The sequence below is a fragment of the Lycorma delicatula genome, chromosome 12, assembly GCF_047948215.1.
Source record: "Lycorma delicatula isolate Av1 chromosome 12, ASM4794821v1, whole genome shotgun sequence".
Lineage (NCBI taxonomy): Eukaryota > Metazoa > Arthropoda > Insecta > Hemiptera > Fulgoridae > Lycorma > Lycorma delicatula.
Genome location: NC_134466.1, coordinates 49,772,345 through 49,836,820, shown reverse-complemented (window position 1 = coordinate 49,836,820; position 64,476 = coordinate 49,772,345). Strand labels below are relative to the sequence as shown.

The 64,476-nt window shown below is 31.3% G+C and overlaps 2 long non-coding RNA genes across 4 annotated transcripts in view; both read right to left on the bottom strand.

Moving 5' to 3' along the window:
• LOC142333091 (uncharacterized) overlaps positions 1-806 on the bottom strand; it is a 19,213-nt gene extending 18,407 nt beyond the window's left edge. Inside the window, exon 1 of the long non-coding RNA XR_012758522.1 lies at positions 583-806. This is a non-coding gene — a long non-coding RNA (uncharacterized LOC142333091). The remainder of the gene's footprint in view (positions 1-582) is intronic.
• Positions 807-10,350: 9,544 nt separating this feature from the next.
• LOC142333130 (uncharacterized) lies at positions 10,351-32,367 on the bottom strand. 3 transcript variants are annotated; one of them, XR_012758537.1, is made up of 3 exons: positions 32,003-32,367; positions 12,250-12,360; positions 10,351-10,907 (listed from the first exon to the last, which is right to left on the bottom strand). It is a non-coding gene; the product is annotated as an uncharacterized LOC142333130 (long non-coding RNA). The 3 variants fall into 3 exon arrangements; XR_012758536.1 differs by lacking the exon at positions 32,003-32,367 and adding an exon at positions 19,037-19,232; XR_012758535.1 differs by having other exon boundaries at positions 10,352-10,907; positions 31,999-32,367.
• Between the last annotated feature and the right edge of the window lie 32,109 nt (positions 32,368-64,476).

Genomic DNA, 64,476 nt, shown 5'->3' with positions numbered 1-64,476 from the left:
ATACAGTTAAACATTTGCTTGTATTAGATAAAATGTATAGTGCAGACATTAAAGATCTAGCTTTAAAATGTTTTGCATATTATCTGGAGGGTTGAAGTAAGTGCATATTTGTGCGCGATTGTTAGCAATATCCTGCAGGTGAACTGTGGAGTGGATTTGTTTTTGCATATATTTTATGGTAAAGCTTATTAGATTCATTAATAACCAAAATGTTGATTGCAATCATATTCAATTTAAATTGTATTAAATGGTATCTTTATTGACACCAACCTGATACAAATGTAAAGATATTGTGTTGTCTTAAGTGAGAGAAATATGACTGAAGAAAACAATAGTGCATGTGTGTTGTTAAGTGTATTAAGGGTTTTTTATTTATTAAATTGTTGATCTGGTACTCCTGCCTATATGGTCAAGCTTTAGCTTTGTGGGTAGTAAACTACTAGACCTACTCGCTGGGTTTCTTTTGTTTTTCATGTATGTATTATGTATTGATGCAGTTGAAAATAAATAAATTTATTGTTATTACTATTGTCTATTTTATTCGCGAGGAACTAATGAAATCAGTTATGAAATTGTACTTACATTCTTTAAGTTTGACATAACCTACAAATATCACCTCAACTTATATTTAAACGAGCACAGTGTCATATATCACTTCACATATTAACTTTCTCTTTTTCATTTATTCCTCGATCACCTGCAGGTTTTTTAAATATATAATTGGATTTTAGGGGCCTTTTTTGTAGTTAGCCATAAAAACAAAATAAACAAATAATAAACTCATAATTTATAGACAACCACAGCCAGTGTTTACTGGATATTGCCGTAATAATTCTAGCAAGAGTATGAAATATTATTTTAGTATCAGTTTATTCAAAAAGAATTTTTACTAAAATGCTAGGCAAGTAAATGCTCGCGCAAGGTAATATTTTGGGAACAAATATAGTGTCTTAAGTTATTACATCTTTTTTATGTGGTACCTGAATATTTATAATTGAATTAGGAAAAAATGAAAATCAAAACAAATTACCAAACTTTGAGTACGACTTCCTCTTTGAAGTAAAAGATAAATTTGAACCGATAGATATTGGTAATCGAAGCTGCAAAAGACTTAAAAATTTTATCGTATAAAAACTATTTTTCCAATAGTGTCCTTCAACAAATCTACTTTTACTACTTTCTTCAAAATTAAAATATGGATAGCAATCCTAAGCCTGTTTTAAGCTGCTAAAGCTGTAGACTTCTTACTAAGCAGTATTTCTTCTTTTTTTTGTTTTTAAAGTAAACCTATTCACAGGATAAACGTACTCTCGTTTTTTTGAGATGCGTTTTACTCTCAGAAAAATAAAAATACCACATCGTCGAGGGAGATTCAAAGCCGTCTTGCTCCAACAAGTCTCTCCCTCCTGCTTCCTTAATTTACAAAAATTAATCTGCCTTAAAATAACTAAAAATTATGTAGTGGGAAGTTCATATGTTAATCTTAGTGGATGTTATCCTCTAAAGAGAATCATCAACTTCATTTAAAGAAGGCAAAGTGCTGTAAGGACATCAGACAGGATTTCTGAGATCTGTAGCAAAAGAAACAAACCTGAAAAACTCTTCTAATTAATATTTTACATCCAGCGATCATTTCTAATTTGATACTTACTGCTTAACACCATAAACCTGAAGAATACACGTGCACTAGCTGCTTTAAGAAAACTTTTATTAAAGTCAAATTTGTTTATTAAATAGATATAAAATGTATATGTAATTTCTTAAACAAAATTGGGCCGTGTGGTCACAGATCTCTATATAACTGGATAGGGGATCCTTATGGCGTAAAATATAATAAAATGTTCAATATTGACCCCACAAGTTTAGTTGTCTATGGTGAACGCTTCTTAAAAAATCAGTTGATTTCGAAGTCGAGAGTTCCAACGTTCAAATCCTAGTAAAGGTAGTAGTTACTTTTATACGGAGTTGAATACTAGATCCTGGGTACCAGTGTTCTTTGGTGGTTTTTATTCCCCAAGACCACCGATGATGGTTCACCAGTTACGCATTGCGATTCTCAATGGTTGCATGGCCTCTAACCTCCCGGGACCCCACAGGATCCGGTGAATACGTGCTCTGTGGGGGTCGCTCACCCAGTAGGCCGGGGGTCGATCTTTCCTTTGCGCCATATCCCCTCCAAGAAGCAAGGAGGGGATCTGGCCCGGTCACCGGTCTTTTCAATTTTCCCTTAACTCAACGGTCAATCATCGAGAGCGGCCCACCTCAACGAAACGCCCTCTCATAAGCAGGGCTGCCTTGTATTTCCCTACCTCCAGTAACTGTCCCCATACCACTCCCTAGCGTCTCTCCCCTTGATTTGTATTATTCTGGTTACCATACAGGCTACGTTATCCCATTTATGTTTTCCTTTTAGCATGTACAGCGTGTTTTCCGGATGCAATTGACTTATTCCAAATGAGTGTCTAATCTCGTCCCATCTATTACATCAGTATAACGATACAGTCATATATGCAGACACAATTCGTATTGCAGCTCTCCTCTGCAGAGCAGATATCTTATTTAAGTTCTTCTTATCAAAGGCCTTGCCCCACGTATAAAATAACTGTCATTGCAATTGACAAAATCAGTCTCCTTTTCGTGAACATGGACCTCAGTATGTGGTCATGAGCCTGCTTAGCTTACCAATCACAGCCTCGGGACGCTGCGTTACCTTGTTCAAGTGCTCCGTATGTAGCCTACGATCTGCAACCATACGCATAGATATTTAATGCATCTAGATATGAGGATTATCATGCCACCTACTCTACTCCTATTTCTCTGATTCTTCTCCTGCCTGTTAAGGCGACCGCCGGTGACTTATTAGGCGCTAATGTCAGTACTTTTTCTTCAAGCCATCTTTGTATATTATCGACCGCGACTGCTGCACAATCCTCCACTTCTTGTCCGTCAGCATAAGCTATCAGTTCGGCGTCCCCTTCAAACTCCACTCTCAATACTCTGTCAAAGGCCCAAGGATAGACCCTTGTGGGAACCCCCCCCCCCTCCGAATATCTCTACCGGAATTTCGCCCTCTTCGGTACATACATGTATTTTACTCTGGAGTAGATAAGAATTTATTATGCCCCTCAGATAATTACTAATATTCCTTTCTCGTTATTCTTCGTTGATTACAGAGACAGCCGAAAGCTTTCCTGACTATTTCCTTGACTATTTTACCTGGAACCAAATCTGGTCCTGGACTCTTGTTGGGGTGTAATGTCACCGCAGCATTCTTGAGCTCCCCGATCGTGAACCTCGCGTTGTGTTAAATTGTCATCTCTCTCCATTCTGACTCAACTACTGTAAAGAGTTCCACTACAACTCGCAACACCACCTCACTAGAAAGAGCGGGGCTGATCGTCCAAATCGGTCCGTGACCAGTTTGTAAGCACCCCCCAGGGGTTTACTTCAAGGTCTTCCAGCAGTTCGTGCCATGCTCTGACCTTGGCGTCCTTTATTGCCTTTGTTAATGCCTTCCTAACACGGCAGTATCTTCTCTTAGCTCCTCGTTAACCCTACCGTTCCTTTTAGTATCTTGCTGCAGCCTCCTCCTCGAGCCAAGAATTTCAGCTCTCCTTTCGGCTATGACAGAGGACCACCAATAGACTCTACGCTTACTCGGACCTTCTCTGAACCCAACATGTCTGCATATATTTTCTACGTATTCAGACAATCTTTCTGGCGTGATCAGAACATACTCGATACCTCGTCTACGACATCTCTTGTCACTGTCTGTAGGTTTTTTAAGTGAAACTCTAACTAGTCCAGGACGGACGTGCCCAACGGAAAGATGATGCGTGGTGGACCGTGACAAATTCTTCTTGTCTCACTGTTCAACCACACATCTCAGAAATAGTCGACCTGAGACTGTACTTCACTTAAAACTCGTACATATCATCCTCTGAAGTAATACCTGACGGTAATTCCCCGATGATAAACAGGAAAAAAGTGTTCAATATTGAAGCATACTCCAGTGCCGCGGAATGAGCGGCTGGGAAATAAATAAAGCCATTGTAGGCATGCGCGACTATAATATGATGGTAGGGATGCTTACTTAAGTCAGATAACCAAAAGAGCGGTCATTTTTGCAACACAAGCAGAAATTTACGGACAGTTATAGAAAATTTATATAGAGATCAGTGTTCAAAATACAAAATCAGAACACTTCTACTGCATCGGTTTAAAACGTGGTTTTATCCCTATATTACATCTGCGCAAGCGACGATTCATTTTAGTTAGTTCTACCACTCCAATTTTACCAATTCCAATAGACGAGATCCCCTATCCAATTTTATAGAGATCAGTGCGTGTGGTTTACAGTAGTGATCATATACGGGGTTTGGCTGAGGAAGAATATCACCGGACCAAGAGAAGCCTCAGGGAGGAAATCCGGAAGGCCTGGGATCGCTTGGTATAGGATCTGATTGACAAACCGTGGGGGAGGGCTTATCAAATCGTCATGAAAAGGTTTGGTAAGCGACTCCCCCTCCTTTCCAAGGATCAAACAACGTGAGCGGTATCAACCCTCTTCCCAGTCATCTATCTGGACTGGGTGGAGGTAGAGAGCGCGATTCCTAGGCCTCCGGAAGAGGAGCTGCGGACTGCGGCCCTGAGAATTACAGGACAGAAGAGCCCGGGGCCGGACGAAGTTCCTGGCATTATCGTTAACAACCTGGTGAGCCACCACACCTGGGTAGTATTAGAGCTCATGAACAAGACGTTGACGAATCGGACTTTCCCTCAAAATTAGAAGGAGGCTAGACTGGTTCTGCTCCCGAAACCGGTTACTGAACAGCAGTAGGAAAAGTACAGACCAGTCTGTCTTCTAAACGAGCTGGCGAAGCTTTACGAGAGGCTGACTGTGAACCGAATATGGGAAGAAATTGGCTAGGGGAGGACTTTCAAAGGAAAGCGACCGTTGACTCTGTTCGTTACGTTGTGGACTGGGCCAAGACTTTGCGCCAGGCACCTGGCGAAACGCATTTTATAGTGTCCCCTGGAAGGGATCAGGAGCAGGGGCCTGAGTGAATATCTGGTGGCGATAGCTAACAACTATCTCCACGATCGGAGTATCATCGTCTATACAGAAGAGGTGATGCGTTTCATCACTACGTGTGGGGGTACCACAAGGGTCGGTGCTAGGTCCACTCTTGTGTTATACGGTATACGATGACCTCCTGAAGATGGAGCTTCAAGACGGGGCACAGGTGGTGGTCACGTATGCCAATGACCTGGCACTACTACTTGCTAGAGCCGCACGGAAAAGCAGGTGGAAAACACCGCCAATATTGCAATAACATTAATCAGTGTCTGGTTACGGAGGAAAGGAATGAAAGTTGCTCGAAGGAAGACGGTAGCTGTTGTGGGACGCGTGGACTTCAAACTATAGCAATCGAGGTTAGGGTGGTGGAGCAGTGGAGTGCAAGGTATCTAGGTTTCTGGGTAGATAGATCAGGGCTCTTCACCACCAATCTCCGGGAGATTAATACTAAATGTGAAGCAGTTATTGCCACATTAAGTCGACTGATGACAATGCGGGCAGGCCCGAATGCCAGCAAAACAAGACTGATTATGTCAGCTGCGCGGTCAACACTTACGTATGCAGTTCCGGTCTGGGTGGACGCACAAGATCTGAAACGAAATGTGGACAGGCTGGCCTCGCTGCAACGAAGAGCAGCGATTAAGGTGACGGCTGCATATCGGGGGATGCGGTGCAAGTGATTGCGGGCATCCCTCCGATCTCGAGGTGCAGCAAGGTGGAAGATAGCGACACGATTGGCAAGGCCTTTGGGATGCCTCGCGAAAAGGCGCTTGGACTCGACGGTTGATCCTCCATCTGGCCCCCTGGATTCAGAGGAAGCATGGAGAGGTTTCCCATGTGTTTTTAAGATATGTCAAGTGGCCGTTGTGGTTATGACTTCTTTTGTACAGTTAATTAAACCCATCGTGGGAACTTTGTGCTGGGCCAAACCACGGATATTTTTGTTCTTTTCTTTTTAAACGAACTACAGTGCTGTAATTGTGTCTATGTTTTCATATGCGTTTCCTTATCAATCAATTTTTCTTTGTATCTAAATACATAGATACAAAGAAAAATTGTATCTATTACAGTAGTAGTTACCTACCTTAGTTTTCATACACGGTTCTCCTTTTTCTGCCTGGATCTAATAGATAGAAAGGCTGTTAGTGTTCTCCTTGTATATATTTTTCATTGTCGTGTCCTCCACTCGATATCTGTCTTTCTATGAACAATAGATTACCCAAGAGTCCTTTTTGGGTTCGCAATTAAGTGGCGATAGATTTTTTATTTTCTTGTACATGATGTAAATGATGATTTTTGTATATGTGTATTTTATTTTATTTTTGTTTAAATGTATATTAAGGTGTTGTACACGGGCTGTGTTTTATTTACCTCCAAATTAATTAACATTTTAGTATATAAACTGTTTATAAGGGACTTGGCCTTTCTGTCTGTTTTTCATTTAGTATGTCAATGGCGTAAGTCGTTCTGATTCTTTGATTTGTGAGCATTTGTTGCTCAGGGATCTTTATTAAAAAATATGTCTAGTTGTAGGTCCTGTTACTTTTTTGTTCAATTTTTATATGTTCTATTCTTATCTTATAGGATGTTAGGTCCATAATGACGAGTTAGCATTCCAGTAAGGTGACACCTAAAAATACTGGGATTATGTCACGGGGTTATTGCATAGAAAATAAGTATATTTAAAAAAAAAGACTGGCGAAAAAAACGTGATCGCCAAGGATCGAATCGTGGACACGTGTAGGGACACGAGAGATAGCCTCAATGCTGAGGCCGTTTTAGTCACCCACACGCAAGAGTGGTTGGATTGGGGGCTCCGATGAAGCATTGAGGACCCTCAAGGTATGCGAGGTGGGCGTGTGATTCAGAAGGGGTATGCATGGGGTGCATACCCGGACCCTGATAAGAATATAAGGACGGGAAAGGTAGCGTTCCTAGTATTTGAGATTACACTAATGGTTAAATCATTGATAGACATTGGCAATATAATTTGTAAGAATGTTTAAGCAAGAAGTTTGTTATATTGTCACCACCATGCTAAAGTAATGAATGTGAAAAATTGCATTTTTTAGATTTGTCAGTTTATGACTATCTGAACGTCCTGCATGTTGTCCTAAATTATCCAATCTCTTTTAGGAAGCCTAGTTTAAACCTTTCCACTTTTATGAATATGCATTCCTATTCAAAATTTAACATTGAAGCTTTAACTCTCCTGAAAAGTTAAGTTTTTCACATTTGTTACTTTAGCATGGTGGAGACAATATATTATTTGATAATGTAAATTTATTGTGTTCTCACAGCTTTTTGCAAAACACAAATCAAATTTTGTCATCAAATATTAATATTTTATCAGTGTTATGTTAATGTACCAAATCTAAACTAACATTTGTTGTGCGTTTGATATTACAATAATTGTTAAATCGTTGATAGACATTGCCAATAAAATTTGTAAAAATGTTTGACTTAAGCAGTGTATTATATATTATTTGAAACTGTAAAATTATTTTATGTGCCCTCGTCGCTTTTTAAGTCCACAAATTAAATTTTGTTATCAAATATTAAATGTAAATTATTTGTCAGTGTTATGTTAATGTACTAAATAATCTACCCTAACATTTATTGTGTATTTGAGATTACAATTATGGTTAAATCGTCGATAGACATTGGCAATATAATTTGTAAAAATTCTTAAGCAAGCATTATCAGTATATTACATATTATTTGATAATATAAAATTTATTTTGTGTGCTCTCGCCGCATTTTAGGTACAAAATTCAAATTTTGTCTTCAAATATTAAATGTTATCTTATAGCAAGTCTTTCCTAAAACCAATTTGATATAATAATGAACAATTTGATCAGGAATTTGTGTGTAGATTACATTGGTCATACTACATATTACATGAGGTGTACCCTAATTATTTTAACAAGATGTGTAACCCATTTTGATAACTGTTATATTATTGATGATGATGATGATGATGATTATGATCGCTGAACAATGAACTCTGACCTGACCCAATCGGTACTCATTGAAACGTGATCTGTGATCTAATCGGTGCTCACTGAATGGGGATCAAGCATTCAATGAACGGTGATTTATGATCTGATCGGTGCTCAATGAATAATGGTGATCGTGATCCGATCGTCGCTCAATGACAGCTGATAAGTGATGGTGGTGATTATTTGTCAGTGTTATGTTAATGTACTAAAAAAATCTACCCTAATATTTGTTGTGTATTTGAGATTACAATTATGGTTAATTCGTCGATAGACATTGGCAATATAATTGTAAAAATTTGTAAGCAAGCAGTATATTATATATTATTTGATAATGTAAATTTATTTTATGTGCTCTCGCTGCGTTTTAGGTACGAAATTCAAATTTTGTCTTCAAATATTAAATGTTATCTTATAGCAAGTCTTTCCTAAAACCCATTTGATATAATAACGGATAATTTGACGGAATTTGTGTGTGGACTACATTGGTCATACTACATATTACATGAGGTGTACCCTAATTATTTTAACAAGATGTGTAACCCATTTTGATAACTGTTATATTATTGATGATGATGATTATGATCGCTGAACAATGAACTCTGACCTGACCCAATCGGTACTCATTGAAACGTGATCTGTGATCTAATCGGTGCTCACTGAATGGGGATCAAGCATTCAATGAACGGTGATTTATGATCTGATCGGTGCTCAATGAATAATGGTGATCGTGATCCGATCGTCGCTCAATGACAGCTGATAAGTGATGGTGGTGATTATTTGTTGTCAGTGTTATGTTAATGTACTAAAATAATCTACCCTAATATTTGTTGTGTATTTGAGATTACAATAATGGTTAAATTGTCGATAGATATTGCCAATAAAATTTGTAAAAGCAAGCAGTATATATATATTAGTTGATAATGTAAAATTTATTTTGTGTGCTCTCGCCGCATTTTAGGTACGAAATTCAAATTTTGTCTTCAAATATTAAATGTTATCTTATAGCAAGTCTTTCCTAAAACCAATTTGATATAATAATGGACAATTTGATCAGGAATTTGTGTGTAGATTACATTGGTCATACTACATATTACATGAGGTGTACCCTAATTATTTTAACAAGATGTGTAACCCATTTTGATAACTGTTATATTATTGATGATGATGATGATGATTATGATCGCTGAACAATGAACTCTGACCTGACCCAATCGGTACTCATTGAAACGTGATCTGTGATCTAATCGGTGCTCACTGAATGGGGATCAAGCATTCAATGAACGGTGATTTATGATCTGATCGGTGCTCAATGAATAATGGTGATCGTGATCCGATCGTCGCTCAATGACAGCTGATAAGTAATGGTGGTGATTATTTGTCAGTGTTATGTTAATGTACTAAAATAATCTACCCTAATATTTGTTGTGTATTTGAGATTACAATTATGGTTAATTCGTCGATAGACATTGGCAATATAATTGTAAAAATTTGTAAGCAAGCAGTATATTATATATTATTTGATAATGTAAATTTATTTTATGTGCTCTCGCTGCGTTTTAGGTACGAAATTCAAATTTTGTCTTCAAATATTAAATGTTATCTTATAGCAAGTCTTTCCTAAAACCCATTTGATATAATAACGGATAATTTGACGGAATTTGTGTGTGGACTACATTGGTCATACTACATATTACATGAGGTGTACCCTAATTATTTTAACAAGATGTGTAACCCATTTTGATAACTGTTATATTATTGATGATGATGATGATGATGATTATGATCGCTGAACAATGAACTCTGACCTGACCCAATCGGTACTCATTGAAACGTGATCTGTGATCTAATCGGTGCTCACTGAATGGGGATCAAGCATTCAATGAACGGTGATTTATGATCTGATCGGTGCTCAATGAATAATGGTGATCGTGATCGGATCGTTGCTCAATGACAGCTGATAAGTGATGGTGGTGATTATTTGTCAATGTTAAGTTAATGTACTAAATAATCTACCCTAATATTTGTTGTGTATTTGAGATTACAATAATGGTTAAATTGTCGATAGATATTGCCAATAAAATTTGTAAAAGCAAGCAGTATATATATATTAGTTGATAATGTAAAATTATTTTACATGCTCTTGCCGCTTATTAGGTCTGCATATCAAATTTCGTCATCAAATATTAAATGTAATATAGCAAGTCTTTCCCAAAACCAATTTGATATAATAATGGATAATTTGACCAGGAATTTGTGTGTGGACTACATTGGTCATACTGCTATTTTAAATGAGGGATACCTAATTATTTTAACAAAATTTGTTTCCGATTTAGATAACTGTTGTATAATGTTTGACATTTTAGTAAGCGGTATGTTATATTTTATTTGATAATTTAAATTAATTCTATGAATAAATTTACTTCAAACAACTAACTGTTCAAATACACATACAATTGGGAGTGAAGAGATGCTACAAGTATGCGAGATATATGACTAACACTGTAGTAGTGGTAAGAATAATATTCTGCTTTCTTTAAACTTTAAGGGACTTTCAAACATAAACAAAACAATATGTCTTCGTGCCCAACTTTCTCATCTCGACTCTCAGTGAACCAAAAGTAATCAAACAATTTTATTGAGAAAATCTCTTAAATCTCTGTGAAATTTTAAAAAATCTTAGGGAATTTCACATATGGAATTAATAATAACTGTTCTTAACTTTACCTTTTTTCCAGATATTGATTTTTATGAAAATTTACTAATTAATTTAATTTTTTATGTACCTGGGCATTTAATTTTAATCTCTGTTGGTGCATCACTTCTGTCTGAAAAATATACAAATAAAAACTTACTATAATTAAAAAACAATAGAACAATGTTAAAACCTGACTGAAAATTATGATGTTAATTGTATTTTAATCCTAGCAATTTTCATATGACTAAAGTATATATTTTATAAAGAATAATTATCTGCCGATTGGTGTGTTCTCAATCCAATATTTATAGGCACCCAATATGGTACAAAGCTAAAATTGATGTTTACGTTGCCACTGATTGTAATGATTACAAAAATTAAAAAAAATATTAAGTTTTTTCAATAGGAAAAGAGCAGTAAACATTTTTCCAAAATTCTTACTTAAAATTTATGACTAGTGAAACTATAATACCTTCAAATGTAAAGGGTATACCCACACTCAACAGGTACAAATAAAGTGGGAGGAGAGGTTTCAATGAAGTGTTGCACCTAAAATATTCACAAACAAAAGTTTCCTCGGGTATCTTTAGCCGCAGTAGTAGAGTAAAGCAGCTCAGACAATTTTGATGCAATAAATTTAATATTAATTTATTGCATAGATATTATATTTATTAATAATATAAAATATAGTATATTTATTAATATGCCAATAAAAAATAATTCTACATCAGTAATAATGACTGGTCTTATCTATAAATTAAAAAAAAGCTGACTTTCCCAAGGGAGAAAAAATACCTTGAATTATTCTCAGCAGGGCCTTGTGATCACTAAAACCCAAAATTAAATTTAAATACGAATGGACCCCACAAAAATTCATAGTCTCACGCAACTGGTAATTTTACCCTTCCTAAAATTAATAAAATGATGGTGAAAATTATATTGAAACGGGAAATATTGGCAATGCTTTATCCTGATTATTTCTAAAATCAAATGAATGCATCTCCAACAATATTCATGTGTATACTCTATTAGTATAAATATTAAAACCATTATCAGTATGTCATCATTAAATCAAGTAAAAAATTAGCAATTATAAAAGCAAAATTAATTTAACAAAATCTCAAGGATAAGCAAAATTGAAAAAAAAATATATATATAACAAATAAATTGGATTAATATGTGTTTACAGTGTATCAGCGGTGATTCATTCCACTGATAACTTAACAATTTTTTTTGCCAACACACACGCGCGCGCGCGCGCGCGCGCGGGCACACACACACACACACACACACAATGCAGTCTATGAAACCATGCCTTAAGTAGGAAAAATCTTTTTCTGGTTTCCACCGTTGCTAACAGAACACAAAATTATATAATTGTTGACGGTAAAATCTACCTTCTATCATAAATATGGAATTGATTTTTCAAATCTGTTATTCTGAAATGTTATTAAATAAATAAGAGTTCTTACCTTTAACAATATTCCAGATGTTGATTCTTTTTTATGATCATTTACTAATTACTTAAATTCTTTATATACCTGGGCATGTTATTTTAATCTCTGTTGGTGCATCACTTCTATCTGGAAAATATAAAAATAAAAATTTACTATAATTAAAAAACAATAGAACAATGTTAAAGCATGAAGGAAAATTATGATGTTAATTATATTTTAAACTTAACAATTTTCAATAAAATTAGAATTTACAACTAAAGTATGTACTAATAAACAATAATGATCTGCTGATTGGTGTGTTCTCAATCCACTATTTATAGGCACCCAATATGGTACAAAGCTAAAATTGATGTTTACATTGCACCTGATCGTAACGGTTACAAAAATTAAAAAAAAAAAATATTGAGTTTTTTCAATAGGAAAAGAGTTGTATACGTTTTTCCAAAACTCTTACTTAAATTAGTCTGAATAATTCAAAATTAATTTTTATTTATTTATTATAATTGAAATACTAATTGCAATCTACTTAATCAGAATGTATTTGCTTTAAAAAATAAGTCTAAAAAAATTCTTTAAAATTACATAACCATTTACAAAAATGATTGTTTACATCAGATTGTAAAAATTTGAAAAACTTAATCTTTTCCTTACCTTTTTTTAAAAAAAAAGTAATTCACTTGTTATTCAAGTTGAATTAATCTAAAAATATCAGCTGGTTTGAGAGAGTTGAGCTTAGAAAATATTCACATATTTCCACCATAGGTGGTTTGAAAATAATGATAATATAAAACTCACAAACAATTGGTATTGATAAAAAAAAAAAAAACAATAATCATATAATTATAAAAGTACAAAAAAATTACAAATCTGGAATTAATAGTTTATTTTTGTAAACTTTCCTAAAGGCGATAAAACTTCCTAACTGTCAATAATAAGACACTAAACATAATATAATAAACATACTCAAAATTTTTATTTTTGGGAGGAATTTCCAAACCCTTTGAAACAAAATCTATAGTGAGACAAGGTGATGGTCTCTTCACTAATATTGTTCAACTGCACTCTGGAAAAATTTACTGAGAAATAGAATAGGATAATACAAATACTTAATAAAAATGGGGCACAACATCTATATGTATAAATGTAAACATTTTAGCATCTGCTGATGATTTGGTAACTTTGGCAATAGACATTAGAGAATTCAAGAATTAGAAAAATGTGCAAACAAAATCAAGTTGCAAATTTCATATAAGTGATTCCAATAATAAAAGTAGAATCCAAACAATGAAAATTTCAGAATAAGAATCAATCAAAAAGTTACAAAAATTTTAACATTTAGGGGAAATAATTACTCTGAATGTTTTTAAAAAGAAGAAGTAAAAGCCAGAACACAAAAAATGAAAGTGGCTTTCAAAAAAATAAAAAAATTCTTATTCAAAAACCCATAATTAAGACACTAAGAAAGCATAGTTTTAGAGAAGTGTTGTGTGGTATGTAAGGTATACAGAATTTTTAAGGAAAACAGTTAAAAAAATAATTTTAAGAAAACTCTACGGTCAAACCACAAGGATAATTCTTATAAATTAAGCAAATTAGAAGAAATTTACCGAAATTTTGAAATGTTATAATTTAGAAAAAGAACTCAAATTGTATAGTCACTTAAATTGAATGGATGATAATAAATTAACAATTTTTTTTTATAAAAGGAAATCCTAAATAATTATGTTTAAAGTTTTTAAACTAGTCTGTTTCAGACTAATAAAAATCTTTCTTCCAAATGTCTTATGCAGCTAATTAATTAATTTATTAACAGCACATAACAATTCACAAAAATATTATATATATATATATATATATATATATATATTTTACCTCATTCCTACAAGAAGCAGATTTAAAAAGGAGCTTCAAAAGTCTTTTGCAAGAAAAGTTTTATCAATTTGAATATAATTTAATAACCTAAGTATTATTATTTTTTTTTGTTATGCTGTTAAATGAATAAAAATATATACTGTACTATGCTTTTCACATTTTGTATAACAAATTTGAGTTTATTAATAAAAAATTTTGAAGGTGTAATTTAAATAATTTGTCTCAGGTAGTAAATGTTTACGTGTTTCTTTATGTACAAATGTTAAACACTTTAAGCAAACCATTAAAATAGACAGGTAGAATTGGGAAATCATTAGCTACTTAATATTCAGCAGGAATAACCAATATGAAACTGATAATTTTGAATAAAATCTTTAATTTTGTGATTAGAACTGATAACAAGAAAATAATGCAAAGTAACTTAGTTGATGAACACAAAAAAATAATATTAAAACAGTAAAAAAAAGTTTCCAAAAATTTAGGTCTTTACAGTTTGGTTCAAATTAACTATAAATGTTAATGTCATAATCACTTATATTTTTTATTTACCTAGTTACCTCTTCATTTATCACAATTTATCAAGTATACCTCTGCAAATACTTAATGTATACCGCCTTCAAAAATTCACTTTAATATTATACACAGTAATTCATCAAAATTAACTAAATGCCTTTACTTACTTTTTTCATCCACTTATTTAGAACAGATTAAATATGTATAAATCATTCATTACACACTTTTAGTACGTGGAGCAAGGGTGAAAAATGTTATTTCACTATTCACAGAAACCAATCAGTAGATCTATAAAATAATTTTTCGTAGTAAGCATTGGCGACCTACACCAACAGACAAACCGACGCCACTACATTACTTAAATAACAGCTACTAACGTAGCGTTTGAAAGGACGCTATCTTTACGTAAATATTAAACCGGGAAATCCTTTACTGCCGACATTTTGATTTTTAAAGTCTACGCGGGAAACAAGTTAATTGTAAATCTTTTGTATGTAACGTTAACTAAATGTATTAAAACCAATATTATTTTGGGACTTATAAAACACCTAATAAAAAAGAAAAAATAAATTATAATACTATCTATATTTATAATATATTATTAATTCACACGAATTCATATTTTTTTTTTTAATTCACTTCTTAATTTAAGTAAAGAAAGTAATGTGTTCGTGAAAAATTTCGGTTTTCAGATTAAAGCGGAAATCACCATTTTGACCATCTTTGAATTCATTTTGACTACTTTCGGCGTGGTCAGTATGTACGTTTGTATCTCGCATAATTCAAAAATGATTAGCCGTATGATGTTGAAATTTTGAATTTAGGACTCTTGTAACATCTAATTGTACACTTCCCCTTTTGATTGCAATCGACAGGGCAAAAATTGTGTACAGGGGTTTCTTCAATTTTGAAACATTTCGATTTTGGACTTTTTCGTAACTGCAGTAATAAGCCATCATTGAAATCTTTTCGGCGATATATCATAAGTGGTACTTATTTTCATTGGTTCCAGAGTTATAGCCACATAACGTTTTAATTAATGAAATATTTGGATCTTATAAGGAGAAGAAGGCACATCGGTTCTACTTAGACTTCATCTCCTTTTTTTTAAATTTAAATATATTTATTTAAAATATTCTTAAATTTTTAATTTTTGTTGGTTGTTCCAAATTAATGGTTAGGTGTTTTTAATTTGGTGTAATTTTAAAAAGTTAGAATTTAAGGAAAATTAAAAAAAAGGAATTTTTACTTTTTGTGGTTTTTTGAAATCAGCCATTAAATTAATTGTCCATCTGTTTATTAATTAATTAATAAACAACAAATTAATCTGCCAACATTTTATTTCAATCCATGTTACCAGATGACTATTTTTAGTCAATCAGAAAACATTTTCTGATTGTAAACTATTCCTGTCCCCTACTGTTTACAAAAGTTTAATATATTAATCTGTGTTTTAGAATAAAACTGTGATGTAGTTTTTACTGTTTTTTTTTTTTTATTTATAAACATTTTGGTTGTTGTGTTTATAAATATCCACTCTCTTAAATTCTGTTTATTCTGAAAAGATGATTGCAGTTGAATTGGAATCATGCCTTCCACCTGTTGATAGATATGAAACTCATTCCCATGGTGAAATTTCAATGTTTCCTCTGATCATAGGCATGAAACACATGAATAAAAGATTTCAGTGTCTTTAAAGCATTAATATCTATCTAAGAAAGTGTATATCAGTTTAAAAAAAAATCTGTAGGCTTATAAATTTCAACAGCCTGTGTACGGTCAGAAGGTTCAAGATGCTACTCTAAGAGCACAGACACCAACACAGTAAAAAAAGAAAACGAAAAAAAATTGAATGTTTTATTGAGATCACAAAATTTTTTTTTTGTTACTATTGAATCATTATTTATTGTAAAACTTTTTTTTACAATCAACGGTTAATAATTATTAAATCAAAACAAAAAAAAAAACAAAAAGTTAAAACAAAGGAGATGAAGTCTCATTCTAACCGATGTGCCTTCTTCTCCTTGTAAGATCCAAATATTTTTCATTAATTAAAATATTGCTTACTATAACTCTGGAACCAATGAAAATAAGTACTATTTATGGCATAGTATTGAAAAGCTATCAATGAGGGCTTATTACTGCAGTTAAAAAATAGTCAAAAATCACATTTTTTTTATTTTTATGTTTTTTGGACACTTTTGATCCAGTCGATTGAAATCAAAAGAGCAGGTGCACAACTAGATGTTACAACAGTCTGAATTTCCAAAATTTCAACATCCTATGGCTATTCGTTTTTGAGTTATGCAAGATACATACATTTGTACATACAGATGTCATGCCAAAACTAGTCAAAATTGATTCAGGGCTGGTCAAAATGGATACTTCCATTGATATCTGAAAACCGAAATTTTTCACGATCACAATACTTCCTTAGCTTTGTACAAGGATGTAAAAATGAAAATATCTGTAGCAGTAAACAAACTTTTCCTTAACCCATACTGAAAATCTGTTAATATGCTATGCTTAGCAATAAATTTTAAAAGTGCATTTTTCATAATTCTTTCTAACACTTTGGAAAATACATATATATCTAAATCGGGCTATAGTTTTCTAATTAAGTTAACACCATTTCTTAAGGATATGAATAAGAATGAAAATTTTAAAGCAGCTGGGAAATTTTCCATTGCTGAGATTTCTTAATTAAATTTGTATAAAGGATGACAGCATCTATTTACTGGTTATTTGCAGGAAATAAAAATACTGATTTATCAACAAAAACATTCAAGGTAAAAATGGCTATGTTTAAAATGGATCACAGTTATTGCTGTTTGAAATACTGAAAATTTATAGAATTGTTCCACTACAAAAATAGAGGGTGATATAATGGACACAGATGGATATAATGATATAATGGACCTTTTGTTTTTTTGGTGAAGTTATTTTATTTGTTTTATTTCTGAATGCATTTTTACTTTTAACAAATCCCCACATAATTTTTAACTTTGTTAAAAAACTAACTTAACTTTGTTAGGTATTATTTCAGAGGATGTCTTTTGAACTAAATATTATAACAGTATTTTATTTTACCTTTATGAATATAACTTTTATATATAAAGTCATTTACAATTTTTTTAAAGTAATTTTGAAAGTTATCAGATAATTATATTTAGATGCTTTTTTTGTAGTTTAACTATAGAAAATTTAATTCTTTTCTATGTTTAAACTATTTCTTTTTTACTAAAGAATTCTAGCTGCAAAGAAACTAAAAAGAGAGAAAACTTTGAAAAACATTAAGAAAATCATTACATTTTGTTTATTATTATTTTACATTTTGTTAAATTCCTAATTTGTTTCAGACAAAGATTTCTTTTAATTATATGTTCATTGACCACTTCTTTAAAAGAATAAAAGTACTTCATTCCATGAAATTTACTTTATTTCAAAATTTTCTTCTGCAATTTTACAGTTAATGTCTGAAAGATTGTAATTTGTGCAAAACAACAATAAATTACCTGTAGATGAATTTGTAAAAAAATATTACAAATACAGGCAGCAAAGGCACTTATAATTCTAGTTGACTGTGATGTAGAAATATTTAGTCCTGCTAACTCAAACTGAAATAGTTTTTTTGTTACAATATTAGAATTGTCTAGAAGGTTAAAATTTAAGTCTCCGTACACAATGTCAAATTTATTACGAATTTTAAAAATAGTTTCATAGAAAGATCCAAAAGAAATCTATAAATTACCAGTAATTAATTTGTTAATTACAAACAACTTTAGACTTGACCATTGAATGTTCTCACATTCAGAATTTCTTCTACAACAAAATAAATTTTAATTTTATTAAAATTGTTAATCTTAAACAAAAATTGAGACGCCCTCAGTTTTATGTGCAGTTCTATAAAAATTTTCAGCATGTTTGAAATTACTTATTTTAGAAATGGCTTCTGTCTTTGTTGCCAAAGTTCTGAAAACACGCAAAACCTGATGATTTATTGGAAAGAAGTATTTCAATTTCTTTGGTTTTACTGAACATAATATCAGAAAAATTAATGTTTGTAAAAATAATGTTTTTTTTTTAATATGAGTAATGTAGAGTATTTAAGCTGATCTTAAATACTGATCATCTTGACTGCAAGTGTTGAGTGCATTAATATTATTATAATCTATTACAGGTTTGTGGCTTTATTTCCAGTACAAATCAATATTCTTTTTGTAATTGTAACCTGACTTACTTCTCCCTCATATAAAAACTTCCTTAAACCTTGAAAGTAAAGTCAAGGAAAGATAATAGAAAATAGACTTATGCAATTAGATGCCTTTTTTATGCAGTTGTACCAGCTTGAGGCAATAAAACATCTTCATGGTGTTTTGCTATAAATAATAACTATTTGATGGTTATATTTACTCACTGCAAATTAATTTAATACATCCAACTTCAATTTTAATTTCATCAGAAAATTTGATCCTTCTTTTTCCACTCATCTTTAGCTTTATTATACATAACAGTACAGGTGTTTGGAGAAGTGTTGGACAAATTTAATGGACTGATTCAGGACATCAAAATAAACAAAGGTTCATGTGGGCAAATTCCTTATCTCACCTCATTTTCCCTCTGTCAAACATTGTTTTTTCAATAAATTAATATATTTAGAGTATTAATATATTTTTAGTGATATTTAAATTAAATATAATGTGTACCACAATATTTTCTACAGGATAAATATTTGAAAATTTTAGTTCTTAAAATTTCAAAATGGCAGACATTAAAATCTTTTAATGAAATACTTACTTACTTTTATGAAATAGTGTTTTTATTAGATAAAATATTGAGTCTTATTATGAACAAAATTCATTTGTTCAAACTGGTTGATAAAGAGCTAAGAACCTCAAATTGTTAAAGTGGATTCAAAAAGGGTACTGTATAGCTACACAGTACATCCTCTGGTGTAATATTTAATAAGCTTAATTTATTCTTAAACTATTATCTTCTAAATATTCACTACAACTAACTAGTATGACCAAAAATGGTTAGCTTTCCTTTTTTAGATCCAATAAAATTAGAAAAAAAAAAATATATATATATATATAAAATAAACTTGAGTAGACAGTAAAAAATCATAGTTAGATAAATCTGCAATTAAAGAATTGAAAAAAAAAAACGTTTTGGTGATGCTTAATCAGAAGTCCTTTGATTGATATATTTGTTGCATTTTGTGATAATTGAAATTAAATTTTATTTTTATTTTATGATTGAAAAAAATTTTTGTGATAATGCTGGTACCAGTAAGATTCTGAAAAGAGACCTAACCTGTTTTTTTCAGGACCCATTTAACTAAAAATAACAATTAGATGTTTTTATTGTTCAATTTATGTTGTAATATTTAATTCTTAATAAATGTTTATTTATTATACATTTGCTTTAGTTTTAAATAACGTAATTCATCTGGATTTGTATATGTACCTAACAGCTAAACAGCTGTTAGGTACAAGACATGGGGATGTGCTATTAGATAGAGAAAGATCTTTTTTTTTTGTTCTACCTTGTGAACAGTCAGTTAAAACAAACAAAAAAGAGCTAGCGAATGGTTGCATAAGTTTCCCGGCTTTGCTCTAAAAAAACTTTTATTCAAATACGACATACGATTTTTAAATATTGATTTAATAATGCAGTATTTAGAGTACAGTGCTGAAAAAAGATTTAAATGTTCAATAAAAAGAATTGTCTCCTTTACCCCTTGGTCAAATGACTTTTATCAACAAAATTATACTGTATTTAGAGTATAATTGCTAAAAGAGTACCACTGCTTTACCCGCTTGTCGGCAGAGGGATGCAGACTGGAAATTATGCAATCTTGTGTCAGTTTTCAGGAATAACTTTTGCAAATCACCGAAACATATCAGTCATATTTAATATTTTTTCAACCGATTTGAACAGATAAAATGTCATTTTGTTCACAATTGAAGGCGTAATATTTCATCTAATAAAAAGAAATTAGAAAAAATAATATTTCCAGTACTTTTAATGATTAAAAAAAAATGTTTATAATTTTTTCATTTCCAAAGGTGAAATTTTTAAAACTTGTATGTTATATATATATATTTTTTTTATACACTATTTCTGTTGAAAGAAGCTTCATCTGTGAACTGATACCTTGCCGAAAATAAAGGATCTTCAATTATTGTTCTTTTAAACCAGCTACAGAAAGCCAATCTGCGTGGAAAATCATCGGCAGTCAGCCCCTGTACATGCTGCAGGTGATAAGGGTAAAGACAGTTACACCATTTAAAATCCGCCACTTTCACGTGGCCCACACCTTATTGTATTGCCAGAGAACGTGTACTTTTATCAGAGGATTCTTCCACACGATTTAGAACACTTTCTTCTAATTCAATAGTCCTAGTACTCCTATTTTTTTCATTTGGCACACGTTTATTAGGAAACTTGTTTTCTTACAGTCATTTTGCTTCTGCCTTGTTGCAGTTTGCAAAACCATACATTAAATCCACTTCACACATTTCTGCAAAAGAATATTTAAACTCCATGATCAAAAAACAACAAAACTTAAAAAATAACCAATGACACTGAATGTTAAGCAAACACTCCCAAGTAAACAATGATTTTATATTACTAATGATTTTATTTTATTTTATATCATATGGTTTATTTTTTTAAAATTTGCATTGCATTTTACCATTGTTAACATGATCAGAAGTAATAATCGCTGTGTTAAATTATTCAAAAGTGAAAAATTAATATAGATTGTTTTATTATTATTTAACATTAAACTTTAGCGTGAGAAAATTATTACTTAATTTGAAATTAATTTACAATACTAGAGGTAGCAATAAATAAAAACAATTAATATTTAGTAGAATTGAACGTAAAGTGGAGGAAATGAATAGGTCGACCATTTCTGAGATGTGTGGTTAATTGAAACCCAACATAGAACTAACTGAAAATCCAACATAGGAGGATAGACACTTGACTTCAAATTCCTTATGGTTTTTTCAATTTATTCCATGTTCTTCACCTGCAGTATAAGAGCCTATACTCTACCTCTATTGTCTGCAAGATTTAAGAGCAACTGATGAAACCTATATGAAGTCTCCTGATACACTTTAAGTTTAGGTGTGTCACAAGTGGTAGGAAAATGGCCATGAATAAAAAATTACACCTTTATGACAGGGTCTTGGAGAGAATTTAAAATTGACCGGGCTTGCTTTATTCCATCTTCTACAACACAAACTAAAATAAGACAGTAATACATTCCACTGTTCTATAATCCTTTGAACTACATCATTTATAAAAAACCATCATATTTTACCTAATTTAAGTTATGAGCTTTAAGATTCAATAAATGTTGAATCACCTCAAATTCTTCTAATCTTTCTCGTTTCTTTTGAATGAAATTGGATATGTCACTACAGAGCTCTTCAACAGCATTTGGAAGGTATTTACAGTACAAGCTTGTGAAGTCTACAAACTAACGCTGTGCCAAATGCATCTAGATATATATAAATGTTAATCAACTCTTTAAGCCCAGGTTGAATTCCTGTTTGCTGTCCCATCATTATAGAGGCATTATTTTTTGTGGAGTGGTAAATCCTAACAAGTTTATAAGTGGTACTGCTAATTCTTCAAGCAGCAAAATAATTGTTTTGAACAAAGATGAACTACTGACTTGTCAGTGACGCTTAAGAATGAGTCTTCTACCATTTTTGACTCATCACATTGTTTATTGATTTATTTTATTTTTAAGAAATGTTTATTGATTTATCAACACTCAAAGAGAAAGAGTTTTTCGGATAAGATATTTCTAGCATTAACCGCTAAACAGCATTACTTATTAAATATAAAGTATCAGTGCAACCACATGCTTCTTATGTAACGAGGAACAGATGCTGTTAATAGACTGGTGGCTACATTAAAGATGGTGATTGTACATTCTACATTTGCTTTATACTAAGGGGTATTTGCATGTCTATGCATAAGGCTTTTGCTACTGTTAATTTCAATATTACAGTATTTATAGTACGGCATTTGTTTTTTTATCATCACTAGGCAGAATCCAAGATTTTAATAAGGATCATCAAACAAGGCATTACTAAACTTTTGTTCTTTAGCTGAGCTAGGTGAATTGGTTCCAAGAGTGAATCACTACTTACACATTTAGTCACTTACTAACCTATGATGTCAAAGCAACACTTTCAGCTAGATGATCACAAACTCTTTTTTTCTTTTGAAATTTCAAATGTAAACTGTATAGTTTTTCTGTTTTTTCCATCCTGATAATTATACTGTATATGAATTTTTTAGACTTACACTATACAACGCTTACCACTAAAAATAATTACTAATACTATAGAAGTATAGTAGTCAATCACACTACATATATAACCCAAACACAAAACAAAATAAACTGAGTTTGTGATCATGAGCATGAAAAATGCTACCGATTCTACCGGTAATGCTTACTGAACTATTTAAGTCACCGATTCCTCTGGCAGGGCATTCATACAATGATGATTAAAATTTACATTATAGTTAAGTCAAAAGGTAATACATTTGCTAATTAAAGGTCTTTGCACTGGCTATCAAGGTCTCAGTGACCACAGGTAGAGGTAGAGCAACTGACCGGCATTACAAATGCAATACAATACTAGAGGTAGCAATAAATAAAAACAATTAATATTTAATAGAATTGAACGTAAAGTGGAGGAAATGAAAACAGACACAAAATAACATTTTCTGCCACAACTCGGCTATATGTTAACTGATCTTAAAAAATAAAATTTCATTTTGCATAAGGCTTAATATTTCAGCAATAATATACATTTTATAAAATTATTATTTATGTTGATATAACGAATTGAAAAATAAAAAGTGAACGCCGTTTTGTAATTTGCGAAAGTATTTAAGTCCTGATTTTTTGCTTATTTTTTAAATTTTATTACCAAGACGCTTACCAAATATTAATGTGATTCTTCTATCCAAACTTGAGATATAAATTTTTATACAAAAATAACAAATTGGCAGACAGAGGGAGAACGAAGGAGAGGTTGACATTTTTTGCTTAGTTTTACAAGTAGAATCCGGGTAGGATCCTACCGTTTTAGAAACAATCGTCGAGCGAAATTCATGTATTTAACCTGTTAATCATGTATAAAACGGGGGTCACTTCGAGCAACTTTGAAGGTAATTTAATTAAAACATTAATCTTTAACTTCATTTTTCTCTTGTTTTCAAAGTTTAAATTACATTTTATGTTAAAAGATGTTTCCACCCTATTGACAAAATTCTTAAGGAACCGTGCTGTTAAATTTTTTTCCATAATTCAGTCTGTGTAATTTTTAATAAAGTTAAATATCAATATCACATACTCAATTTTTACTTAAGTAATTTACATGATCTTTTCAGAATTAAATTTTCTACATTTCTAATTGAAAAAAAAAATACAACTTAATTAACCATTTAACAGAAATTTCTTACATTAAATTCAAAAACGTGTTATTTTTTACCCCCAGTTTTTGTGTTTTACGTCAGATATCTTTAAAATTAATGGAGGTACTGTTCTAGGACCCATTTTTTTTTTAATATTTACAGGTCAAAAATCATAACAAGTAATTGAATTCGCCTCTTAATTTACCTTCCCAAAATTTCAGGAAGTCTTCATTTCTCCGGAGGAACCGAAATGCGGGCGAAATCTTTCGCTAGCCGAACTCGCTAACGAAGCGTTTTCGGGCCTATGTTTATATGAAATATTTTCCTATTTTTAGGTATAGAATCAGCTACCGAGAGACTGCCGCATAATTTTGAATCACCTGTATATATATAAATTTTCCCCAGTAACGTAACATTATTGCATTTCGAATAGTTAGTGTTTTAATGAGTCGTAAACCAGTATCACAAAGTAAATAATATTGCTTACATCAGTAACCACTTCACAGCCATAATAAAAAAATAAATAAATGTATTGTCTGACGATCAGTTCCGTGAATCTGTCGACAACGTTGATTTTGTTGTCCTTGGATGAGGATTACAAGAAAAAAACAGTAATATTAAATTCAACTAACATGTTTTCAAACGTTTGCCGAAGGTCACATATTGCTCGATGACAACCGGCATACACACTCGCATTACGCTCGATGTACATACGGCATAACACACTACCCGAATTAGTTTATCACGTACAAACTGCTGACACATCATAATTTGTAATATACTGTACGGTTAACATGCCCACACCACAACAATATGAGTGTAACACAAAGGAATTAATTTATTTATTTTTAGATATCAAGATTTACTCAAAACTACACACGAAGTAGTTTTTTCTTTTCAGAATTTTTTCTTTTAAAACAAATGTAGAGTAGTCCTTTACATTGATATTTTTGTCTAAAGTTTTTAGGCAACGAACAAATATTTTCTTTTTTCTAGTATTTCACAAATATTTAAAAAAAAAAATTATTATACACTTTTTTCTTTTATATGTAACATTTTTCACCCGTATCAGCCTCTCAATATCTATTGATGAAAATTTAATAATCGATTAAAAGTTACTTAAAATAGTTACAATTTAATTTTTTTAAATTAATTTTTTTTCTTTAATATGATTTTATTCAAAAATAAAGAAATAAAGGCATATTTTTCAGTACAAAACATTTTAATTAAGTTTTTCAAATAACAAAAAGTATGAAAAGAAAAAAAAGTTTTTCATAATTGTAATTACCTATCTTTTTTTTTATTTACAGTCGCATCAACAATTAAAATGCTGACATCCGTGGTGGAGTGGTAGCGACTCAGCATTTCATCCGGAGGTCCTGGGTTCGAATCCCAGTCAGGCATGGTATTTTTTCATACGCTACAAATTTCCATTATCGAAGGGCGAAATGACGAAAGCAGTCGATGCCCTTCATCAAAAAAAAAAAGAAAAGAAGTCATTGGCGAGACTGGGGGTGTAACTGTAAGTAACACGGTAAACGTGTAGTCTTCAATAGACTCATGCCTACCGCACCTACCCATCAGGATGGTCTAGTGGTGAACTCGTCATCGCAGATCAACTGATTTCGAAGTCAAGTTCTAAAGTTTAAATCCTAGCAAAGGCACTTTTATAGGGATTTGAATACTTGATCGTGGACATCGGTGTTCTTTGGTGTTTGGATTTCAATTAACCACACACCTCAGAAACGGTCGACCTGAAATAAAGTTACTAGTAAACAAGTTTCTAGTAAATTCAAGTTACTAGTAAACATATAATTATATGAACAGTTGATTTATATTAGGTATTAATATCTTTAGCCTATTGTTGCCCCGTGAGACGTAAACAAACTTTTGTGAAACGAGTTTTTGTTGTGCGTTACAAAAATGAGTGATACTAATTATAAGCAACGTTCTGCAAAGTTTTATGTTAAACTTCGGTAGAATGATACTAAGAATTACCAAAATTGAAAAGGGCATATGGAGATGACGCTCTGTCACGAGCCCAAGTTTTCAGATGGTTTAACGCATTTTCAGATGACCAGGAATTAGTTGCAGACGATCCACGCTCTTGAAGATCGTTAACGGCAAAAAAAGACAGTGTAGAGCGAATCAGAGACTTGATATGGTTCAACCGGCAATTAACTGTCAGCATGTCTGCAAAACAATTGAATTTGAAGCATACCATAGTCCGTCAAATTTTGACAAACGAATTGGACATGAAAAAAGTTTGTGCAAAATTGGTCTCAAAAAACCTCACTGTTGAACAGAAAAATAACAGGGTGGAAGTGTGCCGTGATTTTCTACAGCGAACTGAAACTGATCCTGATTTTCTAAAAAAATGCTATTACTGGTGATGAATCTTGGATATTTGAGTATGACCCATAAATAAAATGCCACAGCAAGGAGTGGCACACTTCAAACTCACTACATCCCAAAAAAGCAAAAATGAGCAGATCAAAAATCAAAACCTAATTTGCTAATTAAACCTAACTGCTAATTTGTTTCTTCGATAGTAATGGCATTGTCCATAAGGAGTTTTTGCCTACAGGACAGACTGTAAATCAATATGTTTACCAAGAAATTCTTGAAAGACTGCAAAAAAGAGTTGCTTGCATGAGACCAGCCATCAAAAACAACTGTATGCTGCGTCATGACAATGCACCTTGTTACACTCAATTAATGAGTTTTTGGCAAAGAAAAACATTCCTGTAGTTCCTCAACAACCTTATTCACTTGACTTGTTCCCTGCAACTTTTTCCTGTCCCAAACTTTAAAAAAAACTCAAAGGACAGCATTTTGGAACAGTAGAAAACATAAACGAAAAATGTAACCGACCACCTCAAGAATATTTTGGTTTCTGAGTTCCAACACCGCTATGAAGAGTGGGAAAACTGTTTGAAGTGTTGCATGGCTTTCCAAGAGAACTATTTCAAAGGTGATAGAGTCCATGTAGAATTGGATTGTAAATAAAAAGTTTTTCTGAACCAGTCTCATTACTTTATTTACAGACCTCATATATCTACTGATCTGACACCCAAAATACATCAGAAAAATACTGAAAGACATTTTTTGAAATGATCCAAAGATAGTGATCACAAATGTCCCAGACTAAATTACAGTTATATATTTTACAACGTTTTCTAACAGTGATGAGTTGAAATATGGCAAAATATACCAAGGATTTTTCTTGGTAAATAATTAAATTTTGTTTATTTACTATCAACTGATTAATTCCTTTCATCATGAATATTTATTTTATGAGTATTATATTATATTTGGATAGTTAATAAGAAATAATATGCAAACGACTGCAAATAGCCTGTTCTTCAACTCTACTATTGCTTGTGTGAAGTGTTCTAAAATAACTTTAAAACAAATAAGTTTTTAACCGTAACAGACTATGAAAAATTCTAATTAATCGGTATCTATAAATCTATACTATTCAATAAAGAGAAAGAGGGTTTTTGTTTGTTTGGAGTAAACAAAAAACTACTTGATCAATCGCAAACAAATCTTTAGCCATGTTTCTTGGCATAAATGAGAAGGTTTTAAAATATATTTCATCTCGAAAGATCTCAAAAATGAAATATATATATATATATTAGTGGAGATTTGCCGGTTGAAGCACAACTTTAATGAATTGAATTAATGAACTGTGCGTTTCTATCACTGCGGGAGCTGGGTTTGAACTGAATGATTGAAATTAATCGAATTTATGTTTTTATAAAAATAATACAATTAAATTTACGTTAAATAAAATAAAATAATATTAAATAAATTTAAATAATTTCTGTTTAACAATGGGCTTTCTGTGGGAACTGCGTGAGAGACTAGAGTGATGAGGTATGTGAGCACCTCGTGAGAGGCCACCATTAACTGGTAACAAACAGAGTGCCCCTGCGCACTATTTTGGGAGGTGCAATGGGGTGCTATTATAATATCTCTTTACACAATTTTATAATTTTCAAAATTCAAACTGGGTATTTGTAAGTAGGTTGAAGGCTAACTTCTGCATACAACAGGTACAATCTCGATCTAACATCATGAATTTTTCGTCACCAATTGTATGTGTTCCCATATTAGTTACCATAGTTACTATTATTCTATCTTTTGTAATTTAGTTTCTTTTTCAGGTTTCTTCTATACAGCCTGAACACTATAATTATTATTTATCAGTATTATTCTCACAACCATGAAGATAATGTACACTGCAGGGTCCAGGGAGTGGAGCTCTTTGGGTAGATGGGAATGGTGATTGAAGCAAGCTTTGCGGACATAGGGTAGGCCTCATAGCCCCAGGAAGGCCGAGGAGCCCCTGAGTTGGCACCGGGATTTGCCTGGGCTGACCTGAGCTTCAAGGGTCCCAGGCTCTGGCTAAATGGCTAGTTACTTTATACTTTACATACTCATATAATTAAATATAAACTGTTTTTTCTTTTAATATGGACTAATTTTAAATTCTCTGGTTTTCTTTTTCAGTTGGATCGACTTATTTTTCCCCAAATTATAACTTCAAAAAGCTTTTTACTGTTCAGATATTGTCTATTAAAGATTATGTTTATTAACAGAAATAAAGGAAGAAGTAAAAGCAATATCTCTTATCAGTATTCTTCATGCCTGATTTAGTTAAAATGATTGAATGTCAGCTGCAGACCACAGTTATTTCAGCTGGAACTTTGAAAAACCTATTGACTAAAAAATGTCTCTAGAATAAACAAAACAACCTAGGAAAATGACTCTGAATTTCCTAGGTAACATCCTAGGAAAATGGACTGTGCTAGCTTTCTCTTCCTTCACTGATTGTGAATTTAAAATAATTATTTATTATTTCTTTTTTTAGTAAAAGAAGTGCAAAATTTTAAGACTAAATAATTTTACGATCCACTTAATCAATTTTCCCTGTTACAGATGAAATTGTTTAAATGAATCTGAACAAATGAAAGTGAAAATGTTTGTCGATTCATCTGAACAAATAAATTTCAATTCTGTTCATAATAAGAGGCTTAATTTTAATTCAATAAAACATATATCTATGAGGCTATTAATGATAAGAAGTTAAAAGGCTGCCGTTTTGGATTTTCAAAGTTAATTATTGAGTATTATTGAAAGTATTATTGAGTACACATATACCAAATTTTATTAAATAATTCCAATTATTTTTAAGATATAAATTTTTATTGAAAAAAACCAAATGTTAGAAGGAGGGAAAATTAAGTGATTTGGATTGTTTTTCCACAAGAACTTTTTTTAAAATTTTGATGTCCTGAATCAGCCCCTTAAATTTTTAGACACCTCCCACAACACTCTTCATAAAAGAATAACTGTTTATACATGAAATAAAAGTAAGATAAATTTATGAAGATGCTAAATATATTAAATAAATACAGAATACCAATTTAGAAGATAGGAATGCAAAAAATTAAGCACAACTTTTTGTACACCTCAAACAATGATAAACATAATTCAGTTTATTAACTAAAGCGTAGCATTAATTACAACCATTTTGGTTTTATTACTTTTGTGAAAGAAAATCTTACAACTTTATTGAAAATAAATTGATGGAAAGATATTTAAAAAGGCCAGTAATTTGTTAAAAATGGAAACTGAAGCGTAATAAGACATTATCATTATTCACTTTTAATGATAATGATGATTATATTGTTTGTAATATATATGCACAAATGTTTCATAATTAAGACTTTAAAAATTTTTATTTTGTCATATCCTAAAATACTAATAGGAAGATGTTGATGAATTATTTTAAATATAGTTTAATAGAATATAATTAATTAACTATGGTTTAGTGCAAATATTATATTTTTCTTGCTCTTGACAACATAAGGGCTACATAATGTTTATTAATAAACATTATATTATAGTAAGACTGTTTGCTGCCATATTTTTGTTTTTTTTTTCGTGGTTGTTCTAGGACTAAGTAATATGAATAACATTGGTTGTATAGTGGTGATTTGCGATAATATGCTTCTGAAATAGTTAATTTTATTAGCTGATGTAAATAATGAAAATTAAAGAAAATGTAAGACATCCTTAACTAAAATAAGATGAAAAGTTCAATAACATTATTTAGAATGGTTAAAAAAATTTAGATAATGAAAAAGTTAGATTAAATGTGACTGATATTTAATTGGCTTAAAATAAATTAGTTTACTTTATTTTTGAAATAGGCTTACAGTTATACATTTAATGCTGTAAAATGATAAACACAATTAGGCTAATATATATGTGAGATTTTGCAGACTATAATAAACTGGTTAACTAATAAACAGCTTGTTTGGGATATTAAGCACTGAAAGATAAGATTTGATTCAAAAGATAAAAATAAATAATCTAAAATGAATCAAATACAATAAATATGATTTTAAAACATAGCTTTATCAATGTAACTGAAGAAGTTAACCATATTTCTTCATGAAATCAGAAAAAGCTATTAAGTAAAAATACTTTATATCTAAATGTATGTGAAATATTATAAAAGGCTCTTAATACAAGTATTTATTTACTTTTCTTTAATTTATTTTATTGAAGGAAATAAATAAAGGCCAAAGAGAAAATGAATTCAGTGTGAATATGAAAAATTCCATAAAAAAAACAATAAAACACTAATCATCGGTTTGGTTAAGGAAGCCAAGGTTACCAACTTATTATCTTTTTCTTCGTCTTACAAGAAATATAATGAAGATAAGAGACCACGGAGAAAACTGAATAATGAATTAAGAAGAGCAACACAAAAAATGAAGAAATGGCTTTATGAGACTACTCACATGAAGAAAATTAAAAAAAAAAACAGGATGGTATAAACTAATGTACAAAAAGGTAAAAACAATAACATGGGATAAGTGGAGAAAAGGTACAGACAATAAAGACAACACTCTTAATAAATATATATACACAAAAACAGAACAATGTCCATAATGAATACACATTCAAATCCGACATGCTGTTTGACCACATTCTAAAGAGATGTTTGCTTAATATAAAAAAATTGCCAATAATATCATCAACCGAATCCAGGATGAAACAATGGCAGTACCAGTCATTGAACATGACCACAGGAACAATTAAAAATATGTCAAAATTTTAAATCTCATAAATTCTGTTAAAAAGTTTATGTTTTTAAAGAAAAAAGTTATCACTGTTAACTTTGATACATTAACAAGATATATAAAACTAAATAATATTTTCTGCAACTTTAACATTATATTCCTTTTAATTTTTTAATGTATGTTTTAAAAAAGTGAAAAAAAATGTTAGTAAAATATCTGATACTGAACAACAAAGGTAATTTACCCTTCTAAAATAAATAGCTACTTAATCATCAAATGGAAACACAGATAAAAGATTTTCTTATTAACAAAAACATAACTTTTATAAAACAAAAAACAGAAGTTCAATAAAATACTCATATTTAAAACAAATAATAATTTGCAATTATATCATTTAAATAGAAAAAATAGTCTTCTAATTTAAAAATCATTTAAAAAAAACAAAAATTAGTCTTCAAAAGAATCAGCAACCCCCTCTTCAATTTTATTGGTACTTAAAAGTACGCATTTTTATTTTGTATTTTTATAAAGTAATCTATATATATATATATATATATATATATATATATATATATATATATATATATATAAATTTTATACAATTTAAACTTAAATTACAAGAATAAAAACATATTTGGCTAAGCTAAAAATGAAAATTTTTAAAGCTTTATAAGTGTGTAAATGTCAAAACTTTTAGTTTTTAAATTTTCACAATTCTGCTAATAAATTAACGTTCACGTAATTAACATTAACCTACGTACAAATAACATTATTTAATAGTGTATTATTTTTCTTAATATAAAATATTATTATTAGAAGTACTTACATACATAGTTTATATGTAGAAGTCTTCCTAAACTGTCGATTCATATAGAAGAACACTACTTAACACAGCGAGTACGCTAGAGAATTTGATTAATTTTAACTACGGCTCTGTATTTAAAATGTAATTTATTGAATATGACAACGTTAATCATTAATAACACTGATACTACATTAATAACTTTTCAAAAACTTGAACTTATTAGATAAGTTAAAATATAAGTTTTATTTTTGGTTATTACACCGATAATGGAAGCAATTAATAAACATATATAATTTTTCTTCAATGTAACAATACATATTTTGACACATTTAGTTGCTTTGACAGATTGCAGCAAGAACCAACTGGTATGGGACGAAAGCAGAATGTGATCACACATCAGCTTCCAAATAATAATATACAATCAGCAACTACGCAATATACGCTTTTAATGTAAATATTACTTTACTACTACGTCACTACTACCAACAAAGTTACCGTACTATTTACATTTTTTCTTTAACTCTATCATTGTTTAAAGATATCTTTTTATATTATTAATGTTGAATCATTTAGTTTCAATTTTTGAGTTAATAGTTTTTTACATTCTATACTTTTAAACTATTTTCGATATATTTATTTAAACAGAAATTTTTAAAATTTATTTAATAGTCTTTTACAAAAAAATAAGAATTTCTAATTGGTTTGCTTTAGTCCTTATTATTTTCAATTAAAATTGCACATCTTAAATAAATTTCAAAGATTTTCTGAAAACAGAAATTATGACTTCAAAAATGTAATCAGGTATACTTAACTATGTTACTTTCTAAGCTGTTAATTGCCACCTGAATGATTTTAACTAACGTTTAATGATTTTACATTCCAGGTATCCTTTATAATATATGTGGCTGCATTGTCTGAACGTGTTCCTGGATGCGGTTGCTTTGTCAACCGGCATCCGTAGTTTACTTAAGGAAAAAACTCTTACCGCATTGCCGTGGGAAGCTAACCCTGAGTATGGCTGACCACCAGCCAATTATTATGGCTCCAAGCGCTATAAAATGGTGGACTGGTCGCTAAGCTGTTCGAGGTTCAGTTGCCGTGTGTGGCACACACATTCGGTCTTATGCTTTAGGGTGACCGAATGGAGTGGTAGCGAGAGAAATGCCATGCAAACCAATATATATATACTTTTATTTTACATCAATATATTTTATATTTTCTATATACTTGTGTGTGTGTGTGTGTATATATATATATTTATAGAAAGCTGATGAATGTGCAACAATATGGCTAAATTAGAACGTGCCACGATTCTATCGGGTAAAAAGATTTAAAGAAAATAATTTTTGGAAAATACGTGAGATAAAAATATTAACATATGCACATAAATGCAATAAAAAATAAACTAAATATGAAGAACTACATATCCTTGCGCAGATATTACTTTCAAAGTATACGGTACTTGTGTTGATGGAAATATTTATTAATTTCGTTAAAATAGGACGAAATTAAAAAAAACTTTTTTTAACAGCAATTCTTTCATAGAAAGCTTAGGATCACTGAAGGGGAACATAGTTCGATATAATGAACTTCAAGCTACACACACACACACACACACACACACACACACACACACACACACACACACACGCGCGCACAGAGAGAGAGAGAGAGATTTTATTAACCCCCTCTTTGAAACTGTTGAGTGCGTTATTACAGCCGAAAACCGACTTTATTCCGTTTGTTATTTTCACACAATAAATAAACTATCTGACAGTAGTTATTAAATCTGTATCTATTCAAATATTTCATTTTAACTATTGCAATGTCAAATTTTAAAATACGTACGTTGCGATAGATTAATAAATCACAGTGTTGCTTCTGTGTTTACAAAAATAAACCGTTTGAAAATAAAAACATGACTCAATATTTTTACATCCTCTTCATTTCATAATTAAAGACAAAAAAACAAATAGATATTAATATGATGTCAATCGAATTAATTTATTATTAAAGACGAACAGATTATGAATATTTGTTTTAGTAATGCGTGAAGACGATAACCGTTAATTGCCGCGCTGTCTGGCCTGCGTCTCTTTGTTATGTAAGGTTGTGTAACCCTTCCACACTCCATCCAAGTATAAACGTTCAACGTTCAAGGTTAGACAGGCTACCACGTTAATACATCCCAGAATAGAGCAGAATTGAGTTTGTTATTTTATAAAATAATTAAATAAAGTCAACAATATCAGATAAAACGTTCAACTTTTCGCTTTCACCGTCTGATTATTTTTATTTATTTATTTTTTTATTTTTTATCTTTATATGCAAAGTAAAAATGAGGATATTAAAAAAAAAGTCGCTAATTCAAAGAATGGAACCCAATACATTCAGTTTTTTTAATCTGGTTAAACTGTATATTTGTGAGCTGATGTCTTAAGTTGAGATCGAACCCGAGACCTTCAGCGTTTCAATCGTTTCTTTCCAACATATTAATCAAACTTGTTTACAGCTGATACTTAAGTAAATAAAATTGAACTGTGAAGAACAAATCAATTCCGTATCTAATATTCACATGAATATAAGCAATCTGAGACAGAGCATTACGCAAGTAATTATTTGTAGTGACCAAGTGTCAATCCCGGGGCTTTAAGATCATGAATAGTGTTTTTTAAAGACGATACTCGGATAAGCATATTATACTGTGAACTGTCTCCAAGCTGAGAAAAATCCGGACAAAATCGTTTGAGTAACCTTTTTTTAATTGCCAATACTCAAACAAGCATTAAACATATAAGCTAGTGTCAAGCCGAGAATAGAACCCAAAACCTTCAGTACATCATTTGTTTTTTATATTACGGAGGTGACAAAATAGGTTATAAAAATGAAATTGAGACCCAACAAAATCTAATTTCATGTCACTTAATAGAATCTTTGGATTAAACTGTTTCATTCATTGATATCCAAGTATTATTTAAAAACAAAGAATTATATTTTAAAAGATCTAAATAAAATTAAATTAGGCTTTACGTGTATACTAAAGTTCATTTATAAGTAGATTCGTGTACGTGTATGCACGCGCGTACACACACATCCATTTGATTTGAATATTGAATGTTGCTGAACTGTAAAATATGGAAGTCGGTTAGATATGATAACTTTGAACTTTAGAAATAATATTAATCATTACCTCCTTACGTACCATTCATGATTTTTGTAATCTATGTCATAAAAGATGCCCTGTTTTTTTAATTCCTGATTAGATATTTAAAAAATAATAGTGACACTAAACAAAAATTATTGATGCGCTTGCAGGTCTGTATTGACATGTACGAAATGAGTTTAATTACATACATAACAGTTTGTTAGATATAATTAATTAAGTAAAAATGTCATTATAACGCTGGCTGTTTTAGTAATAGGTGCATTTATAAAAGATATTTTAATATTTTATGTAATTATAAGTTCTGATAAATAATAACAATATAGTAAAACTAATTTAATATTAGACAACCTATGCTGGATGGTGAGTTGTTAAAAAAAAAAAAAAAAAAAAAGTTAGATGGAATAATTTTTTCATTATTTTAATGTTTAGAAGTACTCGTTAAAAGATGTCTGTTGGCGGTCGCGCCGTGGTGGGGAGAAGACAGGCAGTGTAAGCAGAGATGGTGAGTAGTTAAAAAAAAAAAAAAAATTAGATGGAATAATTTTTTCATTACTTTAATGTTTTAAAGTACTAGTTAGAAGATGTCTGTTGTTGGCGCGCCGTTGATGGGGGGGGGGGGGGGGGAAGACAGGCAAACATAATGAGTGTAAACGAGAAATAACTAAGCAAGCCAGCAACTCTAGTACTGGACTACCGGGAAATTGTCGGTAGATGGATTGATTACGCATACGCATTCAGTTAGTGCCTCGACTTAATATTCACTCTTTTTTAACATAACCTAATCCAGTTGTTAACGTCATCCAGTTTATATCTTTTGTACGAGACGTCTGTTATTATTGACAAAGGTGAGTTTTATTTTTTTTATTAATATTATTACGGAATATTATAACATCTTTGAAACAATAATTCCCATTTGTTTTATTTGTTATATTCAAATTATTTATTACATTAAAAATGTTAGAACTCAGTTTACACTCATTTATTTTTACAAAATAAATTAATAATTATTTACTGTGTTTATCTGTTGACAATGTATCCAAATAGTTCTAAATAGATGAGAACCAGAATCGTAAAAATAAGCAAATAAAAATGAAATGAGTTATAATATGCTTGGTTATATAGGTTATTTGGCCATCAATTAACTAGGGAAGTAAAATTTATTGTATATAAATTTACTGATGTAAGCCAAGTGTATTTCATGTGTTAGAAAGAGGTTTTCAACATGAAATTTATCATATCTCATTTTAGATATATTAACTTTTAAGTCGGATCAGTAAATAAAATCGTCAGTAACTACATTGAAGGTTGATTCGTTATTGGGAGGGACCCTAATCGGAATCAAACACGGGGCCTTCTGTTTAACAGGCAAACATACTTATGCCATCGAATGGATAAAAAATTAACGATCATTAATTATAGCAATTTTATCACAAATTACATGAATAATTTTTAAAGAAAAGTGGTGTATTTAAATTACAAAATAATTTGTTGAGAAACAATGTTCACTTTTCGCAATCATAAATAAGCATAAAAATATTGTTACAGATAATTTTATTTTTTTTTATGTTTTCTATTCATTCGTTTAAAGGAAAGAATTTGTGTTATTTGTGCCGAAAAGAGTAGTGACATTCCTAAATAATAACTTTATTCACCTCTGTAAAATTAACAGAACTAGATTTTTTTGCTGCACAATACGAGTTTACAAGAGCCTCATTTTACTTCCCGATAACTTTTTAAAGAAATTACTAAACTATTTAATAGGCTCTTATTACCTATTCATTCAAAATAAAATTAAATGATCTTACTTTACAGAACCGATGTTAATCGGTTAATAATATTTATTATTAATTAATTTTATTAATTATAAAAAAAAAAACTTGAATATTCTGCATCTTCGATTAATATGTTCAAATGTTAATAGTTAAATGATTTTCATTAACGCTTTCTAAATTGTATATATTTTATAAACATAATAACTTCACATATTTTTAAAGGTAATTATGCCATTTTTTTATGCGTCGTTGAGTGATGTATTACTCAATTCCGCTGTATTCTACTTATTATATACCAACCACAATAAAAAAATCATTTAAATTATTTGTTCTGTTAAAAAAAACTTAATCTTATGAAATACAATAATTAAAAGAGAGTGAAGCATGTTGTGTGTTGTGTGTATATATATATATATATATATATATATATATATATATATATATATATATATATATATATATATATATATATTAAAGAAAGACCATTAAAACAAAGATTATAGGAAAGTAATTGGAAGCCATAACATTTTTACAGGGATTTTACCGTAAATGAATTAAACTTTCAAAACTAATAATCGTCTGCATCAATAATATTTTACGGGGCCTCGTACATATAATGTTTTTAGCATCTTATAAAATTATCTTTTAAAATTTTTATTTCTTTGAAATTAAGAAATAATAAAATGTATTATTTTTTTGTTATGTTTATCAGAGATACGATTAAGGCATAAATGAGCCGCAGGGTTGAACATTGTACAGCACCCGTACGAAGTTAGCTATGGTAACTAATCGGTACTACACTGCATCTTGAGCGAAAAATTATTTACTCTCCTTTATCTTGTACTTGCGCGCAAACACGGGAATGCATGCGCAGGGAATTTTGAATCTTTTTTATTGAAGATAAAGAAGGCCGTTTAAGTCTTTTGACACTTGTTATCTTATTCGATCTTCTGGAAGCAGGTCTTTTTAAATACGAGTAGTTTGAATATTAATTATTTCCTTTTTTAAATATTAATTGGGCCACCTAGACAGGGATTCTTGCAATTTCGACTGTCATTTAGTGTTTTTGTTTTATTTGATATATGTATTATATTTTAAAAAAATTACGGTTTGAAATTTTTGTTAATCGATGCGTTCCCATAAGCTGCGAGATAAATTTTTTGAAAAAGATAAAAACTAAATAAAAAAAAGCAACTTGCGATTGTATTTACTTCTAATAAGAAAGGAAAAGCCGACTGGATTACGAACATAGCGGTTTAACTCATTTCTTTTTTATATGTATTATGCAATTTCTATATTTATTTCATCTTTTAACGCCGAAATTTGTAATTATTGTTGTTTTTTTTTTCATATGACAATACGGTAGATAAATATTTTGCTACGTAAATAATTAGTGGAATTCGGATTCAGAATTTTCAGATATAAGTCGGGGACGTGATAGACCTAATCTGATAAACGTAAAATAAAATGTCCAATTTTAGTCTACCAGAACGGTAGTAGTAAAAAAATAATAACAAGAAACTTGTGTCTGTTGCCATTGAAACACATATTATGTCTTAACTGTGTTAGTTAATCATGTCAATTTCTAATACAATAAACGTTCTTTAAACTACCCTTCTCGTACGCATTTTGGGCCAATGAAATCAAAAGGTGGATTGTTAAGTTTTGAGTGTTATGTAATTAAAGAATAATGGAGGACGCTCGCACACGGAGACATATACATAGTTTTTATTTAACTGTTATATACGTTAACAGTGTGAGGGTGACGTTGCATCTGAAGACCATCTGCACTCCGTTCTTTTAGTTCACTAAATTAATCACATGTCTTTCTACTAAATCGGCAGTATTATATACTTAGCTTCAATTATTGCAGTATATATATATATATATATATATATATATTTTTTTTTTTAACCTCCGGATCCACCGTTAGGCATTCTTCATGTGTGAAGATGCCATGCCTGACCGGAATACGGAGGTCCCAGGTTCGAATCCCGGTCAGGCATGGCATCTTCACACGTGCTACAAATCATTCATCTCATCTTCTGAAGAATGCCTAACGGTGGATCGGGAGGTTACAAAATATATATTTATTGTAATAAAGATATATATAATAAAACAGGCAGAAAAATTATAAAGTAATTAATTTTATTATAGTAAACAATATGAAAATAACTGCTAGAGGACATTACTGTCGGATAAAACGTTCTGGGTTCGATTTCCGGTTTTTTATGGTATTTATGGTACGGTGTAAAATTCATTACATTAAAAAAATAAAAACATAATGGAAAAAGATGTGACCTTCGTCGTCAATACGAATAAATTAATAAAAAGTAATACTGGTTGTAAATATTGGTTTAATATTAACGTGTAATAATCTTAACAATTTTCGACAGAACTGCTTGCCGAAGCACTGTCAACAACTCTACCATTGCTGTGTAAGGTACCCCCTCCATCAAAACAATCAGTGCCCTTTCAAGGTTAAACAGCTTCACTACTACGTTCCGTTCACGCAGTAGCGTAAAGCACGTTTCAACAAATAATTAAATAATAGTTTATACTAAACTACCGGGTGATCATTTGAAAAGTTACCGCATTTATTATTCAACAGATATCAGTCCCATTTTACTTCTGTTTGCAGGCATGTATACCATTCTCAGGGGTCAACCTTTATAAAATTATTTTCAAAGGGGTGGAACGTATCCTCTCCGCTAAACCTTCCCCAACTCAAAAATCTTGTATGTCAATAACAACATTTAATTCTATTAATTGACAACCCGAAAAAATAATGAATTTTGGTGAAAAGAGAATTAAAATCCGCCCACCCCTTCGCTCTGTAGGTGCGAAAACCTTTAAAAAATACAGTATTTGCAAAAAGGTGTAGAGATTAAAAAAAATTTATTTCAACAATGTGTGATCCATTAGCAGAAATATGACTGCGGCAGACATTTGAAAGAAAGTGAAGGCTTTCTGTGAGAATACATACTTTCACCCAGGCATGGCCAACATATGGCCCGTGTAATGAATTTATGCAGCCTGTGAAAAATTCTTCAATATTAGCTTTTTTTTTTATAAGCAATTAAATAGTGAAAAATACAGAAATTTAAAAAAACTTGCCAAGAAATATTTAGTAATATTCAGCTCAAAATATATTTGTGAACAAACCTATTTTTTAATGAATCTAAATAAAAGTACAACAAATTCCATAATAAAATTTTGTTTACTTGAATCGTTTTTGTATTTAATATTTTTTAATTTTAATATTCCGTTTGGCCCATACTAAACAGTTTTTTTTTCTAATTCAGTCTGGAGGCAAAAACTGTTAGCTACACCTGCTTTAACCAAATACCTTGTCTTCAATCTGAAGACATAAGTAGATTCATCAAATGAAATTGCTGAACTATTAGCCAATCAATTTGAAGAATTCTGTAAAATGGTCAATTTTGACCTATGATGACCTATTCCAGACCAGCTGGAATACAGTATTGTGAGTAAGCAATTAAACATGAAGTTGCTTTGCCTAATACTTTAGCAAAAGATTTATAATTGAAAATTCAGTGTAAATCTATGATGAAAATTACAAAACTATATGACACTATATATTTGGCTCCTTACCTTTTCTTACTTAAACATCTACCTTATTTGCATATAATTCCAAGTTAATCATGTCAATATTACTGTTTTTGCTGTCAATGCAAAACAAATAGCCTTCAATAATGTTATTAAATGTTATCTTTCAGATAGGATTATTTTCAAGTAACTGGCCTTCTGTCAAATGCTAAAAAAAAAATGCAGTGCATTTTATTACAAGCTAATCATGGAAATGGTTCAAAATACTAATATTGCCTTTTGTTACAAAATCTAGGTATCTCATATTTTCAGATTTGAATATTTATAAAACCTGACTTGGAAAAACATTTCTGAACCTTAAGATTATACTGAATAAGTCTTATTTTTGTTGTTGAACTTACAATTCACAAGAGAATTGTTATGAGCTGTACTTCTGATGATTTATTATGCAAATTTATTTTGATTGATTGTAGGATGTTATATTTGTTAACTCAACCGCGAATGAATGGAAACATTTTTGTAACAGTTATTAATATCAATAATAGAACTTTTGGTATATGACATTTTAGATAATTAAAAATACTTTTTCTTAAATGTAATTTTAAAATGATAAAAAAATTATTTATTAATATCAAGAATGACAGATGTAATAATAATATTGGTGAACTTTCATGTGACTACAATAATAAAAATATAACTCTCATTAACAGAAGAGTATTAGTTGAAAAATAACATGTTATAATGAACTTCTTATTTAAGTTAGCTGAAAGCATACAGAAAATTCAAGGTAATCAACAAATTTTTGTGATGAAATTTTTTTACGTGACCTTTCAAACATGAAAAACTTTGAAAAATAAAATATAATAATATTATGAATAAAAACATTAGAGGTGTATCTTATGAAAATTATGTTTAATTTTGTGAATAGTACTTTGTAAAACTGAGGAAGATGTAACTGTAAAAATGTAAAATAATCTCAAATTTTAGAGAAGTGTTAAATTATATTTTAGTCATCATCACAGATGACTGTGTAATATCTATCATATAATTTGCTTCAATAATTTATGAATGCTTCATTTATTTTTGTAAAATTATAACACAAATAAAGCAATTATGATTAACTAAGACTGTGAATGGATATCCTTTCCAGATTTATTTCACCCGTCGTTCTATTTGTTTGAGAAAATTGTATTAATTTCAAGAGATTGTAGTAAAGCAATGTTAGGCCTTTCAACTACAAATCAAAAAGTATTTTAAGGACATACAACAATAACAAATTCATTGTGCTGAAACTGTCATAATAGAAAAAAATTTCTAAAAATTATACAACTGAGCAAGCAATTTCAGTTAATGTTACTGCTATTCATGTTTATTTGCTATTCTTGAAATTTGTTATTCTTGTATTTTTACTAATGACCTCATCTGTTTGTATATATGCATTCTACATATCTCCCAAGCATGTCTGATTTGAAGTGTTAGATATCAGCTTATGTAATTTAAGGTGTCCCAGGGATTCGGGTACTATTTTATCTGCAGAATAATTTGGGTAAGATGATGTCATAATTTTTAATTAAAACTAAGTTTGAACACAATGAAAGTACATCCACAGGTATTCTGCTTGTATTTCTCTTTTTCTTTAGTCATACAGTACTCAAAACCAAGTGAAAATTCAAAGGAAATAAAAATCCAAACTCAAAGAAAATGTTATAAACATATTGTAAACTTTACATTTATATTATTTCACTTCCCAGATTATTGTAAATATAAATTTATTTATCAGATTAGAAATAAGTTAAAGTCAATATAAATGTTAACTTCTGCATTACTACAAAAAAAAAAACTTCCTAATAAAAATAAGATTTAGTTATATAAACATCTGCAGCATATATTAACAGAAAGTGATTGTTGATTGATAATTTTCTTTAGATACTATTTTGGTTGTGATGGACCATAGTTTATTTACGTGGTACATAGACTCTAGCCAACTAGTTCAAACCGAGTTGTTAATTGAAACCCAACCTTCAAAATACAACATTTACAGTATTTGAAGATGAAATTCATGTTGAATTTGAACTTAACACACCAAAATCAATCCATTTCTTATCCTTTCCTTTTGTTTCTTGAAGCTGTTTAGTTTTTTAGGACCAAGGTAGAAGAATACTCATCCATAAAAATTTCATTCATGGTTTTGCTTTAAAGCAAGACCACAAAAAAATTACCTCAAAAAAACAAATTGACCTCATTTGCTGCAGGAAAGGTAATATTCTGATTGTACCTCTACAGCTAATATGAATAGCATTACCTGCTATAAAAACCAATTCCATTATCATTTTCTTGTAGATAGTAGGCGTTTGATGTGAAATGACCCTGTGAAACTAATAAATAAGTATTCTTTAAAACATTAGTTTCTTTTACACCATATGTTACAACTAGTAAAAATTGAGTTGTAACAGTGTACATTTGTAATAGTTGTAATAGTGACATTATATCGGGAGTTTTTTTGTTTATCAAGAAGAAAAAACCTCTTCCTCTTTATAATGTTATAGATAGAGCATCAGCATATTTAAACATTTTTTAACTGTATTATTACTAACACAATAATAAAGGTTTACTCCTTTATTTTCGTACTTCTTTGTTCTTTTATGTTGTTATGGAAGTTTTAATATAAGTATTTTAATTATATGCATCTATTTTATGAGTCATTTGAAAAAGTAGCAGCTACAAAAACATTCATATAATAGGATGAAAAGAAGTCAGTAAAAATTGAATAATATTAAATGTGTGTGATTTTTATTTATGACATTGTATTTTCTTACCTGGTGTATCTATGATTAAATCAAGTTGTCCACTGTAAACTACAAATTGCAGATTTGTTTCATTTAATAGTTTCTCCACTGTTAACACAAAGAAAAAAAGAAGATTCAGTTTATTTAAAGTAGTTAATTTTAGATGCATTAAGTATTTTGGATCTATTCTATTAATATTCTTTGTTTCTTATCTCTAGAAGTATATGTATGGCTGTAGTTTGCGTTGTTAGGATTTGTATTGAAATTTTAACATTGAATTCTCTGAATTCAATATCAATGTCACTAACAGGTAACAGTGCAGTTGTCAACTTAATTTATTCTCATTAGTTAAATTTAAATTAACTCTTTTTTCTTTCAGGCCATCTATGGACCACATATAACAATTCTTAATCAGATTTACTCTTTTTTCCGATCTGACATCCTCCCAATACTTCTTCATTGTAAGTCTTACTGATTCCTTTTACTCCCACTTCTTTTGTTACTATTCTTAAAAACCATCAAAATTTTTGTCTGTTTCTCTGTACCTTCTTCTATCCAGAATTGTTTACTTTTCAATGTTCATCTCTTCAATATTCTTATTAGTTTTCTCGATCCAGTGATTTTTCACTTTTTTTTGTTATAAAAATACTTTAAGATAATTTTAATTAGTCTTCCTCCTTCCACTTCCATTCGATATGTGTCTGAAATACTTGAGCTTTCTTTTTCTCATTGCATCTTCTATTTTGTTCATTCCGTCCATTTTTGCATACAGTTCTTTTGTGGGTCTCAATCTGTAAGGAAAAAAGTGAATTTCATTCACTTTGGGTCCCAGATTTATAAGTACTCTCTTCACCACATTCTTAATTCTTTGAATTTGTTCAATTATGTTCAGAGTACATGTAAAAAATTTCAAAGATAAAAATATTAATTGAATAAAAATATATCTACCTCATTTACAAAACTTCCACAATTGGTAAATTGAACATTTACATTTACTTTCTGATGCTTCTACAAAACCGGGATCATTTTAGAGAGTAACACCCTCGAAACTGAATACAAGGTAAAATAGCAACAAGAATAATAATTTTCAGTGAACCTTTCCCAAAGGTTTATCAAACTTATGAATGGTGAATACTATTTGGGTTTTATGCTAATGATATTTTTTTAAAGATTAAATTTTAACTATAGCAGCCAAAAAATTTAAAAACTGAGAAAAAATACATACCATAGTTTGTGACAGGTTTAAGCAAATCTTTCAGATTTTGATGTACATATGAACTTTGTGAACTCCATTCAACAGATGATGGTATTACTGATTTAAAAGTCTGTTTTACTTGATCCATTACACTCTTCAATCCTTGTGAAATTTTATAAAGAAATAATTTGTTTTCATTATTATTTTGATCCTTTATATCTGCAAATAAATTTTAAGCGAATCCATCAAATAGTATTCAATTTAATTTTTGTATTTCATTATTTTTTTAATTTTGTATGTTTGAGTCATTAGTTTTGCAGGGATCAAGAGATAGCTGTACTAAATTAATGTCATCATAGTCTGATGGATAAATTGAATAATATTGTAAGTAGCTTCAAATCTGATTTGTTATTTTCTGTTACGTAACAATAAATACATTAAGGTTTATTCATCTATTAACAGCTTAAAAATCATGAATAGAAAACATTTAAAAAATATAATAACTAAATAATCTGAAACTAAACTTTAACTGTTAAATATTCATATCAGTACATTTTGGGCAAATTAATATAAATATTAAAAAAACCTTAAATTAATAAATATAAAAAAATAACTATTAATAAATAGATAATAATTTGGACTGGCCTGACTAGATTAGGAATTTAAGTGGATCAGTAGACTGTCATTACATTCTATCCAACTGCTAGCCACAATTTTCTCAGAACCTGATTTATATCCATTGATTATACGTTATAAAAATCCAAAAGCTGTTAAATTTACATGCTGGTCCTATAAAATCATTTTGCCATCATCACAAAAAATCAAAATATTAGACAATGAAAAACAAAAAAGAACGATATACTTGGTACTTGGTAATTCATTTACTGATAATCTACAAATTGAATAAGGATAGCTATGGTGGCAACGTGACGTTCACTCAATGCCAATGTTATTCACTTGACAAGTCGTAAAGAGATTGCAGGAGAAAAATCCAAATACCACAGAATTGTACAATTATGTGACAAATGGCATGAACATTTAAAACAGACAACGATCAGTTATTCTCATGTAACAACCAATTTATGACCGCAACTTAAGGCTGTTATATGTCAAATAAGTTTTCATTTATGTAATTTAACGATTTTAAAAATAATATAAATAATTAAAATTAATTTCATTTAATCTATATAAAAAAATCCTGTTTTCTTTATGGTACCAACTTTCTGTCATGCCATCACAGAACTCTATAAACATAATAATAAAATACAAATTTGTTTGTGGATTAAAAGCTTAGGAAAAAGTAATTTGTAGTTATTTTTACCAATTTAATAGTTGTCATTAATGCTCATGTTGCAAATATATATGGAAATTAATCCAAAATTGGTTTCTTATTTTGCAGCATAATTCGTCACATTGAGCAATAATCTCTTTCTTTTTGTCACAACAAATACCTCTAGCAATAGTAGGTAATGTCCCCTTAAAAGCAATAATTGGAAAATCCCCTTTAAATATAATTCTTATAAAATATTGTATTTAAAATTTGTATCGCTAATTTTACTTTTTGAAGTGTTTCAATTTTGATCTTTTTCTAAACTTCAAGAGAAAAATATTAGTAAGCAGAAGTTTATTTTTAATGTCAGCGTTATTTTTTGTCTCTAGCTACCCATTTAAAAAAAATCATTATCTTTAATTATTGAACATTCCTGTTCTATGAACTTAATGATACAAAATCAGCTTATCTTACAAGATTCCTGATTGATAAGTTTTTTAAACTGCTCCATGTTGAACAGACTCAGCACTTATGAAAATAAGCCCAGGTTTGAAATATTTATTAGTAATAATTTCAGCACAAAAACACCCTACAATTGGGATATCATTGCTTTCTTCAGTCACACACCTATAGTAAGAGTCAGTTTGTGCTCTTTACCAATTAATTTTGTAGTTTTAAAAGACCTTCATTTTGGGTACATCAGTAGAATCAGCACATATTGCTTGTATGAATTTTTTTAATACTCTAAATTTTAAAAAATGACTCTGTTATTTACCATAACATGCAAGATTAGTTTGTACCTGTATATTTATACTTTTGTGCTTTTCTTTTATACCATACTACAAACAATAAAGATTATATATTTTTCAAGATTTTTTCTTTTGAACTTAACTTTTATCAAATTTGAACTTCAAATTCATAGTGAATTTATTTATTAGTCTTAAAAATTAAAATATCTAGAAATATAATGCAGTTTTAAAATTGTGAAATATTACTTTCTACTTGTGTAAATTTTACCTATTTTAACTATTTATTCAGTATAACCATTTTACTGGTTAAGTACAAATGAAAAGTATTATTGGCAGTAAGAATTAATAGCTTAAATTTTTTTGACTAATTTAAGCATTAGTCAGCTCCAGGGGGTGCCTTCATCTCAAACTACCTCGGCAGAACACAAGGTCCCGCCCAGGTTGCCGGGACTCGGTCTTGCATTACATGCCACGCCTCTAAGAAGACTCCAAAGGGGTCCCTTTACCGGGACTCCGGTCTTAATGCCCTGTGCCTCTAATGGGGAACCTTTAAGGGGATCCCCCACCGGAACTACGGTCTTTCATTCCCTCCCCCAGAGGCACTGCAAAGGAGTCCCGGTCCAATTATTTATGGTGGGACGCCGGAGCCTCCGGGACGAAGCTGTCCCCCACAGACACCCATTAGCACTGAACAGGCGCTGCATCTTCATATTGCAGGTGAAGCCTTGCATCCTCTACCCCGGGGTCATGTCCATGCAACCTATAGGAAGGATACCGAGCCTCTCGCCGGCAATCCTTCCGTAGATCCTTCCGAGCCTCTCCACAGGTGAAACAGTGGTCACTATGATCCGACCCGGTACACGAATTGGCCCTGGGGCCTGGCTTCCAGCAGCGAAAAAAAAGTTCGTCAAATGAACGTCTCATAACTCTACAAGCCACCCATCCAATAGGATACGTCCATCAGCCAATAGTTTATCTGCAAGAATGGGCGGCACAGCCACAGTGACCACCTGCGTTGCACCATAGGCCGGTCGCATGGACATAAGTTCGATTGACACTGACTCCCCCGTGATTTTCTGAAACTCACCACTCATCCTGAGTGGTGAGTTTCAGGATGTGAAACTCACCACATACATGTGGTGAGTTAACCACATACATAAACATGTGAGTTAAGGATGTGGACCCTCCTACTACCCCTCCCTGTCAGAGCAGTAGTGGTGCCCTCAACCTTCGTAGAAATATCCTTGCTTATCCGTTCAGCAGCACCACCATCGGCCCGCACCCGGATATGGAGGTCCTCACCCTGACAGTTACGCGCAGAGAGGACCCTGACTTCACCTGGCGACACAGCTCCTTTCACCAAGCGAAGGAGGTCATCGTAAGTTTTCCCTTCGCTTTGACAATTCGTCGTCGGCGGTCCTACCGGCCCTTTCCTGCCGACATTCTTCTGCATCGATACTAACAGTTACACAAAGTGTTCCTTCCCGATCCGTAGACTACAATATTCAACTGTGCGGCGTAACAGTTGCCCAACTCGCCAAGATTGTCCTGAAAAACACACCGCCGGACTGTGACCATACTTCATCACCTCAGGAATCGACCGGCAGACGATGGAGGCCACCTCGCGGTCCCCAGCCGCTGAGTTAATTATTAGGGCGTAATCATTACGACCAAGGTCAATTTTGGAACCCACGCCGTCCCCGAACAGATCTCGAGCAGATGACTGTACAACAAGGACTTGGCCCACCGTTAATTTACCTGAACGAGCTGGGTTCCCAATCCATGGTGCTTTACGAAATACCGCAGAGTGATTTGGGTGGTCGACTCCATCCGCCAAATCAATATCCATGCAAATCCAGTACCTTCTTCTACCCCAGCGGTGTCCTCCACCAGGACTGAAGATTGGAAAACATCCTCAGGCCAGCTCCTCCGGAGGACCAGTCTCCCAAGGTCCTCGTCTGCAACACCATCATCAATCATTCGACAGAGCTCCGCACCTAACCACGACGCAGTCCGCTCAAGACCAGCGGCTGGAGTCTGCGAAGCCATGTCCTTGACAATGAAATACGTCTGGGTGGCCTCTTCCAATGTACCCGGCCGAGTTGATTGTCCCTCCTGAAGCTCTACGATTATTTCATCAAGAACATCTTGAAACATCTTCATCATACGAACAGAGGCATCCATACGTTCGGAACACTCCTTGATTTCTACTTTTGTGTTTGTATGCTGCCGCACAATCGAGCTTAAATCCCTAACGTGGTTAAACAAAAAAGTTATGTTATTAATAAAACATCTCTTCCGAAGTGTAAAGCTCTTTGCAACACCTGCACTCCTTTTCTCCTCCGTCTCATCCTCCTCTATGCGGGAGACGTCCTGGAATGACCTACACTTTTCCAATCCAGAGGCCTCTCCTCAGGAATACATGGAACCCCTACCACCATCCTTGGACTTCTTTGTTTTCTCTGCAACCGGTGGAAAAAGGCGCAATCTCCGTTTCCCAGATGTTTTCGGAATCCCCTGCCCCACTTCCATATTATCGTCAGAACGTACTGGAAGAGGCGGGAAGTCCTCTCCAAGGCCGCTACCACTTGCGAAACCCGCAGCGACTAAAACCGGTGAAGCGACAGCCTCTTACCGCCGCCGAACCGACGTGCCTTTCTATCAGTCGCTTTTCACACCGATATTTCGCAATATCCATTTCCGCCGCACTATCGATCCCGCTGCTGTCCAAAGGGACCTCATTCACCAAAACCCGAGATGCACCAAAATCCCCTCCAATCGTTGCGAAAACACCCTCGGACCGATATGACTCGGTCATAGTCCAACAACAAAAAATAGACTAAAGAAAAGAAACTTAAAATGAAACAAAACAACATTAAACCAAGAATGTAAACAAACTGAAGAAAGTAATACTAACAGCTGTGTAACCAAGCAAACAATCTTTGGTTACCGTAGGTAAATACCAGAAAATAAAACTTAAAACAAACAGTAACATAAAACAACAAAAGTAACTCAAAAACGGAAAAAAATAGCTAAATTATAATACAAAACTGAAAGAAAAACTGCAAAAATACGGAGAGGGGAAAAACAAATCCGAACGACAAGTTAAAAGTTTAAATCTTTGGATACAATTAACTTCACAATGTTGAAGTTATTTAAATGACAAAAATAAAATAATTTGGATGTTTTTGAGTGCATATTAAATGCACTCACATGTTAAACAAGAATGAAGAAAATGTAATAGCTTTAAAAAGAAAGTATTTAATTAAAAGTGACAATGGAGCCACATTAAATCCCATTTTCTGAGGCCAAAAATCCTTGTTCTACAAAAATGGTTATGTTATATGAAAAAAGTTTTGTTATGTTTGCTAAATATCATGATTTAATTATAACAATTAATAAATACATTCTGCACCAAACAATGATGGAACACAATTATATATGGAAAATTTCTGCTGACTTTTTAGAAGAACTCCCAACATAAAACATCATAATCAGGTGAAAAAATGTAATTTAATGTTTTTTTATTAATCAGCATATGTAGCATGTTAAATAAACATAACACTGTTAATATTAGGGATGACACGATGGTCTAGAACTGCTGATTAACTTAGACTTTACAATTTTGTTAGTAAACCCAATAACTATATTCAATACTTCTGTTTTATTTTAACTTATTGAAGCTTCTAATTCAGTTTACCAAAGACTTATTGGACTTAGAAGGTTTTTTTACGTGCTATGAATTTCTTTTGAAATTAATTAGTAATAATAGAGATTAATAAAACTTCAGAGATGTCTAGATTAAATTTAAATGCTTATGCTAAGATTTAAATACGTACTTCAACATGTGTTTTAATGTATTTCAACAAGTCTCACACCACTAGATAAAATTTTTAATTTTATATTACATACAGTATATAATAAACTACTGTAATATTTTCTTTGTATGTATATGCAAACATCATATATGACCTTGCAGTTTTACTTAAAGGGTAATGATTGTTAGTGTTAATTCAACAAGAAAAAGCGACATGATCAACTTGACTTGCAGTTAAACATCAAGTGAAATGCTCTCTGAGCTCTTCAACACTATCAAAACATATAATCTCAAAAGATACTGGTTTATCCCTCTTACCAAGCATGATTCTTTCAATAGATATCTGAAGATGGGATATCACAATAATCCTAACATTTTGCAGGATTAGTACAATAGCATATCCAAGCCATCAGATGTCTATTCCTACTCGTACAAATCATCAAATGGATTTTTTTATAAATGTAGTTAAATTGTACATATTTTATAAAAATAGCCCAAAATATTGTCATTTCAGATTTTTTTAATAAAGTTTTATGACATCCTATCCATATAGTTGACAGTAAATATTATGTAGTATAATTGATTTTTAATGAAAAATTTTAATTTATGTTATCAAAATGTTTAAAAATTCACATCATAATATTTTCATTTTTTTTTTGCAAACGTTTTCAAAAACTTGCTCCAATATTTTCAATTCTGGTTCATTTGATGTTATACAGGTAACTAATTTTCTTGAGCTATGTACGAGGCCACACATTTAAGGTGATAAGATAAGGAAGTCTTTATTGCATTTGAACTGTGTCTGTTATTTTAAATATTATTATTTTGTGGGTAATTATTTAGTTGAGGTGCCTCACCCCGAAATCACAAAAAACATATCAAATTCATTCAAAATTAATATTTATTCATTTAATGATATATCTTGGGTGTCGGAAAATAGAAAATTAGTAAAAATCTAAATAGCGGTACAAAAATACACAAATACAAATTACATAGTGAAACGAAAAAATATAGAGTATATAGAAATACAATAAATCTGATGGCTTATTACTGCAGTTAAGAAAAAGTCCAAAATCAAACAAAACTTGGATTTTGGACTTAACTGGACACTTTTGGTCCGGTCGATTGCAATCAAAAGGGGAGGTGCACAACTAGATGTTACAACAGTCCTAAATCCAAACTTTCAACATTCTACAGCTAATCGTCTTTGAGTTATACGAGATACGTACGTACATACAGACGTCATGCCGAAATTAGTCAAAATGAATTCAGGGATGGTCAAAATGGATATTTTCGTTGAAATCTTAAAACGGAAATTTTTCGCAAACATTGAAAAATATCATTTTTCTATGTTTAACTGTAAAAACATTAATAGTTAATATAATACATACTAAATATAACTGTTTAAATGTTATAAAATCTAAATTTTACTGAGATTATAGATTTCTTTCTAAAAAAAAACGGCAGTACGGCAGGCTCGGAAACCGTCCGATACGTGGAAGCGACTCGCAAGGTCTGGGGCAGACAACGACATGGCGCAAACCGTCCGATACGTGGAAGCGACTCGCAAGGTCCGGGGCAGACAACGGACATGGCGCTCCGGTTCCCTCACTTATGTCGACCAACGAGGCTATTCTTATGCTCTGGAGCTCCCCTGTGGAATACGGGTTTTGCGATCCCGAGCTCATTGCGGCTTTTTCAGTTTATGAAAAAGATACAACATTTTTTGTATGGAGCTGTAGGCTTCACAGTTCCAACGGAGGGGGGGGGGGTGTTTGGCTATTGTGCGAGGTTGCGAGGGAGAGTGAGAATTGTCCCTCCCGCAGTGCCGACCCTGGCGTGCTGGTAGAAGGTAGTTTTTTTACTCCGCGTGTGTATGGAAAGTTCCTTGTTCGTTCCCTTTTCTAGTTTAGCCGGTGGAAGAAATATGAAAGCGGCTTAGTTGTTTTTTCAGTAGCGATCAGAAGATGACGGAAAGGAAGGACTCTTTGATTGCGAAATTTATCTAAAACACACTGGAAGGGCGAAAGAGAAGGTAATTAATAAAAACTAATTATGTATTTGTTTCTGTGTACATAGAAATTTATAAGCACAGTTGGACTACAGTTTTTTAAATGGAAATTTTATTAAGTTATTATGAAATAACACTAAAAAATATTATCTGTATTGACATTTTATTATTTATTCGGTTAAACCGAATACGTGTACCATATTCTTGAATGTGATAAAGTGTGGAATTAGATTATTATCCTGCTTCCAGCTATTCTATTTGCTTCCCTTTTTTCGGTTCTTTTATTTTATAGAAAACTTTAACCGTGGCTTTGAAGAGGCCCATAAAAAAGTTTTCTGGAGTAGCCCCACAAATCTTAGCTACGAGCCGCCACTGTTAATAACATAAGAGTATCTACATTTTTAATTTTGTTTTATTCGTTATAGTCACGTTGGCTACAGTATTTTTTAATGCGTATAATTTTCGTTCGTTAAAAAACCCCATTGCCTGGTATAGCCTCGACTAATGTGTTACAGGACACCAGTATCTTCTAATCTTTCGACTCTTCTAACGCTATCTGTCAATAACTGATAGAACTACTTGTTAATTTTATTGTCAAATTATGCGGTACCGGTCATCCATATCCGGTACGAATTTAATGCTTCTATCGTCAGAATTTAATCTTTAAAATAGTTAGTTTCCCATAAAAAAAAATAATAATGAATGAGGTGAGTAAACAGAAAATACACGTGCCGTCAGAAGGAAAATCCAGGGTAGAAAGGGACGTCTCACCTGTAAATGTTGGAACGGATATACATAACTGATAGGCAATAAACGTTTTATAACCGTTATTCGATGTAGTGAACGGACTTATTTGTACTTTATGATGCGATAGCTGGTAACGAAAATTATTCGAGTTTTGTAGTGTATATTTCTCTAATATTGATGATAATTAATGGATGTATATCGTATTGAAGGTTACCATAATTAAAAACTTAAGTAATACTGCCAAAGCTGTTTCTTTTAATACATGTAAGTACGTAGGGATAGGAGAATTTAATTTATTGTTTGAAAAAAGCTCATAATTAATCATTGGAAATAGTACAGCATCTTGTTTACTGGCAAACTTACTGATTTCTTAAAATTAATACATGTCTAGAATGAGTTACTACCATATCGGATTGCAAACTGTTTTCATATATCTTAATGTTTTATTCCCTACCAAAGGAATTTGTTAGCTGATTAGACTGCTTCTTATTTACCTTAAAATGTTAACGTTTAAACATAATTTTTACTTTTAAGTATAACAATTTTAAATCATGATATACAACGGTTATAAATAGATAAATAATATTTCTGTGTAAATAACCTTTTAGTTTATTCTTTTTTAAAATGGTTACAAGTAATTGCATAACATTTAAGTGTAGATATTAATTTTTTTTTAAATAATTATTTTGTAGGCTGATTTAAGATGTGATAGTTTGTATTGAATAGTTAAGAAATAATTGTACTTTTGTACTTCTTGAATGTGAATTGTATAAGTACTATTATGATCAAATTACTATTTGATCAAATTAGTACTCGACCAGTATTAATTTGATCTTTCACGCTACCCAAGATCAAATTATATCTCTCACCAGCATCACATTATAACAGCGATTTGTTACTATTATTTCTATTCTTTGTGCAGTTAGCTGGAGTTATGTTATTTGTTAATCATCACAAATATGATTCTTTAAGTTAGTTTAAGCTGGCTACCATAATGCAAGCTACCATGAATTGATCGATAGGCCAGTAGGCTCTAATGAATAAGTTTCCAGACCAGAAGGGTCATTTATATTGTATGTAGCTGCCCTTCATACCAGTTCCAGCTGGTGTTATGACTCTTATAGTTATAGAAAAATCGGGTAAGGAGGAAGTCCTTTTAGTATCTCTCTGAAGTTACAACATTTATTTTGTAAATAAATTCCATTTAATAATTTTGTATTCTAATTTTGATTCTTTAATAACCTGTTTAGTAAATTTATTATTTATTTTTTTTATTACTGAATTGTAACATTAAATTACAATATGAATATGATACCTGCAACACATGAAAAATAGATTTCTTTATTAATAAGTAATACTTTAAAAATGGATTTAATAAAACATAATTAAAATATAAATCAAAATTTACTTGGACTACAATAGAAAAACCATTGAGCGGTACTATTCCAAACTGAAATATTACACCTTACTGATGTTAAAAAAAGTAGAGAGGAAATATTGAGACAATCCAATGTCTCAAGAGTGATTACCTGAGTCTGTTCCAGGGTACACATTTACCAGTAACCTTTGTACTTATATGCCAGACTGTGAACAGATGTCTTGGCATCTCTTCAGAGTACTGTTGGCATTATGACGCTGTGCTGTTACTCTGTAACCTGATATTACACAAATAAATAAATAAATCCTAGACCGTAAAAAGATAAAAAGATACAGACTGAAATTCAATTGAGAACTGATGAAGAAATTGATGATAGCAAAAAATTGATAATAAGAAGGATACTGAGATTCCTAGGCTATAAGTACAAAATGGGTGAATAGTGACTAAACAAACAAATATTCATTAAACTCTGGAAACAAAAGAACAACCAACTATATGACAAATATGACAATATTTACCCCTGGAAGGATCTTTGTGGAAAAATGTTAACTCCAATTTAACTTTGCTTACCTTTAATGACAGTATGAATGAAAATGTGTTAACTCCCCACTTAACATCAATTAATCTTCTGTCGTAAAAAAATGAAAAATATTTTTTTTTTGAGGATTTTGAGGTCGGACCACTTTAGTCAACTCTGGTTCGTCTTTTCTTTTTATTATTTTTTTTCTTGATTGCTTCCCAATACTTCTTCATTCAGATCTTGCTTTTCTGAGTTCTGCTGAACAAACTTTTGTTGTTGTTTTCTTTTCTTTAATTTTAAATCTGGAGTTTGCTTCTTTTATATTGTTAGTTTTGTTTTGTAAATCTTCTGTTGTCATTTCTAGTTCTTGCATATCTTGTTTAATTCTGGTTATCCAGGTCGGTATTTTGAACATTTTCCAGTATTTCTCGACGAGTTTCCTGACAAGCCTGTTTGGTTCTGTTCGTATTATTTGTCCAAAGAAGGAGATTCTTTTCTTTCTAAAATACCCTAGCTGGTTCTATGTCTTTATGACCTCTTAGTTTGGTATGAGTCTCCATTCTCCCCCATCAGTAAGTTTTTATGGATGTTCTTAGAATTCTTCTTTTTATTCTTTGCATTTCTGCTGAGTAGGAAATGTTGGATTTTAGTTTGAAGAGTGTTTCGCTTCCATATGACATTATAGGTCCGATTAAAGTTTTGATATATCTGAGTTTGGTATTTATTAAGTTGCATCTTTTATTATATGTTGTTTTGGTGATATTTTGTGCATAATTGAGCTTTTGTGATCTTTCTTTCCAGTTTATTTTTTCTTTGAGGCCATGTGTGATATTTTCTCCTAAATATTTAAACCGTTTAACTAGCTCGACTATGTTTGTTTATAATTATGTGATTCAATACCAGGGGATTTATGGGCATTATTCTAGTCTTTTCATATGATATTCTTAGTCTTATTTTTCCTGCTAGTTCTTCCAATGAAGTTACTTGGATTCTAGCTTCTGTGATGTTATTGGCTAGAAACGCTAGGTCATCTGTAAATCCTAGACAGTTTACTTTGATATGGTTTACGTGTTTCCTTGCTTCAATTGTTATGTGTGGTGGGTCTTTTTTATACCACTCTCTTGTTACATATTCTAGGGCACAGTTGAAGAGCAGTGGGGATAGTCCTTCCCCTTGTCTTGAACCTGTTTTGATTAGGAATGGTTCTGATATTTCTCCTCTGAATTTTATTTTGGAGTATGTGTCAGTTAATGTTAGTTCTATCATTTTTACTAGTTTCGGGTGTAATCCTAGGCTTCTTAGTATTTTCAGCATTGATGGTGTATGAATACTGTCATAGGCTTTTTGGAAATCTATGAATGATATTGCTAGTTGTCTTCGTTTCATTTTGTGTACATCCATTATTAATTTGAGGGTAATTATTTGTTCAAGACAACTTCTCCACAATCTAAATTCCTGCTGATATTCTTTCTGTTCATTTTTGAGTTGATCTTTTATTTTATTCAGTATTATTCTTAAGAGTATTTTATATGTGCAGTGTAATAGTGAAATTCCTCTGTAGTTTTTTGTTGGTTTTGCCCCCTTTCTTGTGTAGTGGGTGTATGAGTGCAGTAGTTCAGTGTTTAGGTAATTTTTTTCCTTTCCAGATTTTTCTAGAAGTGACTGTTTAGTCTCCTTGGAGGAGATGAAAAAATTGTACTATACCTAAAAACACTATTAATGCTAATAAAAAATACACAAGATTGTTATTAATCTTGTTATTTGATCTTATTAAATAAAATCGAAATGTAACTAAATGTTTTTGCATATACAATATCGTAAAATAAGATGGCAGTGGCAATAGGCTGTCCTAACTTTAAGTACTTTGAATGATACTTTCAATAGCGTGTTTAATTCTGATTTTCTTTGCTGCAATACATAAAAATAAAAAAAAGAGAACATTACTTACTACTAGAGGAGAATATTTCTTGAATTTAGTAAAAGTGTCACAAATGAAAATTGAAAGGATTTTATGGGTGATAATTTTCCTTATTATGAATTCCTAGTACATTACTGTGCCTGCAAATATAGAAAATGAAAGCAGACATCAAATTTTAAATTATGTAGGTACTAAATTACGTTTATTTTATGCATAAAATCAAATTTTTTGTTTTATGTTGTTAAGATATTGCTCACTGGTTGTACTGATGTTACACCAGTATCATCATTTTACTGATGATACTGGTATTATCTTCTTATTTTTTGCCTTGAAATATGTCTAACTGTGTTGATTTTTCCCTAGTCCCCTACACATTTTTGTAATTTATCTATTTGGTTGATATGATGAAATATTTAGTTATCTTCTTAAGTATTCCTTTCTTAAAGTTAGTAGACTTCAAATTATTTAAATGTCAACACAGATGTAATTGTGGACTGGTCAATTGCTGTTTACTTGTGGGATTATATAGTAGAGGGACTGTTTTCAGTTAAGTAATATTATTATAGCCGTGACAAGTAGGTATGATTATGAGAGTTTTATTATTACTTGCTTTCCTTTAATTCACAATATTTTTTTTCATGTTTGTCCTCAAATCTTGCATCCTTAATTTAACATACTTCCTGACATTGCTGATTGATGGAATTTTGCACAGTTACTAAGGCTGGGTGACAAGACAATATTCCACCATTTCTTTTGCAAATTTACCTCCAAGCAAGGGGATTGGAGGTAAATTTCTAAAATGTATATGTGACAAAAAAAAGTTTTGTTAATTTACAATTGTATTTCAATAATCAAAAACTTCCCTATTTTGTTACTTTGTATAGTAAATGTTTGGGAATTTGTTTGATATTTAATAAATATATTAGAAATTTCAATATATCTTGTCATCTTTTGAAATCCAAATTTACCTACTAATTAAACTCATGCAATGTATGATAATAATTTGATTAAAGTGTGACTAAAAAGTATAAAGCAGTTTTTAACAATTTTTGTAATATTATTGAATTTTACTTTTGATGTTTATCTCTGCAGAAGCTTTGCCATATTGGTTGCCAGGTTGGCCAGTATTTACTTGGGATAAGGTTGATAATATCATGTAAACTGGGTATGAACGAGATAACCATTTAATTTAATTTTAAATGATACTTAATTCTTGATTGCGTATAGCACAACTTAAATGTGACTGTTAGAGCTGGTCAGAGCAATTTTTATGGGCAATCAAAGATTATATTGAATCGCCCTATTTGTGAGATCGAGGACATCAGCACTGATGTGCAGCACCGCAGCACAACAATGTTCATCGATTATATCTATGACTGGCTGGCACCTTTCAAAGCTTGATGGCTGCATCGGCCTTGGACTGGCCCTGGTGACTATAGTGCTAGTTCATGTAACATTATGAGAAATCGATCATCATTATTATTTTGAATTAGCTTAGTTTACTTTTCGTATAAGGTTTTTATTTTTTGGTATATTTCTTGTTACAGGTTCAGTATGAAATTTTGCCGCTACATAAAATTACTAATGAAAATGATGTAACAGAATTCATGATTTTCTCAGAAATAGGTGACACTGATATCAGTAGCAGCGATGTGTTTTCAATTTCCTTGTCTGACTCAGAAGATGGTCATCTGGTCAAAAGGAAAAAAAAACATTGTCGTCATTATGTTTTAAGCAGCAGAGAACAAAGAAGTCTGTAGTTAAATCTTATTTAGTCACACCATCTGCTGAGGGCATCATTCATCAAAATGCTGAGGCCATCGTTGCTATTGATGCTGAGAGCATCACTGCTGAAAATACTGGGAGGTCATCATTGCTGATGGCATTTCCGCTAAAAGTGCGGAGGGCATCATTGAAAAGAAACAGGTCAGCAGAAAAATTGTAAATATCAGAAAGAATAATATTGCTAGTGACTTACTGCACATAACCAAATCAGGTAAAATTTCCTGGAAAGGTTTTGCAGCCACCATGTAATTGAAAATAGAACAGAAATACATAAAACTTACTGGGATATTGAAAATAATTATTGATTTTAAACACCAATTTATAGTTTCTAAAGTTAAAGCAGTCCATGTAGAGCGTAAAAGGGCTAAAGATGGGAGCAAAAACCGTCATATGTCTTTAAAATATCATTTTACTGTTAATGGCATCTATATTCCTCTTTGTAAAAAAATATTCTAATCAACATTATGTGTATCTCCAATAGTTATTGATAATGCCCTAAGAAAAACAAAGAATGGTCTCTTTAGACATGAGAGGGAGTAAACATCCTCCTAATAAAACCCCAGCTAAAATTTTTGATCATATAGTAGAGCATATTTCTTCTTTCCCTGCTTATCAAAGGCACTATTCCTGAGAAAAAAACTGCCAGACAATTTTTAGGCTCACACCTCTCAATTGAAAAATGTAGAATTTGTAGAAAAATGTATTTGTAGAAAACAAATAAACATGTAAACAAGTTGCCTTTACTGACACATTCAATACAAATTAATTTGAGCTTCCATCCATCCAACTCAGACTAGTGTGATGTTTGTGATAAGTTTCAGGCTGATATTTGTAATTCCAAATCAGATGAAAAATATCGAGTTAAAAACAAAATATGAAGAGCACTTAGCTGAAGTAAGTTTTCGCTATAATTTGGAAAAAAATTGACAAATAGAAAGCTAAGGACTTATTCATACTATTTATTACTTATTCATAGTATTAACAAGGAACTTACAGAAGTGTCTCCCTACTCCTTACTTGACTAATACACAATCTGAGAAATTTGAGAAAATTGTAGACATTAAATTTTACACTCTTGAATGCACATAGCAGTGAAGTTCACAGTTTTTTATGGGATAAATCAAAGGGTACAAGAGAAGGGAATAAAATAGCATCATGTGTAATGAAATCGATAGACATGCATGTAAATGAAACATTAAAAATTTAACAATATAGATGGATAACTGTCCTGGCCAGACTCATAACATGTTTATGGTCATGGTATGTTTTATTATTACGAATAAATATAAAAATATTGACACAGTTAACCATAAATTTTTATTGTGTGGCCACACACATATGAAGGTAGATGGAATTCATTCTCTTATTAAAAAAATGAAAAAGCCTACTCCAACAGTGACATTTTTTTCTCGTGTTGGTCGGCAGCAATTAATTTGGTCAATAAGTAGCAAGTTTAATGTTGTAAATAAGAATTAGATGATTTTTTTTTTAACTTTAAAGAATTTTTTACTTCTTTAACATGTTGTACTTTGTGGCCAGAAAGAAAAATGTTGAAGGTGATGAGTTTTACATTTCCTAAGTTGTTTATTTTCAAGCGAGGCGAGAAAAAATGTGTCGTACCACTCGTAGAAGTGCTTTGGATATTCCATATCATTTAAATCCTCTTAATACTGAACAGTTACCAATTAGTGTACAAAAATATAAAGACCCGCAAACATCATTACAATTTTTATCCAGTGAGTGGCATCATTTCTATAAATCATTTAAATTAAAGGAAGGTTTGGTCTTTGTCGATGATCCAGTGTCAGACATTTAGATATTGTTGCTTTGAACATTTTTTTATAAATTTACTGTGTTTTTTTAGAAACAATCTTTTACAGTTTGTGGAGTTTATTAACTTGTTCTTGAGAAAGATGTTTTGCTTTTATCGTTACTTTTTGTAATTTGTGAATTTTCTTATTTAACTGGTAATGATTTTGCAATGTATTGTTCAATTTTTTTTTTTTTTTTTTTTGTCTTCAGTCATTTGACTGGTTTGATGTGCAGCTCTCCAAGATTCCCTATCTAGTGCTAGTCGTTTCATTTCAGTATACCCTCTACATCCTACATCCCCAACAATTTATTTTACATACTCCAAACGTGGCCTGCCTACACAATTTTTCCCTTCTACCTGTCCTTCCAATATTAAAGCGACTATTCCAGGATGCCTTAGTATGTGGCCTATAAGTCTGTCTCTTCTTTTAACTATATTTTTCCAAATGCTTCTTTCTTCATCTATTTGCCGCAATACCTCCTCATTTGTCACTTTATCCACCCATCTGATTTTTAACATTCTCCTATAGCACCACATTTCAAAAGCTTCTAATCTTTTCTTCTCAGATACTCCGATCGTCCAAGTTTCACTTCCATATAAAGCGACACTCCAAACATACACTTTCAAAAATCTTTTCCTGACATTTAAATTCATTTTTGATGTAAACAAATTATATTTCTTACTGAAGGCTCGTTTAGCTTGTGCTATTCGGCATTTTATATCGCTCCTGCTTCGTCCATCTTTAGTAATTTTACTTCCCAAATAACAAAATTCTTCTACCTCCATAATCTTTTCTCCTCCTATTTTCACATTCAGTGGTCCATCTTTGTTATTTCTACTACATTTCATTACTTTTGTTTTGTTCTTGTTTATTTTCATGCGATAGTTCTTGCGTAGGACTTCATCTATGCCGTTCATTGTTTCTTCTAAATCCTTTTTACTCTCGGCTAGAATTACTATATCATCAGCAAATCGTAGCATCTTTATCTTTTCACCTTGTACTGTTACTCCGAATCTAAATTGTTCTTTAACATCATTAACTGCTAGTTCCATGTAAAGATTAAAAAGTAACGGAGATAGGGAACATCCTTGTCGGACTCCCTTTCTTATTAGGGCTTCTTTCTTATGTTCTTCAATTGTTATTGTTGCTGTTTGGTTCCTGTACATGTTAGCAATTGTTCTTCTATCTCTGTATTTGAACCCTAATTTTTTTAAAATGCTGAACATTTTATTCCAGTCTACGTTATCGAAAGCCTTTTCTAGGTCTATAAACGCCAAGTATGTTGGTTTGTTTTTCTTTAATCTTCCTTCTACTATTAATCTGAGGCCTAAAATTGCTTCCCTTGTCCCTATACTTTTCCTGAAACCAAATTGGTCTTCTCCTAACACTTCTTCCACTCTCCTCTCAATTCTTCTGTATAAAATTCTAGTTAAGATTTTTGATGCATGACTAGTTAAACTAATTGTTCTGTATTCTTCACATTTATCTGCCCCTGCTTTCTTTGGTATCATAACTATAACACTTTTTTTGAAGTCTGATGGAAATTCCCCATTTTCATAAATATTACACACCAGTTTGTATAATCTATCAATCGCTTCCTCACCTGCACTGCGCAGTAATTCTACAGGTATTCCGTCTATTCCAGGAGCCTTTCTGCCATTTATTGTATTGTTAATAGATTTATTGTATTGTTAATAGATTAATCATAAAAATATTTTTTGTTTTGAGTTTTTTGTAACAGCTATTTAAGTTCTACGTACGGTTAAATGTGAAACAACAGATAATTGCTATTTTTTTGTTGTAGTAGTAATTAATCTTTTTTATAAGTTAAGGGATATCCATATTATTCTCATTATATCTGTAATACTGAACGCTCGTATAAAATTTTTGAATTTTGTTTAATGAAGTATTTTAATAACAATAATTTTAAGTTACTTCAATGATACCTTGAAATCTCACAGTACTATTATTTCATCAACAAGAATAAGAATTGATTCTTAATGACAATGCTCTAATAATTAGATTATTGTCGTCGATGTAAAAAATAATGATAGTATGAAAGGAATATTTTCCTTTTGATAATTATTTATTTGAAATCTGTGCAGTAAAAGAAACATATGGTGAAAATTTCAGCTTTTTACCTACTATAGTTTTTGTTTTAAATTTAGATAATTCAGTAATTTTTTGTTTTTTTGCCTTTCCTGAAAAAAGTTTGTAAATGTGAGTTAACACCCTTTACTTCTAGATTATATGTGCAGTTGGATTATTAAACCTATTTTGATTCTGTATAATAATGATTGTAGAACGGGGGGTCGGCAACACGGCGCCTGCGGGTGCCATGGCGCTCTCGATCAAATTTTTATACATCCTCACTATATTACACACTTACTAAGCCCAACAACCATATCGGCGTCGCGCTTATATAAGACACTATAATTGTGCAAACTCAGTGTCAGCAAATAGCAATCAAGGTCGTACACTGTGAAACTTGCTATTTAGCACGTAGGAATATTCTCGCTTCTGATAAATTTGCTAGTTTGTTACCGTATTCCGAGTGCTACATATTTTGAGTGTTATTACTATTTACGTATTATTAGTAACCATATCACGCAATATAGTCGCGCTTTTCACTACCAATACGAATCGTATTGGTTAAACGGATTTTTATAAATAACCCATCATGAATAATTGTAAAAGAAAAAGAATTTATTATTTTAATGTTGACTGGGAAGAACAATTTTGTTTTATCGACTTTAAAGGCAAATATATCTGCTTATTGTGTAATAATAGTGTGGCGCCTCAATAACTTTTGAATTTATTTTGCGCCCTTACTTAAAAAAAGGTTGCGATCTCTGTTGTAGAAGATACAATGATAATTCCAACAGTATACTTAGCTTCTTTGTGTATTGCCTCTTAAAGGTTACAAAAATATTTCCTAAAAATGATAAATATTACATTATTGTTATACATTAACAGCTAGCTGTTTTTTATTTGTTTTTTGTTTTTTTTTTTTTTTTTTGTAATGCATTACAAAATAAATTAAATTATAGAATAATTTTATTATTTAGGTCAGAAAAAAAAATCCACTGTCGGATTTGTGCATGCATACGTCCCTGGAATGTTTGTTTTTCAAAATCACTCTTAGATCGAAATAATTTTAAATAAAAAACTTGTAAATAGTGTTTATGAATATTTTTAAAATGTTTATTTCATTATAAATATTTTATAATATTTTCTATGTCAAGGTTTTCAGTAAGTTCCTTTTGAATTACGTTATTAAAAAAAGTAGATAAAATAAAAAGTTGAGCGATATAAAAACATTTAATGTAATGTTTTTACAAGCATGTTATGAACCATACAAATTTACATTTTTGGATTTATCAATTCGGTTGATTAAAATTTCCTTTTTTCATCAGAATTTTTGTGGGCCTTGTTTGTAGGAGCTAGCCAGCAGATTACATCAAGAAGTTGGAGCTCGTGAAGCAATCCGTTTGCAACTACCATGAGGCAGACACATTACCTGTCAATCACTTAGCGACCAGCATGAAAAATACCTACGTGCAGAAGGTACTTACCAGGATCCCTTGGCGTCGGTCCCTTGCTGAGAAAAGTCAGGTCCTTGTGGTTAAAACTACCAACAGGTTCCTCGCTGGCGATGCAGTGGGTGCCATACTGTATCGCCATTTGTGGTCTTTATAGACTCAAAAGGAGGCCGAGAAAAAAGTCTTCATCGAGGAGTATAACCAGCTCTCCAAGATCATGGAGACATCAGATAAGGCCAGGCTGGTTGTCGGAGTCTCAGCCTTTTGTAATCGTTGCTTTGTAGAATATCTGGCGAGATGATCGGACAGAAAGATCGTAATTTTTTGGAAAGGGTTGGCACAGACAGACTTAAAACATCGGAGAACAAACTGCCGAACCTGCTGTGCAAAACACCGCTAAGATTATGATTAACAAGTATAGAGGGAAGTTCTTCACAAGCGCCTGAGGTCAGTTAAGAC